Source organism: Diceros bicornis, chromosome 28 (genome assembly GCF_020826845.1).
Source record: "Diceros bicornis minor isolate mBicDic1 chromosome 28, mDicBic1.mat.cur, whole genome shotgun sequence".
In the NCBI taxonomy this organism is placed as follows: Eukaryota; Metazoa; Chordata; class Mammalia; order Perissodactyla; family Rhinocerotidae; genus Diceros; species Diceros bicornis.
In genome coordinates this window covers 4396741-4459360 of record NC_080767.1, presented here as the reverse complement: position 1 = coordinate 4459360, position 62620 = coordinate 4396741, and the positions used below count along the sequence as shown (strand labels likewise).

Genomic DNA, 62620 nt, shown 5'->3' with positions numbered 1-62620 from the left:
GCTTCCAAACTGGACTCCCTTCTTTCATCCTTTACTCCCTACAATCTATTTTCAACCATGCAATTACTGTGATCCTTTTAAAAGATAACTCATTTTATGTTATTCTTCTCAGAACTCTCCAAAGTATTCCCATCTCACTCAGAGAAAAAGTTAAGTGTATTACAATGGTTCTCAAGGTCGTTTATCCTTGCCTCCTCCTCTTATCTCTCTGATCTCATTTCCTACTGTCTGTGTCTCATTCAGTGGCCCCAGCCACTCTTGCTCTGTGTCTTTCCTTAATTGCTCCATGTACCTCCTGCCTCAGGACCATTGCACTTGTCATCCCTTCTGCCTGGAATTCTCTTCTGCCAGACAGTTGTACAACTCTCTCTCTTCTTTTTCAGCTCTTAACTCAAATGGCTTTCCCCCATTGCCCTACTTAAAATTGCAACCCAACCCAACACAACACAACACCTGCACTCCCTCTTTCACACTTTACTTTTCAAGAGCCATTGTCACCTTCTAACCTATTGTATACATAGTTTACTTTCCTGATGTTGTTCATTATCTGTCTCCATGCTCCGTGAGGGCAGGGACTTTTCTCTGACTATCTTCATTTCTTAATTGCTTCCTGCAAAGAATCTGAATCTCTCTGAGGAAGAGAACCTTTTTGATTAAGGACATGGCAGGTTTTGTTGATTTTAATTAACTGGGACCCCATACATTATTTCTGGGAATTTATGCATAGTAAATTTCTGAAGTTAATCTTTAATGGAAATAATTGTTCTGGCTTTGTTTAGCCTGAACACGTTTTATTATGATGAATTGACCTATCTTGATAAGGAAGAGGTTCATTTTTAATTCTTTTTTAATTTTGGTGAGGAAGATGGTCCCTGAGCTAACATCTGTGCCCATCTTCCTCTACTTTGTATATGGGACTCTGCCACAGCATGGCTTGATGAGCAGTGCGTAGGCGCCTGGGATCCAAACCTGCAAACCCTGGGCCACTGAAGTGGAGTATGTGGACTTAACCACTATGCCACCGGGCTGGCCCCCTCATTTTGCGTTCTTTAATTAGGACTTTGTGGTATCTAGTTTCATATGTATATAATGGGCCAATTTTTTGAAATATTAATTTACGTATTTTTTATTCCCAGTAATTCCTTCACTAGAACTAACACATGAGGGTAGAGCATTCATTTCTTCAGGGAAGATCGTTAGAGTAGAAAAGCAGACAAAGAGGACAATTCCTAGCTTTTTGGTTTGATGAATAAATGAAAAGCAATAGGATATATTTGAGCATATGAGGAAGCCATTTAGTTTAAAACAAATTCGGCCTGACCTTGTTTTTCCAAAAGGGCCTGACTTGGCCTATTGAGCACGCATTGTATATCTGCCTTAAACATTTACAATGGCCCAAAGACAAGAATGATGGGCTTAAAGATAGGGATGTATCTCCCCCCATAACAGCATTTCCTTAAGGATAAGCATCTCTTCCTAGAAACTAAGGAGTAATTACCAACCTACTGTGCTCACCTTGTTACCACTGACCTGCTGTGCCAGCAAAGCCATCTCGTGACTATTGTAAAAGGGACATTCCTATCATATGTGATGTATGCTCTTTGTTCCAGGACAGTATATAACCATTCTGTACACCCCACTCCTTTGGTGCCCTTCGTTCCTTAGGGAAGGCAGGCCCCAGGCTATAGTCCTCAGATCTGGCTCATAATAAACTCACCCTAAATTTTGATTTATAGATTGATTATGGATTCTTCGTGTCAACAGGTTTTAAAATTAGACATTTGAAATTCCAAGCAGAGACAGTAGGCTTAAGAGAAAAAGCTTTTCAGATATCAGCACCTAGACTGAAAGGCTAAGGGCATAAAATATTTGTATGAACAATAGGCATGGAAGAATACTGTGATCAATCAGATATAGTCCCTCCTATCCCCATCAGTCCCCAAAAATTTGACTCACTCTGATAGGGGAGGAGGGGAAGGGGTCTGTTGTGGGATTGGCATTGGGGTGGGACACAGAACCTCAGAGAGGCTTGAGAATATGAGATAAGAGGGGATCTGAGCCTCACTTTTCATGGAGGTCAGGAAAGTGACACACCTCATAAAATTCCCCTGCACTCAGCATGGTGTAAGTGTAGAATAGAAATGGCTGCAATTGTGTCCTGTTCCTTACTCCCACCTAGAGTGCCACAGAATTGTAGCTGGATGTTTTCTATGCCCTTCAAGAGGGGCAAGGCAGGAGTTGAGAGAGAGCCAAGAGCCTGAAGACGCCTCAAGATCAGAATGCAGGGGCTATAGCTGTTATTTGCATGGTCTGTACAACTGGATACCAGATGGGAATGCAGGTGTCAGCAGGCATTGATGATGACAACCAAGGCCCAGATGTCCTGCCTTCTTCCCCAGTCCCAGAGGATGGCTTTGGCTCTATGTATTCCTCTCAAAACTAGGTAGGGGGGTTGGGGAGAGGCCTTGACCAAACTGAGATCCCACTGAACTGACTGAGATTAAGTTTTAGCCATTCAGTAGGAAGGGGACTTACAAAGACAACTAGCTGTCCATCAGAGATTTGGGCAGCCCTCCTAGAAGTTGTTGCTTGGAATCAACTGCCCAGCCAGAGAAAAAATTTTCTAACTGCTGTTATGTTCACCGTTAATTTAATAATCAGCAGCATGGCCTTGGAGAACAAAGGACCCCTGTGCCTTTGAGCAGAATCTGTATATCTGACATCCCCATTGACCTCTACAGTGAGATCTCAGAGGAGGGAGAGAAGCCCTACCCCAAGACATCCAACACCAACATGTTATAAAGCGTAGCATTGTGCCCCTCAACCTGTGATGCTGGTGTAATATCCTCCCAGCCTCCAATGAGCCTGTGAGCCTGTGAGCATGAAATTGTCTCCATTCTCTACTCTCTTTGATTGTTTATTTCAGTAATTTTCAAACTTTAAAAAGATTATTTTTATTTTTTAGCAGCATAATCCTGTTTTTCAACAAAATCTTATAGAGTCCTGCTATATAAAATAGAAAAAAATGGTATTTTATTGCTATATTTATTTTATAAGTTCAATTTTATAAGAATTACTTGGTTCAAAGATAATGAACCAGAATTCAAAGGTAATAAATGAGATTCTGATGAACACAAAACCTTGAAATCTGGAATGATCACAGAAATTGCAGTCACATGAGTTTCAGTGTCCAATTTATTTCTGTATTTGGTTTTGGCTGCCTGCTGTAGAGAAAATCCTGATATATACAGAGTAGTTTGCAAAGGGTCATGTTTTTCAAAATAGCTCACCTTCCAATGTCAGACTACTCTTCATTTAAATTAAGATGGTACCTTGAAAAAGAAGTACTGAAAAATTTTTGTTTCAATATTGATTCGTGAAAACTTATATCCATACCAAAAACTGCACATGGATGTTTACAGCAGCTTTACTCATAATTGCCAAAACTTGGAAGTAACCAAGATGTCCTTCAGTAGGTAAGTGGATAAATAAACTGTGGTACATCCAGACTATGGAATATTATTCAGTGCTAAAGATAAATGAGCTATCAAGCCATGAAGAGACATGGAGGAAACTTAAAAGCATATTACTAAGTGAAAGAAATCAATCTGAGAAGGTTACATACTATATGATTCCAACTGTATGACATTCTGGAAAAGACAAAATTATGGAAACAGTAAAAAGATCAGCAGTTGCCAGGGGTTGAGGGGAGGGAGGGTTGAAGAGGCAGAGCACAGAGGATTTTTAGTGCAGTGAAACTATTCTGTAAAGTACTATAATAGTGGATAAGTGTTGTTACACATTTGTCCAAACCCACAGAATGTACAGCACCAACAGCGAGCCCTAGTGAAGATGTGTCAATGTAGGGTTATTGACTGTAACAAAGGTACATTCTGGTGCTGGATGTTAATAGTGGGGGAGGTTGTGGGTGTGTGGGGACAGGGGGTGTAGAGGAACTCTCTGTACTTTCTGTTCAATTTTGCTGTGAACTTAAAACTGCTCTAAAAAACAGTTTATTCATTTAAAAAAATGCCAGTTAGACATTAAAAATCAGAAAAAATATTGATTCACTAATAAGATTGGATAGCTGCTCAAATTCTTTATCATAAATGTAAAGTCAGAGAAGTAGCACCCCAAATGTATGGTTAATCCTAATACTGCTTATAATGTGACAGTATTACTGTGTGACCAGTTACATGTTCACTTGTTATTGTGCAATTGGCTCTGACACCATGATGAGAACACGCACCAAGCAGATGATTCTGAGCCTCGCCCAGCACTAATTGAGAACAGTGCACACGTGGGCTCCCTGGTACAATTTTACATGAGCAGATGTGCATAGGCTTGGATTAAAGAAAAGATCAGTGCAGAACCACACTTTTTCTAATCAAGGACACATTTAAAGAAGATAAAATAAATGCACAGAGATGGCAGGAAAAGATTTATTCCAAGGTCTATACCAAAGGGAGTCAATTCAAAGCACATATGGTAATGTGGTGGTAGCCTCTAGTGCGTCAAAAACCAAAACATACCAAGTTTGTGTCTGTCTGTTGTCTTACTACATATTAAAAGTTATTTAGAATATATATCTATATATATTTTAAAGAAATAAATCAAATACTTTTGGAACCTGACAAACCTCCATTTGATTCTTGTTTGATCAGACTATGTTTCCAAGAGTTCGATACAATGTATGTTTGAACACGTCTATTTTAATTCTGTTACCCTCTTTCTCTTCCAGAATAACGAATCACGCTCTCTTCCACAGCTGGAATAAATATGTCATTCTGTTCGTTTTTAGCTTTTTGCAACCATGATGGTGTTTTATATTTAGTTCTAATCCATCTGAAGTTTATGGCAGCGTACAGTGTGAATATATAGATCAAAGGCCAGCCTTCATTCACTTCAATACTGTTGTTGAACCACTGTTTATTAAGAAGTCATTCCTTCTTCATACTATTAATTTTGATCTGACATAGGTGTATTAAATTCTTATAGCTGCAATTAATTTTCTGGTATCTCTGACACCAGTGATTTTTACAAAACTTTAAAAAACCAATGCTGTATAGTTCAGTAATTGTTACTTTGTAATACATTCAAATCTGATAGGAAGAATCTAACATTGTTACTCCAAAAAATCATGGTATTGTTCAGTTATTCTTCACTAGCAATTTATGGAGTTCGTTAGGAGTCTTTGGGGAGATATAAAAACCACTAAATAACTATGTTTCTAAATCTAGGTTTCTATTGGCCTTATCTCAGACGTAGTGAAATTTAAAATTTGGGGGTAGAGCTCGGAAATATGTATACAAAGAAGTTCTCCTGTTTGTTATAATTTGAGAACTTCTACCTTAGAAATTAAGGTCATTTTTATTGTATTTTTTTCTCCCACGCCCCTGGTCAATCACTCTACCTCCCTTTATACGCCCATAGTACTCTTATAATTTTTTTTCTTGACTCCTGTCTGGAATTATGTTTGTTCCCAATGAGTGTTCTCCCAATGTTGGCCTTTTCTGAACTCGTATTACTGCTAATAGTTTTCTGGTTAATTTTTAGAAATACAATAATTGTGTTTTCTGTAACGTTTGACGTGTGTTTCTTCCTCTGCTATATTTATGCCTCTTATTCTGCACTTGACCACCTTTTTATATCTATTTGCACTTGACTGCACTTTAGAGCTATTTGAAATGGGAATGGTTGGTTTCTTGTCTGGCATGTCAGAAGCTGGGAAGTTGTCACTCTGTACTAACAGTAAAAAGCTGAAGGAAATGATAAGACAACAATTCTGCTTAGATCCGCAAGAGAAGTGAGGTCACAGGGCAAACTGCTGCCCCCACATTGGAGAGACCAGACTGGGTTGCTGATGCCATAGGACTTGGCACGCAGCAGGAGACTTCCACAGGGGAACTGCTTCCCTGCCTCTTCCTGCAGTCCCTCGCCGTGGTCCCAAGGCTTCTCGGTCATGCTACTCAAAGTGTGGCCTGCAGAGCAGCAGCATAGGCATCGCTTGGGAACTTGTCAGAGAGGTAGAATCTCGGATTCACCCCAGACTCTCTGAATCTGAATCTGCCTTTTCACAACATCCCCAGGTGACTCCTGAGCAGGTAAGTTCCAGAAATACTGATCTCAGGAGCTTGCAGAAATGTCCACCAGATGGCGGGTTTGCAGCAGGCACAGGTATAGCCAGAGCCACAATCAGCCACCCAAGTCTCCTTCAAATAGTGCCCTAAGTGGCGTTAGAAGTTTGGAGCAATTGCTCATGAACCGTGAAGAGCACGAATGGGGGAGAGAGCCCAGAGGACACCCCTCATCAATGAGTGGCATGTTGTGGGGTGTGAGCCATGAATTTTCCTCTCTGGGCTTTCCCCAGGTGTTTTCACACACTCTGTCTGCTGGGAGGGATGGGGTGATACGCTCTCATTTTACAGACAAAGAAATTGAGGCCCAGAGAGGGAAAGAAACTTAGCCAAGCACTCAACAGTGGCAAATGGTGTTGGAGGCAGAATGGGAAGGCAGGTCTCTGGCTACATAGCCTGGGCTGAGAGCACTTCTAGAGGGGCAGGGCAGGGTGGCTCAGCCCCAGTCTCTGCTGACCTGAGTGCCTGCTTACTCACCTCTCCCTCCTCCTCCATCCAGAAGCTCTTTGAACAGCTACCTGTTTTCTTTGGGAGTGCTAGAAGCAGCGGTTGTAATAATTCAGTTTGGAATGTTATGGGCTTTCCACAATACTCAGGGTCCTGGACTTAATCCCCAAGGGAACAAAGCATAAAGTTTAAATGCAAACAAACAAGGCTGGCCCTGGTCCCCTGGGAATCTTGATGGTCCCTGAATCTATGGCCAGTACCAGCAGCATTGACTCTTCGATGAACTTTCACCCCAACCTGTTTAGTTTCACTCTTTTATTTATAAGAACAAAGATTCACTTGTGCAAGCTCAAGTAAATTTTTTTTCTTTTTTTTTCCTAAGTAAGAATTCATTCGGAATGATTAGGGAAATTACATAGAATTCAAGAACAGAATCTTAATAAAGTTGAGGCTGATTGAGCCTGAACTATGTGTGCCCAGGCTATGAGGAAACTCAAAAGATATTTTGGGGGATGCAAGGGGTTATAATAATCCTCAATCTCATCCCTCTTAATAAGCATTAATAAGACTTGCTCTGACCGTGTAGTTAACACAGTGTTCCAGATGGGGTGGAGACCACAAAACAGAGATAAATGCAGAGACAGCACAGAGAATGAGAGAGAAGCAGAGACACCAGTGGATTGCTGGGAAGATGGCGGCATAGGAGGATTCTGAACTTACCTCCTCCCACAGACACAACAAATTTACAACTACCTGTGGAACAATTACCTCTGAGAGAGCTCTGGGAAATGGATAAAAAGAACCCCCACAACAAGGGACAACACTGACTGAGGTGGCAGAGGCAGAAATACCTTTCTGCTGAGGAGAAAACCACATTCTAGCTGTGCCACTTCACGGCTGGCAGCAATCTTAAGGTTATTACACATGAACCTCATGGTAGTCACAAACCAGAAACCTACAATAAATACACAAAAAATTAAGAGAAAGGAACCAAAACATAATACTAAAGAAAGCCATCAAATCACAAGGAAAGAGAGTAAGAGAAGAAGAAAGGAACAGAGAAGAACTACTAAAACACCCAGAAAAAGAGTAACAAAATGCCAATAAGTACATACTTATCAATAGCTACCTTAAACGTCAATGGACTAAATGCTCCAGTCAAAATACATAGGGTGGCTAAATGGATAAAAAAATAAGACCCATATATATGCTGCACACAAGAGACACATTTCAGACCTAAAGACACTCACAAACTGAAAGTGAAGGAATGGAAAAAGATACTTGATGCAAATCTCAATGAAAAGAAAGCTGAGGTAGCAACACTGATATCAGACAAAACAGACTTTAAAACAAAAACTGTAACAAGAGACAAAGAAGGACACTATATAATGATAAAGGGAACAATCCAACAAGAGGATATAATACTTGTAAATATCTAGGCACTCAATGTAGGAGCACCTAAATATGTAAAGTAATTATTAACAGACATAAAAGGAGAAGTAGACACAATAATAGTAGGGGACTTTAACACTCCATTTACATCAACGGATAGATCATCCAAACAGAAGATCAATAAGGAAACACTGGCATTAAATGACACATTAGACCAGATGGACTTAGTAGATACATACAGAACATTCCATCCCAAAACTGCAGAATACACATTCTTTTCAAATGCACATGGAACATTCTCCAAGATAGATCATATATTAGGCCACAAAACAAGTCTCAATAAACTTAAGACGACTGAAATAATACCAAACACCTATTCTGACCGCAACAGTATGAAACTAGAAAGCAACTACAAGAAGAAAACTGGAAAAGTCACAAATATGTGGAAATTAAACAAAATGCTACTGAACAACTATTGAGTCAATGGAGAAATCAAAAAATACCTGGACACAAATGAAAATGAAAATACAACATGCGAAAATTTGTGGGATACAGCAAACGCAGTACTAAAAGGGAAGTTTATAGCAATACAGGCCTATCTCAAGAAACAAGAAAAATCTCAAATCATCTAAAAGTACACCTAAAGGAACTAGAAAAAGAAGAACAAACAAAGCCCAAAATCAGTAGAAGGAAGGAAATAATAAAAATCAGAGCAGAAATAAGTGAAATAGAGAGTAAAAAAAAAAAAAAAAAGGAAAGAAAAAACAAATGAAACTAAGAGCTGGTTCTTTGAAAAGAGAAACAAAATTGACAAACCTTTAGCTAGACTCACCAAGAAAAAAAAAGAGAAGGCTCAAATAAATAAAATCAAAAATGAAAGAGGAGAAATGACACCTCAGAAATACAAAGGATTATGAGAATACTTTGAAAAGTTATACGCCAACAAATTGGCTAATCCAGAAGAAATGGATAAATTAACTTACAAACTAACTTACAGTAGGAGAGAGACAGCAAGGCCCAGAGAAAGGAGCTGGGAGGGGCTGCCAGCCTCCAACAGCCATCCCCTGGCCCCTCCCACAGTCTAGTCATTAGTTTTGTCATTAGTTTATTTGGTTTGTGTTTGTTTGCTTACTTGTTGCTTTGTTTGCTTGTTTTGTCTTTCAATTTACACCTGGAATCATCCCACAAAGGATTTGAAGTAATCCGAAAATACATCCAAGGCCAGAAAACTGAAAATAAACAGGTGAGGAAATGGGGCAAAGGGAAATTAAAAGTAGAAAAATTATAAAATTACAAAGCCAGAGAGGAGTAAGATTCACCTCAAAATGCAGACCATCGAGAGGCCTTCTCAGTTGCAAAGTTGACATGATGCAACACACCCAAAGCAGATTTGAATCTAGGACAGAAACTCAGATGTACAAGAAATATTCTTCTATTTCTTTTCTCCTATCAAACTGTCTGACATCAAGCCCCCATGTGGCCAGACTGACGAGAACATTCTGTCTCAGTCAATAAGAGGCATTCTACCCTCCCAGGGATTTCCCTCAGTCGGGAAGCCTTAGCCAGGGCCCAGAAAATGGCAGACGTTTATTGGTTGCCCTCCCAGGATCCACTGCCTCTCTACTCCTTTCTGAACAGCTCCAGATTTTCCTTTGTGTAGCAGCCATACACTTGGGTGAGACTGACCCCATCTTCTGTTTCAGAGGAGGGTCCTGCTGGTCTAAGTCAGTCTGCAGAATCTTATCCCACCTGCCACTGGAATTGGTTTGCAGTTTGCATCCATCCAGTCAGAACAAACTTCAGGACACTTGTTGTCTGGCTGTGGGAACCAGGGGTTTCTATCCCATAAGTGAATGGGGAAGCTGCAGGCCCAGGGCTTGCAGCAGCCATCTTGTGACCATCAGAAGAATCAGCCTGAGAACAAAGCTGACATGTAGAAAAGCGAAGAGTAAAGAGACTCTCAGAGCAAAGGAACAGAGCCTGATTAACCACACCTGAGGCTGGCCCTATTTTGAATAATTCCTGGTTATTCTTGAACCAGGTGGAATAGAATTTTCTCTTCTGTGCAACTGAAGGTCTCCTGCCTGATACAGCCTCCAACCTCCATGCTGTTATGGCTGCTACTGACCACCTGAGAATCCAAACCTGCGACTCAGAGCCTGTCACATCTGTTCCGGAACCAGTGGGGAGCAACTCTTACTAATGGCCAATGGTAGCTGTGGAATTGAGGATTATTATAAGCCTTTGCTTTCCCCAAAACTTTTTTGGATTTCCTTGTAGTTTGGGCAGCCCTGTGGGAGTGTTTGGAGGGTGTTAATGCTGCGAGACATGTAGTTCCTGTGGGGAAGAAGAGATGGAGACCTGCTGCCTCCCAGCTGTGTGCAGTACTGTGACCGGAGCTGGGATACAGGGAGGACAGTGCAAACATCTCTGCTTCCTCACAGGTGAGTCCCACTGTTCAAGGCAAGAGCCCTCTTTTCCTGGTGCTACGACTTGAGGAGAATTCTTGTCATGGTGTTATTGGGCAACACATTGTGATCGCATGGATGATATTTTTCACATTATTCTTGCTGAACACAGGCCCCTAGGATAATACCAAAGCATGTACAGTAATCAGCAGTTCTACATAGGGCCGAACACTACACTCCAAGAAGCAATTTCTACTAAAACCAGGTTCTGTGTTTGTCTCTTAATTTTGCACACATCAATGACTCTTCACAGATACACACGAGCTTCTGGTGAGGATCTAAGATTTTGCTAGAATAAAATAGCTGTGATGTGATGTCACTGTGGTTGTGCACAAAGCTAACAATTAGCCAGCATCTCTAGAAATGTGAAGGCTCTTTCCTTCTAGGTTCTTAGGTAGAAGCTTCCATTGCCTATGGGACAGCTGGGTGGTAGTGTGGGAAAACTAGGTTACTTTTTTTTTTTTTTTTGATGAGGAAGATTGTCCCTGAGCTAACATCCGTTGCCAATCTTCCTCTTTTTGCTTGAGGAAGATTGTCCCTGAGCTAACATCTGTGCCAATCTTCCTCTATTTTGTATGTGGGACGCCACCACAGGATGGCTTGATGAGCAGTGTATAGGTCTGTGCCTGGGATCCGAACCTGCGAACACTGGGCTGCTGAAGCAGAGCGTGCAAACTTAACCACCATTGGGCCAGCCCCTGAAAACCAGGTTACTTTTTGGTCCTAGTCACATGGTCCACAACATGGACCTTGGGAAAGTCCCTTCTCTACTCTAGGTTACCATTTTCCCATGAGTACAATGAGGAGTTTAGAAATCACGTGTTTTGACAATCTGGGATTCTGTGACAGCCACTCAGTTAGGTGTTTCTGACATGCTGTGGGTTCTTCACAGCAGCCTTCACATCTTTGTTCCTGAGGCTGTAGATGATGTGGCTGAGCATGGAGGTCAACACTCCATGGAAGAGAGAAATGAGCTTTTCAGAAAGGTCCTGTATGTCTGCCTCCCATGGGTCCTTAGGCTTGGGCTTCCTATACATGAAGAGGATGGTCCCATAGAAGATGACCACGACTGTGAGGTGGGCAGAGCAGGTGGAGACAGCCTCTTCCCTTCCCTCTGCTGAGGGAATCCTCAGGATAGTAGCAATGACATGTAGGAGACAAAGATGAACAGAACTGGGACCCCCAAGAAGATCACATTGGCCACCCCCTTGCTAATCACATTGATGGAGATCTCAGCCCAGACCAACTTCAGGACAGCCAGGATCTCACAGGTGAAGTGGTTGATGACATTGTCCCCACAGCAGGGCAGCTGCATTGCCTGGGATGTCTGCACCACAGTGTTGATGATACCAGCTACCCAAGAGCCAGCATCTTTGCTCATGACACTGGGGTATCTAAAGGGGTTGCAGATGGCCATGTAGCAATCAAACGCCATCATGCTCAGAGCACACACTCTGTGGCTCCCATGGCGAAGAAAAGATCTGTCCAAAGCAGGCTGAGAAGGAAATGGTTTTCCTGGGGGTCAGGAACTGTTGAAAATGAAGGAAACCAAAGAGGTTGTGTAGCAGGAAGGAGAGGTTCCCCAGGAAGAAGTACACGGGCGTGTGCAGGCGGGAGTCAAGAGTGGTCACCAGGGCGAGGACCCCATTGCCCAGCAGGATTACCAGGTACATGAACAGGATGAGCACAAAGAACGTTCCCTCCAGCTTTGGGTGGGCTGAGAGGCCCAGGAAGATGAACCCCACCACAGGGGATGTCCACTTGGACCTGTCCATGGTGCATCTGCTGTCACCTGCAGGAACTCAGAAGGTCAATCTCAACATTCTCTGATTCTGAAGTGCTGGCTTGCCAGTGAGAAATGCACTTTCTGCCGAGATGAAAACAGCTTTAATAATGGATGGTGTCTCCGTGGTTCTAAGTAAAATGCAGGGGACTAGAAAAGAATCTACATTGTGAAATTAAGCCACTTTGTGTATGTGCGACATTTAAAATATTCTTGTGGTGACTTAATTTATCTGATCAGACACCCTCATTTCTACTGATATGTGCCCTGGATGGTGGACTCATCTTGTTAAACCTTGCTTGCAAGAGTGAGACTAGGTTCACTTCATGTTCTCCTCTCTTGGTGCAATGATCAGCCCTGAATCTTTAGGTCTTAGCTGACTTTCCTCTCTTCATGTTGCCCGCATAGAAACATCTTCTAACCTTCGCCTTATCCTCCTGCAATAGATAATCCAGGCCCAAATGCCATCCTCTCATCCATGCCTTTATCTCATCCTGTCTTCCTCTCTCCATTCATCAGCCATCATGGCTCACTCACACATGGCTCTGAAAATCCATAGCCTTTCAGGGAAGGATACATTGGCTCCAGTGTAGGCTACAGTTCCAGGAAGGGGACACAGATGGGTCACTTTGGAAGGGCAAAGTAGATAGGGAAGTCCTCTTGGGGAAGGTGACATCCAATCAGGTTCTAGAAGGAGGCTGTGGACTGCACTTCAGCAGATGTGTTGTGGAGGATGGTTATAGTCTAAGGCACTTATTATCCCCCCAGCTGCTGTGTTAATCCTGGTCAGTTTGGCCTGATGCTCTGGGAAGCCAGGCTGGATTAACAGCCACCATCTTGGCCTCCAGAAAGCCCCATGGGCATCTCTGTCTCAATCTCCTGGGTGGCTTCTCATGCTGCTGCCACTGAAGTCTGACTGATGCCTTATCCCTGACTTTGAAGACCTCAGCCTTGGAAAAGGGACCTCCAAACATCTAGTCCACCTGGATTTTTCTTTGTACACCCAAGCTGTGACTAACCAGTGTTTGCTTGATCCTTTCCACCAATGAAGGTCTCATTACCTCCTTAGGAAGCCTATTCTAGCTTTATACATCTTTTACCACCTAGAAGTTCTGTCTCTTGGGCCAAATCTCTTTATATCTTCACCCATTAGTTCTACTTCTGCTCTCTGGGGGCACATAGAGCATGTCACCCCTTTCTGCCCCGTAATAGCTCATCAGAGATCTAAAGATAATTCTTCCCTAAATTTTCCTCTTCTCTTGGTTCACATCCTAGAATAGGGTCACACCCTGAATAAATCCAAATGTTTGTGATGGAATCCAGGCATCAGGACTTTTTAAAGCTCCCCAGATGGTTTCAATGTCCCATCAAGGTTGAGAACACTATGCTAACTATATATTCCCAGGTATTCCATTCTGCTGTCACCACCTTTTTAAAACAAACAAAGGAAGAAACCAACAGAGAAACAAATGAAAAGCACTATCTTTAGAGACTTGCATGATCTCTTCCTGGACATTTGCTTGATCAAAAGAATTTGCCAGAATAAGTGATGCCCACTGACAGGTTTCGAGGAAAAGCCATCCTCACCTTCTTTGTGCTTTTCTCAGGACCTAAGTAGTCTACCTCTCTTCTGCCCATCCCAGGAAGGGTTGACATGCTGGAGTGATCACTTCTGAAACAAATCTCCATCTTGTTGCTCCCCTCTGGAGCCTCCCTCTTCCCTGGGAACTGCTCCAGTTCTCTTCTGTCTCTCTTTCCATCCTCCCACTTCTCTTCCTTTTGCCCTCTCATGCATTTCTGTGAGTTGGCATGGAGTAGGGGGGCTCTCTGCTCTTTTCTTCAATGTCTCCAAGGTCTTTGGAGGATGGGCACCTCTGTCACAGCCCCTCGATGCCCTGGATGATGCACTGGTGACTGGGTCTGTGCTGGGTACATTTATTTTTGCTATGCTGGGGAAAGTCGGTCTTAGGGTGAACACTTAGCAGAGGGACCTAGTCAGCTCCATTGCATAGAGGAACCTTCAACAACCGGTGCTCTGGAGCTGAAGCTTTACCTTGGCCATGGCTTTCTGCTAGGAACTTGTTTCTGACACTCCAGGGATTCTAATCATGTTAGTCTCTTCCCTCCCCTTGGGGCAGGTGGGACTAAGAACCCCTCAGCTCTGGTGGCACTTGCCATGAGTCGGCCCCAGATCCCATGTAACCCTAGTGCCAAGACTGAAAAATCTTACCTTTAAGTAAATTTTACTTCACTAGCAAGCCTCTGTGACTAGAGAACAAGGGGCCTCATACATGTTTTGGCCAAGTTGAATGGCAGGTCTGCCTGAATCTCCTTGTTCCCCACTCTCCATCAGTCCTCACAAATGGCACTGACTTGCTGCTGAGGTTGCTCCTGAGATTTCCCTGGCTCTTTTCTGGGGAACTTAAATCTCTCTTTGTACTTCTAGGTGCTCCATGGGATTTATCCTGGATCAGCATAAACCTGTTGACAACACAGAGGGTTTTGGCTGTTGCCTTTGTTTTGCTCTGTGCCTAAAAACCTTATAAACTGCCTAGAAATCCATCTCCTCCAAGCTCTGCTTTGTGATCTGGCCCCTTCCCAGGTTGCTCTGGGAGCACTTCCTGCGAGGAGTTCTGAGACTCTTCTGCCTTTGTGCCAGCACATGATGCCTGTGCCATCAGCTCAAGTCAACAGATGATTAATGAGCACCTCTTCTGTGCCAGGCATGATTGTAGCTGCTGGGGACTCAGAGATGAAAATCAGAGTTTCTACTTCTGAGAGCTCAACACTTATGGGAAAATAGACATGGTAATAAATCACTGCAAGAACTACGACAGCAACAGCACTTATAGAAGCAGCAGTAGTAGCTATTATTTATTGAGTACAAATTATATATCAGGCACTGTAATAATAATATTAATCTTATCTACTATCATTCTCACAACATCCTCAGGAGGAAAGAGCTATTATTCATATCCTCAGATGAAGAGAATTAGTGCAATAAAATACACATGTTTAAGGAGCTGAGGCAGATATCCTTAATCCCCTAGTAAATCTTCAAGTTGTCTGAGGCTCAGCCATATTACCAACTGTCATCCTCTCACGCCCTAAATGGAAAGATCGGGCTAGATGACTGAATGCCCATCTATCCCTGACCTCTCCCATATACAGAGGGAATCTGCAGGGAGGCTGTCTGGGGCCCCATGCCTCCAAGGTCAGAGTCACTCTCTGACCCAGGGTCTGGGTGTCATGAACCCCCTTGAGCAGCTCCTCTTCTATCCTAGGAAGGAAGCCGCTAGTTTATTGCATGAATGGAATCATGGTTCCAACCTTCCTCCTCTTGTAAGAGTAAAGATTAGGAAAGCTTCCCTTTGGGATCACTTAAGCCCAATTAATTTTATTTAGAAGTAATTCATGTTTGGAAATGTTTTTGTTTCAGTGGCTGTGCAAAATAGTCATGGAAAGAGTCACAGAGTGTACGCCACCTGCTTATTCAGGGTTTCCTAAAACATAAAATATTGGCCATTCTTCAGTTCTGGCTTTCATTATGCTGACAGACGACTGTAGACCCAGGCTTGGGAGGGGCCTTCGGGTCCAACCAGGCCAGCCCCCCTGCAAAGCATGCAGGCCCACTGCTTCATGGATGGTAGACCTCCAGCCTCAGCTGGAATACTTGAGTGAAGCAGGCTCTCTACTTGCTGAAGAGGTTTGTTTCATTTTAAAGTAGTTGCTATTGTTAGGAAATTCTACCTCCTTGAACCTTCCACCAGGCTCTGCCTTCTGTAGCCCCCAGATGAAGCTAATCCCTCTTCCCCAAGTCCTCCAAATATTCAGCCCTCCAAATATTCAGAAATAGCTTGGTTTTGGCATTAAGGTGATAGAGAATCAACCTTGTTACTCTTATAGCATCCAATAAAACGTCATATAGTGAGAGGAATTGTCCACAATTCCTGAATAGTCTTGAGATGTAAGGATATTATGACCCACCAAGGGGGACTATGATGCATTCAGTACTTACTATGCCACTGAAGTCATCTCTTTCTCTCCCTTTTGAGCCCTATTCCCCCTGAACGATCAAATCTGTTCTTATGAATGAGCTTGTACTAATGAGAATCTTGGAGTCCTTTTACCAAAATCTTCACTTACCTTTATCAGAAACATGATGTGAAAGAGTGATCACTCACCTAAAGAATGGGAAATAGCTGGGTCTAGACCCCCCAGGCTAGGGAGTGGGGCTTGTCATTCCCTGCGATTGCTGAAGTTCCAGGCCTCCTCACCCGCACTTGCCTTGGTGCTCCAGGAACAATCTCCGAAGAACTGGCCGTTGCCTATAGAAGGTAATTTAAGTCTCAGTTTCCTTTTTGGGACCGTTTTAGTCCCTGAAGTTTAGTTTGGAAAGTGAGTTGTACTCAGTTAAGACACTTTGTATTCTTCTGAGATAACATCCCCAAGATCCAATTATGCTGAAGGCACTGGAGGAGGTTTGCTGCCTGCTGCCTCCCTCCCTCCTTTTCGTGTCCTCCTTCCCTCTCTTTGGTCAACATATGTCTATGAACACGTTACTCAGAACCCATAAGCCTGCTGGTCAGCCATCCTCAGCTCACTCAGTCCTTTTCTATCAGCTGCTGATGAGCTCCATCCCAGCCTCTACTTTGCAGTGGTTTTGGGGAAGAGTTTGATTTTAGGATGTATCATCCCCTTAGTGGTTAGGTTCCTTGAGGCAATGTACTGTGTTCTTTCTGGATCCTCACTCTGCCTCCAGTAAGTCACCATCCTTTTAGCTTCCTGTCCCCTGTGCATGCTCAATTCCTCATCTGAGTCACGACTGGAGTGTAACACAGGACAGGAATGCATACAGAGCCCTGAGGCACTCCATGAGAGACCATGTTTTGTGAACATTACTTTATTCAGGGTGGAGTGGGAGGCAGACATAAGTAGAGAGGAGTAACACACTGGCTTGCTCTTCAGGGCACTGACCCTCTGTATTGAGACAGGTGAGTTAAAAGTTAATTACTGCTCTTCTTGAGCTGGCATATCCATCTTCTCCTGCCCTCAGACATTGGAGTTCCTGGTTCTTGGGCCTTCAGACTCAAACTGAATTTCACCATGGTCTTTCCTCATTCTCTAGCATGCAGACAGCAGACTGTGGACTTCTCAGCCCCCATAAATTTTATCCAATACAGAACATTTCACCCAAATGCAGCAGAACAGACATTCTTTTCAAGCGCACCTGGAACTTTCTCTAGGATAGATCACATGTTAGGTCACAAAACAAGCCTTAACAAATTTAAATATGAATGAAACGATACCAAGTATCTTTTCTGACCACCAAGAATGAAACTAGAAATCAATAGCAGAAAGAAAACTGGAAAATTCACAGATATGTGGAAATTAAACAACACTTGTGAACAACCATTGGGTCAAAGGAGAAATCAAAAATAAAATTAGGACATACTTGAGACAAATAAAAACAAAACACAGTATACCCAAACTGACGGGATGCAGTAAAAGTAGCTCTGAGAGATGTGTTGGAGGATAGTGGTTGTCTTGAGCAGTGACTGATCTCCAATGATACTAGAAACTGAGCATTTTAGTTAACTAAAGAAAAGTATAAGGAACTTGGATGCTCTTTCAAGTGTGTGTTTCTAAAACATCACGGTGTAAGTGATAAATTCAGACAAACAATAAGAGGAGAACTTTCTGAGTGTGAAAGACCAAAGGGAAGATGGGAGAAGCTATGACTGTGATGTGAACTATGTGGATTCTGCACTAAATGTGGAAGACAGGAACGGGGACTCACACACCGACTGTGAGGTAGCGCCAAAGAAAAGGGGCATCTGGGATGGTGAGTAACAAACAAGACCGGTAACAAATCCAAAATGAAGGATGGAGTGTGGTTGCAGGTCTATAACAATGTTTATGCAAATGGAAGATGCAGGTTGGAGTTGGCTGAATGAAGAAAAAGGGATGAAGACAAGACAATGGCTTCTCATCAGAGACATCTTATTCTGACACCTAAAACTGACAGGCTGATGATATGGTCTTGTTCTAACTTTGACTAATCAGAGCTAGATTAAAACTTCCTCGGATTATTTAGCCAAGGGTTACACAAAGGTACTGGGGTAAAAAAATGGTCAATTTAAAATCTTTTTCTCAGTTATAATAGTGGTTAATATGCAGTGTGACGCCAATGGGCCGTTTTTGTAGAGAGAAAATATTGAAAGCATTTCGGACACTATTTTATCAGACATCGTGCTAGAGATTCTGCTTTGCTCATGTAGTCTCTTCACAGCAGGAAATCAAAACACGTGGGAAATGAGTGATTAGAATAAAGGTCTGTGTGTAGCAAATAATTGAGTTATGTTAGTAAATTTCAGGAGACAGCTTAAATTAGGCAGTCATAAATCAATGCATTGTTATTAATCTTTTCCCATTCAGATTATAAAACCATGCACAGACACACGTATGTGCGCACACATATATACACCATTTTTAAAAGAGATGCCATTTTCAATAGGGAGATTTTTTCTGATGTTGTAGATAATACATTAGTAGGTAACATGGATTCCAAACTTCTATTTTTTTTCAATTTGAATAGGTTCTAAAGATACAGACTTTACCTAGTTTTCACATCTATGATCCCTCTTTTGAAAATTAGTTTATAGGGAAAAGCAAAGTCGATTTTTCACAGAATTTAGGAAGAGCTGGATTCCAAAGTGTTGACAATAAAAGATTTAAAATATATATGCAAACATTTTCTGTCAACTTCTATGGCTTTTCTTCTTTATTTCATCTTACAGTCATATACTTATTTCTCTTAGGACATAAAAACAATGCTAACTATATCTATTTAGTTTGTGATTGTAGTATATATATATATTTGTGTGCATGTGTGTGAGGAAGATCGGCCCTGAGCTAACATCTGCCAATCCTCCTCTTTTTGCTGAGGAAGACTGGCCCTGGGCTAACATCCGTGCCCATCTTCTTCCACTTTATATAGGATGCCACCACAGCATGGCTTGCCAAGCGGTGCATCAGTGCACGCCTGAGATCCAAACCAGCGAACTCCGGGCCGCCACAGCAGAGCACACGCACTTAACCGCTTGTACCACCGGGCTGGCCCCTTTTTTATTTGTATTGAAATAACTCATATTAGCATTAAGAATAATAAAATATGATATTTTTGTTAGGCTCCATTTTATTTGGTGTACTTAAAAAAAACCACTTGTGTATTATTCAGAAAACCAAAACCAAGTTTTTCTATTTTCTTGCTTTTTATTAACATTATGTAATACAATCCATGTGATTTACTGTTCTATAATCAGTTAAGATATTGTGTTTTGAGTGTCCGGATATTATGAGTAATACAGAGGGCAATGAAATAAAATAGGTGCCAGACTGACACGGATGGTGCATGGGAGCGGCACATCCTTTGACCTGATGGATCAGGCTTGGGGTTCTCACCATTCCAGACCTATGCAAGTGGACATAGAACAAGGTGCAGTTTAGAGTCTAAACAAAAAGTTAATTTACCAGACAATGTGGTAAGTGCAGGAACGGAGATTAATTTAAATACGTGTTCTTATGAAAGCACAGAGAGATGACCTACCCCAGCCTGAGGAACATGTAAGGCTGTTGCGTGGCCAAGCAGATTGTAGTCTAAAAGGTGCTGCCTAGAGGTAAGCAGTGGTTCTGTACGGGGGACAGAATTCCCGGAGGAGGCAACTCCCAAATTGGGTCTTAACGGATGGGTGGGGATTTGCCAGATGAAGGGGAGCGGGGAATCATCCTGGGCAGAAGGGGCTGCGTAAACAAAGACACAGAATTGAGAAAGAGCCCCCAGCGGGTGGGGAGTGGCCAGACAAGCAGTGTTACTGGAGCATAAAAGGGCAGGTCTTGTTGCTGGAGAGGAAAGCAGGGCTAGACCGGGTTGGTCTTTAGGGTATCCCGAGGAGTCAGGACTTCCTCCTGTAAGGGACAAGGAGTAACTTAGGGGTTTAAGTAAAGAACTGACTTGATCATATTTTCATCCTAGGTTGATCCTTCTGGGCACAGCGTAGTGGGTAGATGGAGGGGGGAGGAGGACAAGAACTGAAAGCATCAGGGAGACTGACCAGCTGGGAGGCTGTTACAGTCATTCAGGTGAGTGAAGATGGGACATTAACTGGGGAAGTGATGGAAGGATGGGGAAGACAGGAAGATTGAAGAAATATTTGGTAGATAAAAAACACAAGATTAGAGATTGACTGAACAAGGTGGCCAGAGAGCCTGGAGGAATCAAAATTTCTAGCTCAGGTGATGGGTGGATAATGGCAGTGCTATCACCAAGGAAAGAATATCCGCTGAGGAAGTGGTTTTAGGGGAGAAGGTGAGTTCTGTATGGGGCATGGTGAGTTTGAGATGCCCATGGAACCTTGAAAGACTGAAAGAAGGTCAGAGCTGGAGATAAAGATTTGGGGCTCACCAGCTTCTACCCAGTGGTTGAAACCCTGAGAGTGGACGAGGTCATGCAGGGAGAGTGGATGGAGCCCTGTTGGATGTGGTCATTTGCTCTGTGTCCTCTGAGTACAACTCTGACTGTATGACCACGCAGACGTGGTTCTCCATCTGGTCCACAAGGACAACCATGGAAGACTGTCAGATGCCTCCTGAAGGCAGATGTACGATGTTTTTAGCATTTTTAGCATTGATAGGCTGTGCCAGAAGACAACGAGGATGACACGACTTGATCTTGGTGACTTGTTCTGGCTCCTAGTACTCACCACTTCCTTTCCTAAAAGCTCCAAAACTGTCACAAACACCATAAAGCAGAAGTGAATGAAGAAACTATGTCTCCAAATTCTAAGTCTAGAGTTGCTTCCCCCTAACCCATTTGCTCCGTCGTCCCTCCATAGGGGATTGAGAGAAGAGAGAACAACTGTCCTGAAACAGGCACCACACAGACACAGATTGTGTATGGGGCGGCTCATCCTTTGACCTGATGGGTCACCTTGGGGCTCTCACCATTCCAGGCTTACACAAATGGACATAGAACAAGGTGCTTACTGACCAACTGCCTGCTTTTAGCCATTGATTTAATTTAAGGCCTTCTGATTGCCCCAAGCTGATGAAGAACCAGATAGTGATCACCTGGAGTGAGGTGGGTGTTTATGAAGCATTTGTTATGGTCCTTCCCATCCTTCAACAGCTCATATACTCTCTCTTCCATGAAGCCTTCCTGAGGATCAATGTCAAGTTGTAGTCTTCTCTGATTGTACTTATACATGTCTAAGAGGAGTTTACTTCTTTTTCATTGTATTCTTTTTTCAGTCTGCCCTGTTACAAGTACATCCCACAGGCCCCCGTGTACCAGTTATTTGTGGGTGTGCTTATGTGTCTGTCCGTCTTCCCAGCCCTTGGAGGGCAGGAGCTGTGATGGCGTCTTCCCAGCTTTCTTTCAGCACTCTGCACTAATAGGAGTTCTATATAAGTGCGATAAAGTTGTTTAGAATTTGTGATTGGGCCACCCAAACCATTAATTCTCCAGAAGGAAATATCTTCGGGGTGAGGAAAGCCATAGACCCTCCATTTTTCTCTTTACACGTCCCCTGGTCCCCATCCCGACCCGTGTCACTTGCTCCCATGGTTGCTCCCTCCATTTACATCATCATCAGCTGCCTTTCTTCCCTTCTGCCTTCAGATACACCCAGGCCTTTCTGACTTAAAGTGGTTGTGTAAAAGGTGCCCATTTGTTTTTGCACAAACAGCATTGGACGTGATTTCCTTCTGAATATGCCTGAAATTAGAGTTTATGTTATCTAGTATCAGTCACAGAAATGTCTTATGTCTCATAAAAACGAGGCCTCTCTACCTGTGGGGCCTGAATTCAAATTGAACCTGTGTCCTTTATAAGGAGAGGAGAGGGGTGTCTGCTGGGAATTGTATGCATGGATGCAGTGTGGAAAGCATTAATTTTCACCAATGTCAGTCAATGAGATATTTGCTTTAGTGCTCCACCTTTAATTTGAGTCGAGTTGCTCCCCATATCTGCTTCTTTCTGTCAACTGACTTCTTTCACTTTTTCTCATTTCATATGTTTTCTTTAAGTTATAGTTTCTGCTGACTCACAGTTTCTGCTGCCTCATGACTCTAATGAGCACATGGATATGATCTATCTATGTATGATAATCTCAGTTTCAGCTCATATTCCTACATGGTCAATTTTTTCCATGCTTCTTGCTTCAGATTCCTCAGAGACAATATGATTACTCTGACTAATGTTTCTGAGCCACATCACATCAGAGGATTAGGGAATGACAGTTTGAAGGGTAGGGGGTCTTAAATTCTTTTCATTTGCACAGTGTAACAATTTCTCAAGACGCATCCAAACACATCTTCTTGCTAGAAGGACAAGGACATTTACTCCCAGTTTATGGATGAAGCAACTGAGGCCCCGATAGGAGAAGGAGCTTGACCAAGGTCATAGCACTGGTATATAATGCTAGACGCAGAACTGAAAGGCAGGTGTCTGGGTTGAGACTTCCTCTACCAGAACAAAGAGAGGCAAATGAGTCAGCCTAGCCTATGGTGGCCTTTGTGGTCTGATAGAGGCCAAATCTATCTCACGTCTACCTTCTTTCAACAGCTACCCTGCCATGTCGGGAGAGAGATAGAAACAGCTGTTGCAGTAATTTAGTTTGGGATGGTTAATGGACCCCCATTCTATTTCCTCCTCCTTATAATACTCAGGGTCCCCTGAGTTAACCCTCAAGGGAATACTGCACCAGCCTTAATTGGGACCAAACAGGTTCAGCTCTGGTCTCCCCATTGGGGTCTGCCAAGAAGCCTGCTAGTTTCTGAACCTAGGGCCAAGACTGGTCATGTGCAATTGCCTCTCAATGAACTCTCAACCTGACTTAGTTTAGTTTTGTGCTTTTGGTTATAAGAAATCAAGACCCACCTAAGCTAGCTCAAGGAAAGTTTTACTGTTGTCATGGTTCTAAATAAAGATGCATTTGGAGCAATTGGTGGAATCATATAAATCAAAAAACAGGATTCTTAGCAGAGCAAAGCTAAAGGATTGTAGAGATGGAGAGAGTTCTTGACAGCAGGAAGCTCCAGGAATCTCAGAAGCAGAGTTTGTGGGTTCACCTTCCAAATCTCCTCAATTAATGAGACAGACGCTTTCTATATCTGTTTCTTTCTTTTCTCTCTTCTAACAGGCTTCATCTGCTTTGCTTCCCACTCCACGCCCATAGCTTCACCACTACCTCATGGATTCTTTGATGGATCCTTTCAGATTTGGGTCTCACTAAACTGATTTAGTCTCCCTGTTTCCCAGTTCCAAATTCCCCAAAGATAAATCTAATTAGCCTACTTCATTCTTTCACTTCAGTCAGATATATTACCTTCAAATCTCCAGATTAACTCCTCATGGGTCAGTTGCTCTGGTCCAGTGAACTTGGCCTGTAGGATGACTGAAAGTGTCACTGGACTGAAGGTGGGACAGTTCCGTTTAGAAGGGAATGTGGATAGGGCAAGCTCTATGACATCTTTAGGATGTGACATGAGCTTGGCTCTATGGATCTATCCATAATTAGCAAATGCTATGGTATCTCACTTCATAATCTCTCAGTCCACCTCTGATTTCAGCCACAGCTATGGGGACAGTTTATGCAAGTTAGACTCACCTTGAGCTAACAGTGTCCCACCTCAAAATTGTGCCATCTATCTTTCTGCTTCTCTGCCCCAGGCTTTCTTTAATGCCGTGGAAGCCCACTCACAAGGATAGCCCAGAAGCGCAGGGGTTACAGCTGTGGTAGGAAGGACTCTAAGATGCCCCCAAGGTTTCTCTCCCCTGGTGTACACACCTTAAGTAATCCCCAGGCTTGTGAAAATGAGGACTTTACTCCCACGATTGGGTTATGTTATAGGACATAGTTGGCCTCAACACGGGGAGATGATCCAGGTGGGTCTGACCTAATCACAAACCCTTTAAAAGCAGAGAGTTTTTCTCTAGCTAGTGACAGAAGGGGACATCAGAGATTCAAAGCACTAAAAGGATTTGATGCACCATTGCTGACTTGGAGATGGTGGGGGCCATGTAGCAAGGAAATGGGGACCTCAGTCCCATAGCTGTAAGGTGCTGAATTTTGCCAGCGTGAATGAGCTTGAAAGGGGGTTTTTCCTCAGATCCTCCAGACGAGAACTCACTCCAGCTGCCACCTTGATTTCAGCTGATGGATACCCTGAGGAAAGAACCAAGGCACGCCATGCTGGATTTCTGACCTCCAGAATTGTGAACTAATAAATGGGGGTTGCTTTAAGCTGCTGAGTTGTGGTGATTTGTTAGGCAGCAATAGAAAATGAATACAACAACTGTGGAGGGAACTATCAACCAGGAGGGGGAGGGAGCTGATTTAACATAGGAATGAGGAAGGAAGGGACAGGAAAGAAAAAGAGAAAACAATCTGCTACAGACTAATCATGTTAAAGGACCAAAGTTTGGTAATAACTGACTTTTACAAACATAAAGTGGATTAAAAATAATCGCTGTAATACAGAAAGTTTCACTCCTATTTCACTACGTCCCTTAAGCGCAGGAGAAAGTCATGGACTTAGAGCTCTGGGAGCTATCCTGGCCGCATGGCCCATCTTACCTGAGCCACAGATGGTAGGGAGTACCTGTTAGTGCTGCCTCTTATTAGTTCTGGGCTTGAGAATAACTTTTGCATTTGCTTCCTCACAATCCTTTTGGGGTTTCGTCACAATGCAGCATATTCCTGGAGTGTGTGCTGGGGGTAACTGCTACCCATGTGCCATGTCGGTTGCATGGACAAAAGTTTGGGAGCTGTGGGCACCCAGTCATGCAGCACTCTATGACTGCTGCAGCGGGCCGGCATGTTTGCCTCCAAGCATCCCTGCAGTGACAATAAAGACAATAAAGACAATCCCATGCAAAAAAAAAAAAAAATAGAAAAAGAGGAGAATGCAGTAAATGACAAGATTTTTGGTGTCCATTAGATCAAAACAGAGCAGCTGCTCACGATAAGTCTCACTATTTCTAGTACTAAGATTTGAGCGGAATTTCTGCCATGGTGCTAATGACCACTATTGTGTGTTGAGGCAGATGACATTTTCCAATTTATCCCTACGTCAGGTAGAGCAAAAGTCTCTGGGATGAGACCAATGCAAAACAGAACAAGAGCAGTTCTGCATGGGAAAAAATAGCATACTCTAAGGTCTCAGTACCATTAAGATTTTTGTTTCTCTCTTTTGACCACATCTATAACTCTTTATGGATAGCCATCCAATTCTGGTATCAGAGGATTTGAGATTTGGGCAGCAAAAGATAGCTATGATATGATACAGTGTGGTTCTGTGTGAAGCCAACTAACTAATCAGCAGCACCAGAAACGAAGAGGCTCTTTCCACTGACAGCCCAAGGACTTCTCTGGGCTACCATTTTCCCATGAGTACAATGAGGAATTCAGAGGCCTTGCATTCTGGCAGTCTGGGAATCTGTGACAGTCACTCAGTCAGGCGTTTCTGACTCACCAAGTTCTTCACAGCAGGCTTTACGTCCTTGTTCCTCAAGCTGTAGATGATGGGGTTGAGCATGGGGGTCACCACCCCATAGAAGAGGGAAATGATCTTGTCTGAAAAGTCCTGTTTGTCTACCTCCAGCAGATCCTTGGACTTGGGCTTCCTGTACACAAAGAGGATGATCCCATAGAAGACGACCACGACTGTGAGGTGGACAGGTGGGAGGAAAAAGCCCTCCCCTCAGCTGAGGGGATCTGCAGGATGGTAGCAATGATGAACACGTAGGAGACAAAAATGAATAGGACTGGGATTGCAAGAAAGATCATGTTGGCCACAACCATGCTGATCACATTGATGGAGATGTCAGCCAACTTCAGGACAGCCAGGATCTCACAGGTGAAGTGGTTGCTGACATTGTCCCCACAAAAGGGCAGCCTCATGGCCTGGGATGTCTGAACTACAGAGTTTGTGATACCAGCTGCCCAGGAGCGAGCAGCCATGGACACGTAGGCAACCTTGCTCATGACCCCGGGGTACCTAAGGGGGTTGCAAATGGCCACATAGCGATCAAACGCCATCACTCTCAGGAGCACACACTCTGTGGCTCCCATGGCAAAGGAAAGAAACATTTGCACGGCACAGGCTGAGAAGAAGGTGGTTTTCCTGGAGGTCAGGAAGCTGTTGAGAATGAGGGGGACTGAGGAGGTTGTGTAGCAGATGTCCAGGAAGGACAGGTTTCCCAGGAAGAAGTACATGGGTGTGTGCAGGCGGAAGTCAAGGGTGGTCACCAGGATGAGGACCCTGTTGCCCAGCAGGATCCCCATGTACCTCAGCAGGATGAGCACAAAGAACATTGTCTCCAGCTTTGGGTGGGCTGAGAGGCCCAGGAGAATGAACCCCACCACGGGGGAGGTCCAATTGGACTTGTCCATTGTGCATCTGCTCTGTCACCTGCAGGAACTCTCTGAGGTCAACCTCAACACTCTCTGACACCAAAAGTACCTGGGCAGCCAAGCGAAAATCCCCACCCTGCTGAGCAAGTGAAGAATAGCTCCAACAATTCAGTCATCTCTAAAGAATTCTGGAGAAAATGTAGTAAAGATCAATATTTAACTTCTGCTTCCAGGAAGAATAAACGAGTTAATTTGGATTAACTCTCCTGCAGATGACAGTTAGAAAAACTGGACAAACTATATAAAACATCTGTGTAAAGCATTAGCAAGGTAAGAAGACAACAAGAAATCATGGGTCATGATTCTGGGAAAAAACAGGAACTCGGAGAAGTAAGACCAGCATTTGAAGCTATGTTTCAACTAGGGCATTTGCAGCTTCTGGAGGTGGCACTGAGAGTCTGAGAAGCCTCCTGGAGGTGGGGAGCAAGGCCCACCATGAAGTTGCCCCTTACTAAACCTCCTCCCTCTGGAAGGGGCTCCCAAAGGGCAGCACCATGGGAATAAGAGTGAATCAGGAGGAAACATGCATTTCCAGATGCCGGAGCTCAGCTTCATGCCTTCTCAAGCCCTGAGATTGGACTGAAGTGGCCCCAGGTTTTCAGTGCTCCCAAACACCCAACAGAAGCAAACATAAATCCACTCTGAAGGAAGGTAACATCACCCCAGTCTTTAAATCATTTCTACAAATCATTTCACAAATACAACATCTGGAACACATTAAAAAAGAATATGGCACATAGGAGACAAGACAACATAAATGAAAACCAATAGGAGAAACAGAAACTCAAGCGTCCCTTTCCTTGGCGAAGGTGGGAGCTGAGGGCTCCTCTGCCCTAGTGTCACCGTCTGAGAGAATTAGCCCAGACCGCAGTGCCAAGGTCTTAGCATCCTGTTGATCCTTTTGTACATCTGGGGCAGCTAGAGGGCCACTTGTGTGCTGTGGCCAAGTAGAAGGAGAGTTCTGACTGAATATCCCCTCTCTTCATTCTCCACCTGCCTGCACCAGAGGCACTGGCTTCCCCCTGAGACTCTTCGCAGATCCTGGAGTCCTGCTCTGTCAGCTCTTCCTTATAGGAAGCTGAAATCTCTCCTCAGACTTCTAAGTGGTCCCCAAACTGGGATTTATTCTGGACCAGTAAAAAAACTTGTTGGCAACACTGAGGGTGTTGGGCATTCTGTTTTATTTGCTCTGTATCTGAAATTCTCATGAACTTCCCAGATGTCCATCTTTCCATAATCCAGCCCCCTCCTTGATGGTGCAGGGGCATTTCCTGCCTGGGGAGCTCTGAGCCACTCCTCTGTTGCTCAGCGTCATAGCTGTTACAAAGGCAGTGCCGTCATAATTCAGGTCAGGTCGACAGACATTTATTGAGTGTCTGCTCTGGGACGGGCATAATTCTAGATGCCAGGAACACAGCAATGACAGGCAGAGCCCCTGACACAACATCTAACAGGGGTTGGGGAGGAGAGGGGAATGGGGGGGGGTGACAGAGTGAGAAGAATAGTCATACAAACAAGTAGTTACATTGTCATCCCTAATAATCACTCTAATGCTACTGACAACAGGATTTAGGGTCTATTTGGCAATCTGCTCCCTTTCCAATGTAGAAAGCCCCTTCCTGCATTCCTCAGGGTGCCCCAGCCTGAACCTGATGCCCTGAGTGACGTGGGGTGCTGTGATGAACCTCCTAACGAGGCTCATTTCACTTTAAGGTAGTTGTCCTTTGATAGTGAGCTGAAATCTGCTCCTTTGCAACTTTAATCCCTCTTCCCCAGACAGCCCTCCAAATATCCGGAAATAGCTTGGCTTCAGCATAGACATAAACAAGCATCAGTCTCCCCTTTTCTCCCAGGGCCTTGCAAAATTGATCCATCTCTTAGAGGCAAATGTACCATCCATGAATTGACTACAAAGGCTGGTCAGTGCTGATAACAGCCCCGAGCTTAAGGACGGCCAAGATGCCCAGGACACACGGGCACCTGTGGTGCACGTGCTGGAGCAGTAAAGCAGCCCAGGCGGGGTTTTCACTGTGTCGGCCAGCCCTCCAGCCTCTCCCAAGAACCTGGGTCGTGTGAAGAAAATATTCCCTCCATGTCATCACCACCAGAGCCAGAAACATGGCTCGTTATTATTGCTGGACTTTGGATTTTTAACTACGGAAGGAGAAAGATCCCCAGTTTAATAGAGGAGGGAAAACTGCGGGGGGAAGACTGAAGCTGTGTGGTCCTGGGCAAGGCCTTTCCCCTCTGCACAAAGCGGGTGAGGCCAGACAGCTTAGAGACTCCTGCAGTTTGACGGGTCTATTTGATTCCGTGAGGACAACATCGTGCCAATGGAAGGGCTTCCTGTCTCCTCTTCCCAAGCCCCCATCCCGTTACAATCAAGCCTGACGGCAGAAATGCAGCTGTGCTAACGAAAATTTTGATAGGATCAAAACCCAGACTTACCTTTACCAGAAACATGGTGAGCAAGAATGATCCGTTTCCTAAGGGTTGGGAAGAGGACACATGTGAGAAATAGTGACCCTGGGTCTGAAGCGCCAGGTGAGGCCTCAGGACGTGTGACAGGTGAGGGGTCCAGCAGTCCTCTCCCTCCACCTGCCTGTGCGCGCAGGGCACAATCTCCAAGGGGCTGGCTGTTGCTCTTGGAAGATAATTTAAATTCCAGTTTGTTCTTCAGGACCATTTTAGTCTCTGAAGTCATTTAAAGTTTGGAAAGTAAGTTGTACTCAGTTTAGACACTTTGTATTCTCCTGGGATAACGTCCCCAAGATCCAATTATGCTGAAGGCACTGGAGGGAGTTTGCTGCCTGCTGCCTCCCTCCCTCTTTTTCTCTCTTCCTTCCTTCCTCCCTTCCTCCCTCCTCCCTCCTTCCCTCCCTCCCTCTCTCCCTTCCTTCCTTCCTTCCTTCCTTCCGTCTGAACATCATAATCCCATTAACAGCCCAACAGCCTGCTGGCCAGTGATTACATGACTCATTCAGACACCCAAGTCTTTTCTCCTGTGCTGTGCCAAGCCCCATCACCCCAAGTCTGTGCTTGGTTCTTTGGGGGTGCTCTGAATGAAAGACATACTCTCCCTCTAAATTTTCAACTTGTTGGTTTAGGCGCCTTGGGGCCACCTGCTGTGTTTTTCCTCAGCCCTCACTTGGCGTTCATCTAAGTCACGTCCTTTCAGCTTCGTATCATCTGTGCATATGTTCCCAGACCTCATGGGAGTCGCTGACAGAACGTGACCCAGAACAGGGATGGGTCCAGAGAACGGGTACATTACTTTATTCAGAAAACAACTATTGAGTGTGTACTGCAGAGAAGGCAGAAATGTGCAGAGTAACTACGGTTTCCGCCTTCCAGAGTGCACCCTCCAGTGGCAAGAAAGAGGCACATGAAAAGTTAATTACGAAAGGAGGTAGGAAGCGCGGGATAAGGGGAATGCCCCCACTGTCGTGAAAGCCCAGAGGGAGGCAGGGGCAGACTTCCCGGAGGGGGTGACTGAGGTCTGTGGTGTGCTGGAGCTGGCTTACAGTTGTGCACATCTCCTCCCAACTCCCACTCAGTGACTTCATTGGTAGCTTGACATTGGCCATCATGGGAGTGTTTACACCACAGGAATCAGCAAATGCTCCAGATCAGGGCTTTTTTGTGTGTGTGTGTGTGAGGAAGATTAGCTCTGTGCTAACATCTGCCAAGCCTCCTCTTTTTTTTGCTAAGGAAGATTGGCTCTGGGCTAACATCCGTGCCCATCTTCCTCCACTTTATATGGGACGCCGCCACAGAATGGCTTGCCAAGCGGTGCATCGGTGAGTGCCCGGGATCCGAACCGGCGAACCCCGGGCCGCTGCAGCAGAGCACGCACACTTAACCGCTTGTGCCACTGGGCCAGCCAGATCAGGGCTTTTTTTAACCTGGAGATCCGGTTGCTAAACATTTACCAGCACACCACTGGAAGGGATGAATGGCAATCTGCCTGACGAAGGGAAGTGTGGAATCATCACAGGCAGAGGGGCGACATAAACAAAGGGTGGGGAGTGACCAGCAGAGCAGTGTTGCTGGAGCACAAAGGGGCAGGTGCTGCTGATAGGGAGGAAGGCAGGGGCCAGAGCTGGGCTGTCTTTTTGGGCATCCTAAGAGTTAGGACTTTCTCCTGTAGGGGATGGGGAGCGCTCAGGGGTTTTAAGTAACAGTCTGACATGATCAAATTTGCATCTTAGGTTGATCGTTCTGGGCACAAAGTAGAAGGAAGATTGGGGGCAGGAGGACAAGAACTGAAGAGATAGGGAAACACTTCTGGCAAGTGAAGATACTTCCAACAACTAGGGAAGTGATTGAGGGCTGGTGAAGATGGGGGGATTCAAGAAACATTTGGTAGATACAAAACACAATATTAGAGTTTGGTTGGATATAGCAGGCAGGAAAGAGGGTAGAGTCAATATTTCTTGCTCAGATGATGAGTGGATAATGGTGACACCACCAAAGTAGAGAATATTGACCAAGTTGCTGGTTTTAGGGGAGAAGATGAATTCTGTTTGGGACATAGCATGTTTGAAGAACATCCAGGTAGAGATGCGGGGATGTCTGAGCAGGAGACTCATCACTTCGAGAGAGTGGCTGGACCCCTGGAGATGCTGGCACTTCTCTGCTGTCTCTAGACACAGCTCTAACTGCACGACCGCGGGAGACTGTTGGAGGCCCCATGAAATGCAAATTCATAAAATCGACATGGTTTCCTTGATCTCTGGCCTTTAGGGCCCGTCCGCTCTGTTGTGAGAACCCCCTAATAAAGTGGATCCTGAGGATGGGAAGGAGGTTTCTGCTGGCAGGAAGGAAAGGCCCCAGAGACCAGTGACCTAGAGGTCAGCAGGGGTGTGGGCAAGGGTCAAAGATCAGGGGTTGGGGCAAGCAGGGACTGAAAGAGCAGCCGACTCCAGAGCAGAGGAATTACAGGCAGCTGCTCGGATCATTCATAAAACGTACTCTCCCTCCACTCAGATTCCTTAAAAGTAATAACTGAGATCCTAATCCTAGGAAAAATCTGGATAGACCAATGTTTCTCAGACATCAGCATACATCAGAATCATCTGGAGGACTTATTAAAACACAGATTGAAAACACACGCACGCGTGCACACACATGCGTGCCCGTGGATGGCTGGGACCCACCTCCCGAGACTCCAATTCTGCAGGTCCAGGGAGGGGCCCAGGAATCTGCATCATTAACTAGTTCCCAAGGGATGCTGATGCTGCTCATCTGTCAGTCACACACGAGGAGCACTGGGCTAGACTTCTCACTAACGCAGTGTGGGGGTCTCAGGGCGTTGAGAGTTGAGGTTTTGCTGAAAGTGTTTCTCCTAATTTCTCCTCACTGCCTAGAGAAGTCTCAGACAGACCAGCCAGGGGATAGTTGGGTTTTAATTGGCCAAGACAAAGCTTTGCGTGTCAGAAATCTCCTTACTCCATGTGTGAGAGTGTTTGTGTGTGTGTAAATGAGAGTTTGCCAAAGACGAGTGGAGTGACCAAAGGGGTGGTCTGGACCCCAATGACCCCAGCATCTCCCGGGAGGCATCTGTTTACTGTGGCATCCTGAGGACAAATGTGGGCAGGATACCCCATGGAATTCACAGGTCTGTGACCAGATCCCTGCTCTAAAGATTCTGATCCTGCTCAGAGCACTGAGATTCGTCAGGAACTGTGAGTGACAGCACATTCTCTGTGAAGGCAGAAAAGAGCCACCACCATTGTGAACTAAAACCAGGACTGGAATCAGGTGTATAAGGTCAGAGAAACAGAAGTTTCCTGAAGAGGGAAAATGGAAGTGGCAGGAGGGGGAAGTTGTCTCCAGGGAAGGTGAGGGGGCCAAAGCTTTGCCTCTTCATGGAAGGGAAGTGTTCTTGCAGCAACACTAAGTGGAGAAGTGAGTGTGTAATTTCTGATGTGTGAATGCTGGATCAAGAAAATGATATTTGCCTGATTTGCTGCTTCATTCCAGGAAGCCTCACTTACTGGGTATACCCACATTCTCCTTCTGAGAAGGTTCCTCACATCGTTTCCATGCTCTGTACCACAAGGCACCAGGGCCACAGCACTCGCCTGACTGGACCAGGTAGACACCTGTCCCAGGGGAAGTCAGCATATGGGCTCTCTGGTGGCCTATACTGGATAAGGACCAACCAAACCCCTTAGATCTGTCTCTCAGGAGCTTGAACTTAAAACACCAGGACAGTCAGCAGCCGGTGTAAGGAAGGAGAGGAAGGAGAAACCAGAGTAACACAAGAGCGAAGGCAGTGAGAAGAAGCCTCACCTGTGGTAGCTGAAGCTGAGTCACAGGGAGGAGAGTAGGGGGTAATTAGTCCCAGCTTGAGTAAGAGAAGCAAGGCCAGAGTGGTTGAGTCTCCAACATGGCAGAACCCCAGAGTTGGGGAACATCGAGCTCTGACACAGAGGGGCCAGCAGGAGCCACTCAGACCATGATGGACATTCCAGTGCCTGTTCAGCCATGAGGCCCGACTGAACCACTGTTCTCCCATGAACCCCACAACATTCCCTAACCCTTGAAGAAATCCAAACATGAAGGAGGGGGAGGCTCCTGGCATTTAGAGGACAGAGGCCAAAGATGACAGACATCATGAACACAAGGTGCTATGGCCCAACGAAGGAGGGTCCCTTTGCCTGCTCATGTCCAAGTATCCCTCATACATACCTCATGGGGTTTTTTTGTTGATTTGTTTTTGTGAGGAAGATTGGCCCTGAGCTAACATCTCTTGCCAATCTTCCTCTTTTTTTGCTTGAAGTAGGTTGTCCCTGAGCTAACATCTGTGCCAGTCTTCTATTTTGTATATGGGATGCTGCCACAACATGGCTTGATGCATGGTGTAGGTCCGTGCATGGGATCCGAACCCGCAAACCTGGACCCGTGTGAACTTAACCACTACACCACCGGGTCAGCCCTTCTACCTCATGGGCTTTTTGAGTACACTAGCTAAGACAAGATTTTGAAAACAGTTGTAAATTCATGGCAACTCTTATTAATATTAATGTCTCACCATTATCTCAAATACAACAAATCCAAATGGCCATAAACTCCTCAACCACAGAAACTATTTCTTAGTCATATCTTTATTTTCAGTAACCAGCCTGGAGCTGGTCCCAAAAGTTGTACAGAAACAACTGCAGCCACCCAATGCCCACCAGTCCAGACAGGCTCTCCTCTTTCCTTCCTCCATGTCTTTCTTCCAGTCCTCAAGGTCTGGTATTTTAGCCATTGTTGATCTTTCTCTCTTCTGCATCTCCTACCCCAGATCTATCTCTATATCCTATCATTTCTTCCTCCTAAATGTCTGCCAGCGCCACCCTCTGCTCCACCCCTGTTACTTTCCTCCTGGGCTGGTTCTGCGGGCTCCTCCTGTGCCCAGCCTCCTACACAGCTTTGTGCCACTCTCAGTCATGCCTCAGTCTCCAGAGAGTCTCACTCTGCCGGGCGTCCTCTGAAGACAAAAATCCATCATGTCCCCCACCCACCACTCCTCTTTGGTACTTGGCACAAGACCTGGCACATGTGACATGTTTGCAGCATGGAGATTGCTCAGAGTGACAGCAGAGAGAAAGAGAGCAAGCGAGTGCTGGGTCACCGAGTGGAGGGAGGAGATGCCTGGGTGGCCGGGAATCTGTCTGCCCAAAGTTCCCAGGAATATTTAAATCACCAAGGCCCAGCTTCCTTCCCTTCTAGGCTCTTTGCAGGTCGATGGCAGAGCCACTTTGGACCAACTGTTGTGATCAAAGCCCATGAGAACTCTGATTACCTGGCCAGAGAAGGTTCTAAGATGAGATTTCCTTGTAGTGAGAGGGGAGCTTTGGGTAGACCTCACAAGATTGCCTAATTGGGTCTATGGGGTGGAGTCTAAACTCTGAACCTCTCAACAAACTTTAAATTGCTTCTGGGATAGGGCCAGGCCCCAAAGCAACCCAGCCCTAAACTCCTGAGAGAGTCATCATGGGACCCTCTGGAGAGCAGTGCAGAGCACAGAGAAGGCGGTGCTGGGCCCAGTAGCTGGGCATGGCTTGCCAGCCTGCCGTGGAGTGCAGCCTCCTCTGGGCTGGGCTCCTGACTGAGCCTCAGCCTTGCGAGTCAGCCTTTGTCTCCTCATCTCACTGAGCCCCAAGGTCAGGCAAGGGCATCGTGAGCAGCTATAGCTTCTGTGAGCTGTGAGCTGTGGCTGCACTTTGGACCCCTCTACACCCGGGATCACTTAGAGATATCAGGAGGTCAGGCAACAGTTAAAGAGTGTGTGCCTGTGTTAAGAGTGTGTACGCACGTGTTGCCGGAGCAGCTCTGAGAGGTGTGGTCTTTATGGCCTGCTTGTTATGGCTTGGTAGCACCTCGGTTGGCAGGTGACATCAGAGACCGTCACTTCATCTGGCCCCTATAAACTAACAGCCTCCCCACTTCACTGGGCTGCCTTCCTACGAGAAAGAGACCCAGCTGAGATGGGCCCCCACACTGGGTAAGGGGAGGGTGACCTCTATGGTCAGCTCTTCACCAGCTGGGAGGGAAGGAAAGAGGCTGATGCAAAGAGGGCTGTGCAGGGAGGGAGGCTGCGGGGGAGACTGGTCTGAGGGACAAGGCAACTATTTCCAGCAACAGTATAAGAGTCACAGATGCAATGTGTGAAGCCCAGGGACACTCCCACCCACCCATGCCCCACTACGAGGCAGTTATCTTGGAGAAAGTCATGACACCTCCATTTTTCATGAGTGTCCTAAGGAAAGCAAGGATGACCAAGACTTCATAATCCATCCTTTGCTCCTCAGTAGACCTGCTCTGGCACAAATAAAGGAGCAAGAATACAATCCGAGTGGTGAGGGTAGGAGCCTGAGGGGGAAGGTGAGGAACCAGGCTCCAGTTCTGGCCCTGTCCTCCCCACCTGTGGACCTCTCTGAGCTTCAGGTTCCTCATCTTTAACATGAGAAGTCAAGGCTTGAGGTCTTCTCTAATGTACTGGCCCTGCAGTTCTACAGTGACTGAAGTACATCCTGCTTGCAGTGCCTCCTATGAGCGAGGCCTCTGCAAGCCTGGGTGGAATTGTCAGCTGTTCTGTGGGGGAGAAAGCACTACTGTGGCATTGCAGTAGCTTTAATGATCAGCTCAGATATTGAAGGGTCAGCATTAGGAGCTATGACTTACAAAGGAGCTCTAAAAGCATAGAGCCTGGTCACAAAGTCGCAGATGCTCACATTGGGAGGCATGAGGGACACTTGTCCTTGGATTCTATTCCTGCTCCTGGGCCCGGGGGACTGGAGCAGCCTGAGGGAACTGCAGTGCTGTAGACAAAGGCCACGGGTAGAGAGAGGGGCTGTGGAAGTGCTTCTGTCAGTGTCTCCAGGGTCTACGGGCCAGAAATTCCTTATTGACAGTGCAGCGAAGGGGGATCACCAACCAAACTCACAAGAAACAAATATAAACCAGGCATCAGGTAACAAATGTAAATGCTAGGCAGACCCTAATCTCCCTGGCCTCTGCTCATCACATTCTCTCTGTAGAGCACTCCATGCAGAGCCTAATTTTCATCAGACAATTATTATACAAGCACAGAATTAGAGTGAGGTGATGTCTATGGTCAGAGTCACTGATCTGACAGCCTGAAGCCCCCAAGGACACTGCAGGGACAATCTGGGGACAGGTAGGGCTAGCCAGAGGAGCCCACTTCCCTGGCTAGTGCTGGACCCATGCAGCACACCCTCAGGGTTTCTCTTTTATGGTCCCAACATAGATCCATCGTTACACACTGCACTGGGTTACTGCATCTTACACATCTCTTCCTTCAAGTGTGTTAACTATTGATCTGGCTAAAATTCTTTCATATATCATGGTTTGATTCAATTTCTAGGGTCTGCTTTTCCTGCTTGTGAATGGATATATCTTGATTTTTAAGATATCTTCAATAGATAGTGAATTTTCTCCCTTAGACGCTGATATTATGAGTTGGCACATCAAAGGGTAAATTTAATTGTAACCTCTGGAAGCGTCTCATTGTAATTCCCACATATTGATCCTTTTAAACGTGTTTGCTGTCCTCAGTTTTCCTAAGGGTAGAAGAGAGAATTTAAAATGGAAGTGGCCAACCAATCCATTGTAGCAGGATTTGCCTTGCTGGGGCTGTCAGATCAGCCAAAGCTGGAGAAAATGTTCTCTGTGCTCATCGTGCTGATGTACATGGTGATCCTACTGGACGACGGGGTCCCCATCCTGGTGACCACACTTGACTCCCACCTGCACACGCCCATGTACTTTTTCCTGGGGAACCTCTCTTTCCTGGACACCTGCTACACAACCTCTTCCATCCCTCTAGTCCTGGATGGCTTCCTGACCCCCCAGGAAACCATCTCCTTCTCAGCCTGTGCTCTGCAGAATTTTCTCTCCTTTGCCATAGGAGCCTGTTATGAGAGGTTTGGGGATTTGATCGGAGATGTAAAAGAAACTTTTTATTCCAAACAAACGGACTGAAGGTATATTTTATTATATAGAGGATAGTAAAGGCAATAGTCCGCAAACAGATCCGAATAGGTCAAATAATAAGAGGGGAAAAACACCAGCTCAACTGGAAAGGGAAAACATCCACATTGGCTGAGATAGCAGCAGATTCAAATAGGCCATATAATGAGAGGGAAAAACATCAGATCGATCGGAAAGGGAAACACCAGATCGACTGAAGGGAAATGACACAAATCAACCGGAAAGAGAAACACCAGGTTGACCGAAAAGAGAACACATCAGATTAATTACTTTACAATAAATTAATTACTCACAACATCCACGCCCCACTGCCGGGAGAGTCTTGTCAATCGATGTGGCTGGGTGGGAATCACACGTCCTGGGCAAGTCGTCCCTTCCACAGGTGGAACTCTCACCAGGCCTTGGTGTTCAGCAGTTTATATAAGCAGTTACAGAGTTTATAGGGCAAGCATTTAGTGTTCCCATGCACAAATGGTTATCAGTGGCATACGTGCACTGAGCCCCCTGGCTATCATCCCAGCCCAGTAGTTGTGTACGTACATTGTTTACCCTGCTTATTGTCCCAGCCCGGCACAGATGGCCGGTCTGTCCCAGGCTGCGGCGCCCAAAGGGCCTTGAAATTTTTACACATTGCAACTATCTCCATGGGAGAAGGGCCAGTCTCCACCTGCTCTGCCCACTGTACTGTGGTGGTCATCTTCGATGGAACAATCCTATTCATGTATGTGAAGCCTAAATCAAAGGACCCTGGGGGACAGACAAGCAAGGTATTTCAGACAAGCTCATCTCCCTCTTCTATGGACTTCTGACCCCCATGCTCAACACCATCATCTACAGCCTCAGAAAAAAGGATGTGAAGGTCGCTGTGAAGAACCTGGTGGCTCAGAAATGCTTCACCCAGTGATAGTTGGAGGAAGCGGTGTACCTTGTGGTTCTGTGCACACAGGGAATCCCCTAGGAAATGACTGCTTGCTAAGCACAGACTTACTCGATGGTCCTACACATTAGTTTCATCACAAAACTGCCCAGGCAATGCACTTCAGAATCAGGCTTTCCTGAGTGTTTGACAATGGAACACCAAGTCTTTAGAGTGAAGAGGGGTTGTGTTAAATCACCTGGGAGCAAGGATAAGTGACTATTAAAATTTATTTTTATTTTTATTCTGAAAAAATGAACAATAAAAATTAAAACTTTGTAAAAAAATATATTCTTTGCTCATGTGCAGACCAGCTGCCATTTGTATGTGCCAATTATGTTATTTTTTGCTCTACTGTGCAAGGGGGAGCATAGCAGTGAGGAAAAGTCACTTCTTAACTGGTCTCCAAACTGAAAACCAGTCTGCCGTTTTGGAAAATTACGGACACTGAGACATCCCAAATGATAGCATTTAACCCCTCTTTGACTGTAGGAGGTCAGAGTGTTTCCTGTTTAATTACTGTTTACTTAATATCCTTGAGCCAATTTTGGGAAACTCTTTCTTCCCTTACTGTACATAGAGCACATCTATTCCTACCCAAATTTGCAGAGGAGGAGTTTGTGTCAACTCTTATCAAACTCTAGATATTGTAGGCCAAGAATAAGAATTCTAGCAGTCTCTATTTAATTAATACTACAATGCAAAGTTTATACTCTTAGTTCCTTTCTTTTCCTGGAATTAATGTTTGCAACCATCCAGACCCCAATGGTCAAACTCAGTTTCCTCTGTCTCTTCAGGATTTGGATTGGACACTAGCATCAGCTGCTAAAAATCTACTTGTAATTACCCTTGTGGTTAAGAGCAAGGGCTTTGGAGCTAGACTGACATGGAGGTGCCTCTGCCTGAGTAACTTCAGGCACAGTAGAAAAATTACTTGATCTTGAAGACTCTTGGTTTCCTAATTTGTAAAACGGAGATAATTAAACCAACTCCATGGAGTTGTTGTGGGGATTAAATTAAAATGAGGCATGCATATATATAAAAAATGCACAGTGGCTAGCAAAGAATAAACTCCCAATTGATAAATGAACATTTTAATTATTAATGAAACATGTTAAATAATTCCTCTGAGGAAGCCTTGTGACACTTGAAGACAGAGTTCAATACCACTCTTAACTGAATCAATTCTGATTTTTTATTGTAGCAACTTTTAGGTTAGCTTTCTAGCTTATGAGCCAACAATCCCACTTCTCTGGGCCTTTCCCCCAGTCATTCCTCTTCTTTATCCGCAGAAATGAAGGACTCATGTTTGTGCTGTGTGACACTGACCCTACCTAGACCAATCAGATTCCTTCTTCTAGGTTTCAGGGATTGTCACTAATACCCAAGGGATGAGTCACTGGATCCATAGCATGCAAATTTGGGAGCTATGGGATAATCGTGTTTGACCATGTGTGCTGGGGAGATAATGAGAAAAAAGTCTGCAGAGAGGAAAGAAAAAACAGCCAAAGAGCAAAGATGAGAGATGATGAGGGCATCCTTGTATGTTCCCAGTTCTTGGTTTCCATTTTCCCTAGACCTGGTCACATCCTGCACTTTTGCTTCTAAAGAACACCCTTATATCTTTATGCTAGATTCTATTTTTAACCAATCTAGATTGTTACTTTCTTTGAAGGGGGCAACAAAAATCACATCTCATATTATGACTAAGTTGTATAAAGTAGATATTCTCTTTCATGTGCCATGTGCGAACAGAGATCCAGGTATTGTGCAACGCAGAAGTCTTACAGAAATCAGTTTTGAAACAATTGTTCTGAACTCAATATGCAGTGCTTCCTATAATCAATTACTCCCTTCCTGCTACATTGGCTTTGCCCTCTGGGGGTTCTATCACCTGCAAATTCAGAACATGTCTGAGAGTTGATGTGATACAGGAGGTCTAGGTTCAAATCCCTGCTTTCCCACATAGTGCTGGGTGACCACTAGTGTGTCCTCTGCTCTTGAAGAATCTCAGGTATATTCATCTACATAATGAAGGGGGAGTACTAAATATCTCAGGTGACCCCCACCTGTGAATTTCCCTGTGGTTCCTTGCTCTAGTGGGAGATCTCCTTGAAGAGAACACAGCAATGCTCTGTCTTACAGCAGTGTTTCAGTATTTGAAGCTGAGTCTGGTTTCTCTCACCTCCTTAGCTGTCCATGTGCCTGGAGCAGCTTCAGAGCCTCCATCTTCCCCACTAGGCTCAACAACCAAATAGAATAACTCAGGGAGTTGATGTCACCCAAGCTCTATCACTGGTACAATGAACAGAGTAGCCATGATGGCAGGAGGCTATCTATGGACTAAACAGCAGGGGTTCTCGCTTACAATGACTGTTATAGCTACTTTGGCAGCTGATTGTTCAAACTGCCAGCAACACGGACCAACCCTCATTTCCAGAGACTTATCAGTCACTTGTTGGTAAGTTGATTTCATTAGACCATTTCCATTCTAAAAGTGACAGTGATTCACCTTGACTAAAATCAACACTTTTTCTGAATACGGGTTGCCTTTCCTTTCTGCAGGGCATTAGCCAACATCACCATCTGAAAGCTCCTGGAGGGTTCAATTTAATGACATGGAATCCTGCATAATATCTCGTTGGACCAAGGGACTTATTTAGCAAAGTTGATGTAGCTATGGGATCCATTGATCCTGCCATATAGTGCACCATCCAGAAGTAGCTGACCCAAGAGAGTGATGTATGGTCTTTTGAAAGCACAGCTAAGGCACCAGCTTGGAGATAATATTACGCAAGAATAGGGCACCGTACTCCAGAATGCAGTGTGTACCGTAAGTCAATGACATTTTATGGTACTGTGTTCCCAATAGGCAAAAAACATAGTCCCAGAATCAAGGGTTGTAGCAAGAGTAGCCCTGGTTACCATCACTTCCAGTGACCTATTGGGGAATTTGTGCTTTCCATCACTGGAACACTAGGCTTTGCAGGTCTAAGGATCCTGGTTCCCAGAGGAGAGTTGCTTCCTTTAGGGGACACAGAAAGAGTCTCATTAAACATTTTTAGCAATCTATTGAGGTAAAACTTACATACCATAAAATTCACCTACCGTAAGGTACAGTTCAACGATTTCTGATAAATCTATACAGTCATGCAATTATCACTACAAACCAATTTTAGAACATTTACATCATTTCAAAAAGTTCTCTCATGCCCATTTGCAGTCAGTTCCCAACTCCAGCCCTAGGAAATCTACTTATTTCTAGAAATATTTGCCTTTTTTAGAAATTTCAGATAAATGGAACCATACAATATGTAGTCTTCTGTGTCTGGCATCTTTCACTTAGCGTGTTTTTGAGGTTCATCAGTTGTAACATGTATCAGTAGTTTACTGCTTTTTATTATGGAGTCGTATTCCATTATAAGGATATACCACATTGGATTTATCTATTTACCCATTGATGGACATGTGGATTGTTCCCAGTTTTGGGCTATTATGAATAATACTGCTGTGAACATTTATGTATACAACTTTGTGTGGAATTGGTGGGTCATGTGGTACGAATGTATTTAACTCTAGGAAACTGCTAAACTGTTTTCCAAAGTGGCTATATCATTTTAAATTCCCACAAGCAATGTATGACAGTTTCTCCACATCTTCGCCAACACTTGGTGTTATCAGTCTTTTTGATGTAGTTCTTTTAGTGGATGTGTAGTAGCATCTCACTGTAGTTTTAATTTGAATTTCCCTGATAGCTACTAATGTTGAACATCTTTTCATGTGCTTATTAGCCATTCACATACCTTTTTTGGTGAAGATATTTTGGTTGAGTTGTTTGTCTTTTTATTGTTGAGTCACATGTAAAAATTCTTTGTGTAACCTGGAAACAAGTCCTTTATCATACAGTCATGTGCCACATAACGATGTTTCAGTCAATGACGGACTGCACATGTGATGATGGTCCCATAAGATTAGTACCATATAGCCTAGGTGTGTAGTAGGCTGTACCATCTAGGTTTGTGTAAGTGCACTCTACGGTGTTCACATAACAACAAAATTGCCTAATGACACATTTCTCAGAATGTATCCCTATCATTAAGCAATGCATGACTGTATATATAATTTGCAAATATTTTCAGTCTTTTTTGTTTGTCTTTTCATTTTTTATGGTGTCATTTGAAAAACAAAAGTTTTTAATTTTGTAGTACAGTTTATCAATTTTTAAAAATGAATTTTGGTGTCTTGTTCAAGAAATCTTTACTTAAATCAAGGTCACAAAGATTTTCTCCTACGTTTTCTTCTGGAAGTTGTATAGTTTCATGTTTTACATTTAGGTCTGTGATCCATTTTGTGTTAATTTTTTGTATGGTGTGAGGTCTCATTCGTTTTTTACATATGACTATCCAATTGTTTCAGCACCATTTGTTGAAACGACTATCTTTTCCTCCACTGGATTGCCTTGACATCTTTGATGAAAGTCAATTGATCAAAAATGTAAGGACTAATTTCTGCACTTTATATTCTGTTCTATCAAACTTTAAGCTATGGCTACCCACCTGTCATGTTGGACCTCTTATGACAAGAGACCAGCAGGCAAGGAAAGGAGTTACTATCCTAGCAGTGTATAACTGATCCCAGTCATCAGGAGGAGATAGGGCTGCTTTTACACAATGAGGGATGCTATGGACTGAATGTTTGTGTCCCACCAAAATTCATAGGTTGAATCCCTCAGAGTCTATTACCTGGGAAACCCAAACTATGACCACTATATTTCCAACAGCAGGACCATATCAGAGAGATTCAGAATCAGGTTGCCTGGCTTTCAAGAGAAAGCTCAAGAGTCCAGAACTTATCCCATTGCAAGCATAACACAGCTGTGAAGGTGTGTTACGCATTTCACAGAGAAAAATGAATGTGGCATTGCATGGAGCAAAGGTCTTGTGCATCTTCCATTTTGCGGGGGCTAGGTATGAGTATCAGGTTTCAGAATAATGCCGAGACCCAAGCAGCTAACTGACAGTACAACAAAAGGCTAGTTGTGGAATTGTGGCCAGTCTGGGAGTAGTGGTCACAACTGAGGAGCAAAGAAAACTACTCAAGTTGACCCAAGAACATCATGGTGTGATGGATTACAAGAAGTGACGGACATCACCGAATAGGGATTCTGATATAGCTAACATTTGCTCTGTGTTACTCCAGAATATCAGTTAATTACTGAGGGCAACGCTTCCCAAACTTTAGTGGACATATGAATCACCTGGGGATTTTGTTAAAATGCAGATTATGGTTCGATAAATCTGGAGTGGGACTGAAGAGTCTGGAATTCTAACAAGATCTCAAGTAACATCACTACTGGTCTTAGACCACACTTTGAGTAGCAAGTACCTAGGATATTCTAGCAGAAGTAGTATGGCACTGGGGTTAATTCATTCATTTCTCTGCCTGATTGATTTATATATCCTTGTGTGAGCAAGAATTTTGAGACAGCTAAAAGATTCAGCTGTATATAGTAATCCCTAGAGCAACCACTAGAAAAATAAGGCAAAGAGATGTAGCCAACAGATAAATTAAAAAGCCAAGAGATAAATTAAAATAGAATTAGTTCTAAGAAATATTCAATTAACCTAAGAGACTGCAGGAAATGAGGAACAGAGGAACAAAAAAATAGATGAGATAAATAGAAAACAACCACAAAATAGTAAAATCTAAACCCAACTAATTAATGATTACATTAAATAGAAATGGATCAAACATACTAATTATAATAGACTGGGTGAAAAGCAAAACTCAACTCTATTCTGTCTAAAAGGAGCATTTTATATATAAAGGCACATAAAATCGAAAGTAAAAGGATGGAAAAATATGTCAAGCAAATTGTTACCTGGAAGGTTATGTTAATATCAGATAAAGTAGACTTGAAGACAAAGAGTATTACCAGAGATAAAGAGGAACATTTCATAATGATCAGGTATCAATTAATCAGGAAGACATAAAAATCATAAATGTGTATTCACCTAGTAACCAAGCCTCAAAATAATATGAAGCAAAAATGGACATAATTAAAGGGAGAGATAGATCCACAGTCAGAATTGAAGATTTTCATATCCTTTTCTCAGTAACTGATATAACAACTAGACAAAAAAAATCAAAAATTAATTCACTATTCAGGAACAAGACAAGGATGCCCACTCTCACCACTTTTATTCAACATAGTATTGGAAGTCCTAGCCACAGCAATTAGGCAAGAAAAAGAAATAAAAGGCATCCAAATTGGAAAGGAAGAAGTAAAACTGCCGTGATTTGCAAATGACATGATACTGTATATGGAAAACCCTAAAGACTCCACCAAAAATCTATTATAACTAATAAATGAATTCAGTAAAGTTGCAGGATACAAAATTAATATACAGAAATTGGTTGCATTTCTATATAATAATAACACGCTATCAGAAATACAAATTAAGAAAACAATCCCATTTACAATTGCATCAACAAGAATAAAATACCTAGGAATAAATTTAACCAAGGAAGTGAAATACCTATGCTCTGAAAACTATAAGACATTGATGAAAGAAATTGAAGACAATACAAATAAATGAAAAGATATAACATGCTCATGTATTGGAAGAATTAATATTATTAAAATGTCCCTGTTTCCCAAAGCAATCTACAGATTCAGTGCAATCCCCATCAAAATATCAATGGCATTTTTCACAGAAACTAGAACAAAGAATGCTAAAATTTGTATGAAAACACAAAGGACCCCAAACAGCCAAAGCAATCTTGAGAAAGAAGAACAAAGCTGGAGGTATCATGCTCCCTAATTTCAAACAATACTACAAAGCTATAGCATCATAACTGTATGGCACTGGCATGAAGACAGACATATAGATCAATAGAATAGAATAGAGAACCCAGAAATAAACCCACACGTATACGGTCAATTATTCTATGACAACAGGGGCAAGAAAATAAATGGTGAAAAGACAGTCTCTTCAATAAATGGTGTTGGGAAAACTGGATAACTACACGCAAAAGAATGAAACTGGACCACTATCTTACACCATACACAAAAATCAACTCAAAATGGATTAAAGACTTGAATGTAAGATTTAAAGCTATAAAACTCCTAGAAGAAACAAAGCAGTCAACTCTTTGACATTGGTATTAGCAATATTTCTTTGGACCAGTCTCCTCAGGCAAAGGCAACAAAAGCAAAAATAAATAAATGGGATTACAGGGGCCGGCCCCGCGGCTTAGCGGTTAAGCGTGCGCTCCACTACTGGCGGCCTGGGTTCGGATCCCGGGGTGCACCGATGCACTGCTTGTCCGGCCATGCTGGGGCAGTGCCCCACATACAGCAACTAGTAGGATGTGCAACTATGACATACAACCATCTACTGGGACTTTGGGGAAATAAAAAGGAGGAGGATTGGCAATAGATGTTAGCTCAGAGACGGTTTTCCTCAGCAAAAAGAGGAGGATTAGCATGGATGTTAGCTCAGGGCTGATCTTCCTCAAAAAAATAAATAAATAAATAAATGTGATTACATCAAACTAAAAAAGCTTTTGCAGAGCAAAGGAAACCATTAACAAAATGAAAAGGCAACCTACTGAATGGGAGATGATATTTGTAAATGATATATCTGATAAGGGGTTAATATAAAAAATATATAAAGAACTTATACAACTTAATACAAAAAAAACAAACAACTTGATTAAAAAATGGGCAGAGGACTTGAATAGACATTTTTCCAAAAAAAACGTATAGATGGACAACAGGCACATGAAAAGATGCCCAACATCACTAATCATCAGAGAAATGCAAATAAAAATCACAATGAGATATCACCTCACACCTGTCAGAATGGCTATTATCAAAAATGCAAAAAATAAAAAGTGTTGGCGAGACTGTGAGGAAAAGGGAACCCTCATACACCGTTGGTGGGAATGTAAATTAGTGCAGCCACTATGGAAAACAGTATGCAGTTTCCTCAAAAAATTAAAAATAGAACTACTATATGATCCAGCAATTCCATGTCTGGGTATTTATTCAAAGAAAACAAAAACAATAATTGAAGGAGATATATGCACTCCTGTGCTCATTGTAGCATTATTTACAATAATAAGATATGGAAACAGTCTAAGCGTCCATAGATGGATGACTGGATAAAGAAGATGTGGTATATATACATATACAATGGAATATTACTTAGCCATAAAAAAGAATGAAATCTTGCCATTTGTGACAACATGGATGGACCTAGAGGGTATTATATTTAAGTGTAATAAGTCAGGCAGAGAAAGACAAATACCATATGATTTCACTCATATGTGGAATCTAAAATACAAAACAAACAAACAAACAAAACAGAAACAGACATAAATACAGGAAACAAACTGGTGGTTACCAGGGTTAAGGGGTGGGTGAAATAGGTGAAGGGGATTAAGAGGTATGAATTTCTAGTTATAAAATAAATAAGCCATGGGGATGTAATATACAGCATAGGGAATATAGTCAATAATATTTTAATAAGTTTGTATGGTGACAGATGGTAACTAGACTTATAGTGGTGATCATTTCATAATGTATGTAACTATTGAATCACTATGATGTACACCTGAAACTAATATGATATTGTATGTCAATCATACTTCAATAAAAAATTAATTCACTATGGATTGTAGACCTAAACATAAAAGCTAAAACTATAAAGCTTTTGTAAGAAAACATAAAAAAAATCTTTGTGACTGGGGGTAGGAAAATTTTCTTAGAGAGGATATAAAAGGTAATAACCAAAAATAAAAAAAATGATAGAGCTCATAAAAATTCAGCAGAAGACACTATTAAGAAAATTAATATGAAAGCCACAGACTGGGAGAATGTTCACAATACCCATACCTGACAAAGGATTTGTATTTAAAATATATAAGGACCTCCTACAACCCAATATTTTAAAAAAATAACAAAAACGTTTAATAATGAACAAAACATTTGAACAGATAATTCACAAAGGAAGATATGTGAACGACCAATGAGCGCATGAAAAAGTGCTCAATATCATTAGTTATCAGGAAAATGCAAATGAAAGCCAAATGAGACACCACTACATGTCAACCAGGGTAGCTAAAATTTTAAAGACTGACAAGACCAAATGTTGATGAGAATGTGATGCAATGAGAACTCTCACGCATTATAGATAGGAGTGTAAAATGTACAAACACTTTAGCAAAAGATCTGTTCATTTCTTACAAAACTAAGTGCATACATATGCTACGACCTAGCAATCCCATTCTCAGGTATTTAGCCAAGAGATGTTGAAATATACATCTACAAAAAAGACTTGTATGAGAATGTTAACAATGGCTTTATTCATAAAAGCCAAAACTGGAAACAGCCCAGGTGTCCATCAGCAAGGAGAATGGATAAACAAACTGGGATGTTCATATAACGGAATACTACTCAGTAATAAAAAGGGACAAACTAAATCACGTAACAACATGGATGAATCTCAAAAACATTATTCTGAATAAAGACTTGCACAAAAGTATACTTACTGTATGATTCTATTAATATGATGTTTCTGAAAAGGTAAGACTTAAACAAAGTTGAAAAATATTAGAACAATGAGGATTGCTCTGGGCATGGGGATTGACTGGTAAGGGGCATGAGAAAACTCTTCATGGTGTTGGAAATATTCTATAACTTGATAGGATTTTGGTTACATGGGTGTGCACATCTGTCAAAACTCATTGGATACACAAGATTTATGCATTTCACTGAGTAAATTTTACCCAGAAAAGTGGACAACTATCTATCTGTCTGTCTGTCTGTCTAAATGTATGGACTTGTTATAATGACCACTACTGGTACACCACAAATTTGTCTAGTAAACGTTCCAACAGCCTCAATACAAAAGGAAGGTGTATTCTATTGAGGGCTTGTTCTTTTATTTGTTGCTGTTTCTTTGCTCTAAATAACAATGAAAAATCTCCTCTCAGAAGCAGGTCATCTGAGGGCCCAAGATTCCTTGTGCCTCATGGGCTGATGGCAGACACTGGTTTGCCAGGATAGCTTTTGGTCATGATTTATCATATATTTATTGAGTTACCATTTAGTTACTGTTAGTTATTTGTTGGGTTACTGTAGAAGGAATGTTGTGCTTAGTTCAGGCTCACATGTTTAGTGAGCATATCTATAATGATTTATTGTCTTCCTATCTTTGAAGGGCTGATACACAAAAGAGGAAGCAACAATGTCCTGTGTGGCCCTCAAGAGCTAAGTGAAAACCCAGGGTAGAACTGCAGGGAGATAGGCAGCCTTTGGTCCAGAATGAGGAAAAATCTTCTGATCACTAATTTCCTCTGGCAATAGGACAGACTTTGGGAAAGTAGAGGGCTCTTCTTCACTGGACCACTTTTTTCTAGATGTGTCACCTCTTCCTTTCCCTAGCTTCTTCCTCACAGCTTCATAAGCATACTCCATGTATTAGTTATCTATTGTTGCAAAACAAATTACTCCAAAACTTAGTAGCCTAGAAGAACACACATGTATTCTTTCACAGTTTCTGTGGGTCAAGAATCTGAGTACAGATTACTTGGGTCCTCTGCTTTAGGGTCTTTCACAAGACTGCAATCAAGAGGTTGGTTATGGCTGGGATCTCATCTGAAGGTTCGACTGGGAAAGAGTTTACTTCTGAGCTCACTTACATAGTTTTTGGCAGGATTCAGCACCTTGAGCTTTGTTGGTCTGAGGATCTTAGTTCTTCATTGTCTGTTGGCCAGTAACTTCCCAGTTCCTTACCAAATGGGCCTCTGCAATCTGGCAGTTTGCTTCATCAAACCTAACAAGAGAGTGTATTCTTTTGGTTAAAAACAAGTTACTAAAGCAGAAGGGATTACAACAAAGCTGTGAATACAAGTAGGCAAGAATCACTGGGAGCCATCTTAGAGGCTGCTACCACATTCCAGATTCCACCAATGTCTTCCTTGGATTTTGTGCTGTACTCTACCTCTTATTCCATGATGCTTTTCCAACAAATGACTTGTTGAAGATATCGAAGAAATACTCAAAACCAAGATCTGTGCCAAGCTCTGTCCCCCAGGTGGTATTCCCCTTTCTCCCATTCCTTGCCTGTGTCTTCATGTGTAAATTCTCCCCCATTGTTCAAAGCCTGGCCACAAACTGCCTCCTCCTTGAAGTCTCCCCAGGACTCTACGTGGAAGTTTTCCCAAGTGTCCACAGCCAAGCCCTTGAACACTTGGTTTAGAAGCATTGTGCCCACAGCTGCTAGTTCCATAATGCCATGAACATAGGGTATTCCTAAATAATTCTTATCTCCCCAGCTGCTCTTTTCAAGAATTTTAAGCATTTTGAAGTTTGTAGAAATTCAAGCAGGACATGGAAATGCTTCCCCTGATGTCCTTCAGTGGCCTAAGAGTGGAAAGTTCCAGCAGGAACAAAGGAAGGAGAAAAAGAAGTCTTCCTGGAGGGCTTTCAGCATAATTGGATCTTGGGGACATTGTCTCAGAAGTATAAAAAGTTTCCGGATGATTCCATTTCCAAACTTCTAATCACTTCAGGGAACACAATAATCCCAATTACAAAGCTGATTTCAAATTGCCTTCTACGTGTACTGGTGGCACCTTTGGAGATTTTGCCTAAAATACAGAATTAAGGCAGAGTGGGAAGAACTGGCTTTCATCCCTTCTTCAAATCGGAGGTGGGCATCTCAGCCCGGGCCTTTCAAACTAGTGTTGCTGTTTCTGGCCCATGTACTGTTTCCAAGCCATAGGGACCCATTCTCAGTAAGTTCCTCAATAAGGTAAGTGAGAGTTCTTATAAGAGTAATCCTCAACCTTTTATTAGTACAGTAACATTTCCAGCTTCCGAGGATTTTTCAAAGGGGTTGGGGCTTGAAAATGGAAGAAATAAAGCAATTTCATTGGTATCACAAAGATTGAGGGCCATGCAGTTGCCCTTCGTCCTAGGTCAGAAAAACCTAGATGGCAAGAAGCCTATGAAACTTTTCAGTCTCATTTCATGGTCTCACTTAATTTCAGAGACACCCCCAGAAATGAGATGGTCATGGGTTTAAGAGCCTCTTATACAACTCTGAGGAGCATCATTCACATTGCAGCCATGGAAATGGCTGGAGTTGTCCCAGAGTTATATTCCAGAGGGCACCATTTATATTGCAAACAACGTAAATGAAGTCTCCTTGAGCCATGCGCCACTGTGGCCTGGCATCATTGAGTAGCCCAGACTTTCTGAGACCTCCTTGTCCACTTCAATAAGAGCAGCTCTGCTTTATATTTGAGGGTTCTGAATTCCAGAAAGCAAAAGTTCTCTTTCTTAAAGAGTTTGAACATCATTCATCTCTTCCAGTCCCAGCACAGAATAGGGTAACCAGTGGGTCTGAGGGAAGAAAGTAGTGAAGTCTACACAGCAGATTAGAAGGTTAAGTAGAATACAGCCCAAGTCTCTGGGCTTATAGACCTGATGACTTTCCACAAATTCAATGCAATTCCAGAGGGAAGTGGAATGACCATCATATGAATGAGAATAACTCAGAAAGTGCCTGCTTGGTTCAATATGTAGAAGAATTTTCTAATACTCCAGAGCTCTGCAAATATAGAGTGTGCTGTTTGGGAATGTAGTGAGCTCTTCATCATTAGAAGAGATCAAGCTGAAACTGAAAAGCCATGCATCAGTGTGGTATAGAAAAAGATCTAGAATGGGAGAGAGGGTTGGATTAAATTACTTGGGGAGCACAATCAGTGACAGGATGTTAGTCTGGGCGACATATGTAGCAGCTGAATCAAAAGGCTCAAGGACTGTTAATGTCCACTGATTTCTGCATGGACACTCACCCAGCGGAAAGGTGACCCAGTAATATGATAAGAAAAAAAAAGCACTGCTTTAGTTACTGAAGGAAACTAGATTTCGAGAAGCTGTGATCCACTGCGGGTTTTTGGAGCCCGTCCTCTGTCTATCTTCATGGAACATCAGATTCAAACTATTGGGACATATCAGCATTTCCAGAGCAGGAAGTTATCTTGGAGACCCCCTCGCTTTCCCTTGCATCTCTCCGTGTGCAGTCTCCTTTTGTCTTTAAATGCACAGCTGGATTCTGTATCATCAAAGGAACCTTCCCCTTTGAGGGGAAAGGGGACCCCTGTTCCCACCAATACCCTGAGTCCTCTTTCAGATGCTCTGGCCTCTCACGAACCCTTCTGCTTCCCCTCCCTGCCAGGTTGTGAACCCACTTAAACTTGGGCTATGGGTCACCCCTGCTCCTCAGAGGAATTGTTATACCCACATACTGGGTGATACAAAAGTGTATGGTGGATAGATGTTCAGACACAGATAGATGGATGGATGAACAGATGGATGGATGGATGGAAGGACAGACGGATGGATGGATGGACAGACGGATGGAAAGCCCTAGAATTTGTGTTGCCCATGAGAAAGAAGATTCTTGGAAACAACAGGAGTATTTTTTTTGTGAGAATGATCTAGAGAGAAGAAATAAAGTGAATATTCACAACTAATCATTTCCCTAGTACCTGGCACAAAGTGGGAGAACATGGAGCAAATTGAAAGTCACTTTTCTGATCAAAGTTTAATGAGATGAACTGCCATATAGGATATAGGACCACTAAAATGAATGTGTTTTGTGTCTTGTCTCTGATCAAATGTATTAAATTATCAGAATCATTGTTTTAAACATTGTAAATTCAAAGTCGGTTGGCCCCAAAGTAATTTTTGATCTTATTACTCCTTTTCCCTGTAAAGAAATAGAGACTGTGGACTTGCAGAACTGTTTGCAAATCACTCAGCCTGACTGGAATTCCAGACCAGACGCCCTGGACTTATGTGAGGCAAAGAATGTTGAGTTTGGATCTCGGAGTATTTTCTTCCATTGAAGGAGGAGACACACCATGGAAAGTGCCAACCAGACTGCCTCTGTGTCAGAGTTTATTCTCCTGGGCCTCTCTGCCCACCCAAAGCTGGAGAAAATGTTCTTTTTGCTCATCCTGTCAATGTAGCTGGTGATCCTGCTGGGCAACGGGGTCCTCATTCTGGCAACTGTGTCTGTCTCTCGCCTGCACACACCTATGTACTTCTTCCTGGGGATCCTCTCCTTCCTGGACATCTGCTATACAACCTGCTCAATTTCCCTCATTCTTGACAGCTTCCTGAGCTCCAGGAAAACCGTCTCCTTCTCAACCTGTGCCGTGCAGATGTTTCTCTCCTTTACCATGGGAGCCACAGAGTGTGTGCTCCTGAGTGTGATGGCATTTGATCGCTATGTGGCCATCTGCAACCCCCTTAGGTACGCCGGGGTCACGAGCAAGGCTGCCTATGTGCCCGTGGCTGCCAGCTTGTGGGCAGCTGGAAGTGCTGCCTCCATGGTTCAAACATCCCTTGTGATGAAGCTGCCCTTCTGTGAGAACAATGTCATCAACCACTTCACCTGTGAGATCCTGGCTGTCCTGAAGTTGGCCTTTGCTGACATCTCCATCAATGTGATCAGTATGGGAGTGACAATGTAATTTTCCTTAGAATCCCAGTCCTGTTCATCTTTATCTCTTATGTGTTCATCATTGCTACCATCCTGCAGATCCCCTCAGCTGAGGGGAGGAAAAAGGCCTTCTCCAGCTGCTCTGCCCACGTCACAGTCGTGGTCGTCTTCTATGGGACCATCCTCTTTATGTATGGGAAACCCAAGTGCAAGGACCCACTGGAGGCAGACAAACAGGACCTTTCAGACAAGCTCATTTCCCTCTTCTATGGGGTGGTGACCCCCATGCTCAACCCCATCATCTACAGCCTGAGGAACAAGGATGTGAAGGCTCCTCTGAGGAAACTGGTGAGTCAGAAATGCTTCACCCAGTGATGTTTGGAGGACACATGTCCCTGTAGTTCTGTGCCTCTTGGCTGTTTTCACCCACAAATCTCAGAAGAATGGGTCCCCCAAAGAAGATACACCTGAAGAATGATTACCAGAAAATCAAATTACACATGTAATGGAGAACTTTGGCTGTTACTGGACCCGATTGTTATAAATGATGAAACCTAAAACTTGATGGGAGTGTGACTTGAGGGGATGGAAGTGGAATCCTGCTGAAAACAATAAGTGATTTTTCTGATTCTCTACTGTGTAAGTCTGAATTCACCTTTGTGAGCAGGTTGTTCCTTTGTTTTGGCAAAAATAGCTTAGTGTACCTTTGTGTTACGTAAAAATCCAAGATCCTACTCTGGAAAGGAAACACTGAAGACAATGTGGGGCAAAACTTCATGACATAACAGCATAAAAAATTGTCTTTGTTGTAGATGAAATGGCACACCTTCAAATTTTATTTTTCTGGGAGGCAGGGCTGAGACTGGAGATGAGAATGAAGCTGGCCTTTTTCCTTTCCCTGAGACTCAGAGAGGTTGGGACCATGTAGATTTCATGTAAGGCATTTCTTTTGAGGGTAAGTAGGCCAGATCCTACAACATGCGTGTAGAGAGAGGATCTTAGCCTAGGAGCACTCAGAGCTGGTGTCTGGTTTTAAGCTTCATTTCCCTGTCCTCAGTAAGTCTTATTTACGTACACAGTCCGGCCCTACAGTCTGGAGAGTTAAAGGATGGACCTGTAGGAGGAGAGCAGAGCCAGGGCACCACAGCAGCCTGAAGGAGGCTGGAGTCAGGATGGTGAGACGTGACTAGCAGAAGATGGAGCGAAGTGGCTGACTGAGGAGAACTAGAATGATAAAAGTGAAAGGCAGAGCCAGTTTGCCGTGCACCTGACAAGAGGTCCAGAAGTAAAATATGTAAGGATCTCAGGCAGTAGAAAAACAAAAAGGGGCAAAGATATTGTGAGAGAGAGAACTTCAAATGTCACTTTTTCCTTGAGGCAATTGGACGTCCATTTTTTCCTGAAAATCAAAACTTTCTAATGAAAACAAACGCTCCCCACCTGCCTTGCTTGGGTGTCCCGGGATCCTCCTGTCTTGGATGTGGCCAGCCACTCTCTTCGGCCCCACAGATGCTCTGTTGCCCCTACTGGGCAGAAATATGGACACCAGTCACTGCCTGTGTGGCCCCTTAAACAGTCTCTTGGGCTGTAGGAGCCCAGGGGCGTGTTCCTGTTTCGCTTTTTCAAACTCAGTATTATCTGTCCCACTCTGGCGTGAATTTGCCTTTTCCTATTGAGCACAGAGCCCATTTACTCTCTTCTTATCTCACTATAGAGAGGATGGCTTCAACTTGGATAAATTCCAACGTTTTATAAGTCAAGAATTGACTTAAAAATGAAACATACTTGCAGAACAAAATTTCTTTTAAACATACTTCATTTTACTGGTTTTGACTTAGTTCCTGTGCCTAGTGTGCCTAGTTCCCCCAGCCCAGATCCTTCTATAGGACTGAAGGACATGTTCCTCCAGCTGCTGAAGGTACTGTTGGCAGACAGCCTCCAGCTGACAGTCATCTTTGGGAATTAGCTAAAGAGGGCTCTTAGCTGAAGACAGCCGACTCGCCCAAAGTCAAGCCCCCTCTTTCGGGGCAGCCCATATCCAATGACTGATTGATGAAGGGATGTAAACATCTTGCCCCAATGCAGGACAACTCTGAAGGGCCATCCCAGTGCCAGAGTTCCCCATGGGGTTGACCGAGGCCTTTGTTGAGACTGCATCACATCCTAACTTCTCCCTCTGTTCAATCCTGCTTCCTTATCCTCCCTTCCACCAGTGTTGATCCCAAGAGCACTTCCTAATGAACTTCCTGCACCCCAATCTCCATCTCAGAGTCTGCTTCCCAGCAAACCCAAACTGTAACACTGTGCAAACTCCGATGCTCAAGTAACGCATGTGTTCTCTTTTCAGAGAAAGTTCTATGGACACTGGCAATACTTAGCAAAAATCAGGTAGAGTTGTTGGTGAGGCAGTATAGTGTTGTGTCAGCATCAGAAGCTTTGGAACCAGACCTTGGTTAGATTCCAGCTCCCATACTTAACCATGGCTCTAACCTTGAACTTTGCTTTCTACTGTAGATAATTTCTCTGAAATCTGCCTACCAACCCCATCCTGCCCACCTCCCTAGTGCAGTGTTTCCCAGTCTTTTTCTTGCCAGGGAACTCATAGAAAATAATGGAATTTGTAGGGCAGCCTGTGGTAAGTGGATGAGTCTACTCATGGCTGAAGGCAATTCACCCGTGGGCTTAGGTCACTACATGTCCTGCTTAGTGACCCCAGGGGGACTCTGAGCTTGGCCTGTCTAGCCTGTGGCATACTAGTTAGAAAGCCCTCCCAGAGGCAGAACCTCTCCTCCCTTAGCACCTGATGAGAGGACAGTCATGCCCCTTCTCCTGGCCACAGATGATTGGACACTTGACCCAAACTGGGCTAATCATATTTTCTCTCCAAGGAATTTGGAATTTGGATATAGAGACCTTTGTTAGTTGGTGTAGTGCTCTTGAACTGAGAGACCACATAAAGCCAGGATTGATGTGGCCATGTGCTTTGCAAGAGAGAGAAAGCTGGTCTGCAGAGAAAGATGACAGTCAAATGCACACAGAGAACTATACTCATGTAAAAACAGAAATAGAGGCTGCAATACACGAGCTAAGACTTGGAGAAGTCCTTTTTATTTTATATCATGTGAAAATTTAAACCTATAGAAAAAGTACAGAAAATAATAGTGAATGAATCTGTAGGTATTCATCTCCCAGATCCAACAATAATCTGCTCATGGCCAATCTTGTTATCCATACGCTCATGGATTATTTCTCCCTCTCCTGGATTATTTTGAAATAAATACCAGATGATCATAGCATTTCGTCCTTAAATATTTCAGTATTTATCTCTAAAAATGATTAGTACTTTTGTAAAATATAAATAAATTACCATTATCATACCTAAAACTCAGCAGCAATTCCTTAATATCGTCAATTATCCAACATTTATATTTCCCCAAATGTCTTATAAATGCTTTAACTATTTCAATCTGTTTATTTGAACCAAAATCCAAATAAGACTACACAATATGATTAGTCTCTTTTAATTTATAGTTCTCTCTTTTTCTCTCTCCCTCTCGCTCTCTCCCTTTTAATTTACTTTTTTGGGAGAAAGGAATAGTTTCTCACTATGGGAAACTGTAGAGTTTGCCACAGTTTGCATTTTGCTGATTACAGTCCTGTGGTGTCTGTCCCTGTCTTTCCTATAAATTGGTGATTAAATCTAGATACTTCACAGTTTTCCGTTTAGTGTAGTTTTGAGCTCATGGCCCCTGAGATCTTTTGACATGACCCTAGTATCTTTGATGTCTCCCTTGCTTTCTGGTATGTGAAGGTGTTCCAGGTTCAACAGTTCCTCTCCAGACCTGGAAACAACCATTTTTTCCTAAGAAGCTTTTGTTTCCTTTAGTGGAGAATAGTATTTAGAAACCACAATCTGGGTGCTAGGGGTGCTATTGAGTTTACTGTAGTTTCAAGGCCTTTTCAGTCAAAAGAGCTAGGAAATACGTGTATTTCCTATACCTGAATTGTAGTATGTATGGTCATCATCCATCCATGCATACATATCAAAGTAAAATCTACAGAATTTTTACTTAATCTCAGTGATTTCATACCTGTATCTCCTTCTTCCACGTACTACCTCCTCGTTCCAGAAAGTTTGGAGAGGCCTTAAAGTTACATCAACATAATAAGGTGTCAAGAGCTAATGTGGGCACAGCTCCTGTAAAGAGTAGAAGTGAATCAGACTGTCCCGGGGATGTGTGTCCTGACTCCCATGTGCCTGGCAGTACTGGGGCCAGTCACAACAGCCGAGGCAATGGTGTGGGCCCTTCTCTTCTTCCACTTGTTCCTGAGCTTTCCACAGGAGATCCGATCCCATGAGTGGAGCACTGGGAGGGTGACAGGCTGGGGAAGAGTTGCAGGAGAAACCCAAGTGGGGAGAGAGAGACTTCAATCCGGAACCTCAAGTTCTGCAGCTCAAGGGTGACTTTCCAAAATCTCGATGAGGGCAGTCACCGGCCCCTGTTTACCATGGGTGACCTCTGGCAAAAAAGGACATATGATGCAGACAAAAAGGAAGCTGGCAGATCTCCTCCAAACGGGGCCAGAAGTCCTGAACTGTCAACCTTGCTCTGCTCAAGAGAGATGCTTCCGGTGTTTAAGAGCCACTTAGAAAAGGGAGGTTTGTTCAACATTTGGAAGGGTGGAGCCACAGCCAGAAGCTAGGTATCTGGGGTCAATGGTCTCCTAGGATTTAAAATCACGTTTCCTTACAATTTACACTGTATGTTTATTTACTTGTAAAATATATAGATGTTCTACTGTACCATTATGTCATGCACATTATACAATGTTTACAAAAATAGACATCAAAAAGATGGGATAAAGATAAAATAAAATATAAAAAAGAAGAGCTAACATAGGGGAAAGAAGAAAACAAGGGTAGGTCACAAATTCATTTATTCCTTAATTCAGCAACTATTTACTGAGTGCCTACTCTGAGCCAGGTCCAGTTTTTATACTTAGGATCCGTCTGTGAACAATGAGGGGAAAAACTCCTGCCTCTGTGAAACTTACAGCAGGAGGAAAACAAACAAGAGACAATGACTAAAATAAATAGGAAAATAATAGAGGATGTTAGAAACTGCATGAAATCAGGACTGAGGCATAAATGAGGACTGAACATATGCATCTCATTTTGCTCCCTCCTGAAACCCATGAAAACTACAGTAAGTCTTTTTGTTTCGTTTAATGTTTTTTAAAATGAGGAGAAGAAAGGAGACATCAGAGTGATGATATTTTGAAGGCTGCAAAGTGGGTCATTTCCATAGCAGATCAGATAGAGCCAAACCCTAAGCCAGAAACTAAGAGAGCTGAGCAACAACCCGATTTCCAGCACAGAAGAACTCACTATACCAGGTCCCTCTAGGACCAGGGGTGAAGGGGGTGCTGCTAAAATAAGGAGGATTAGGATTAGGTAAAAATGGATAAGAAACAGAAGTCCCTACACCCCTCCCTCATTCCTACACCCCTCCCTCATTCCATGACATTGGTCAACTGTCCCTAACCTACCTCAACAAAAAGTTTATTCTCCAGAAAGGATGAAACAATGGCTTTCTGGACTGAGGGACAATCCATACAGTTGAGAGCATGGGTACTGTATCCTTCCAGGAAGAAAAAAACTATCGTTAACCTCAAAAAATAAAACAGCCTGTTATTGTACTGGTAAAGTGGGTTTATTCAGGAACAGCAAAGAATTGCAATTCAGGACAAGCAGGCTATAGCAAAAGCCATAGGCAAGTCCAGCAAGTAAAGGAGAGGAACGTTATTTTACAGAGAAAAAGGAGAGGTTGGAAGGCATTGTTTTGAACAAAAGTCCATTGGTGGTATGTGATGGTTCAGGGTGGTGACAGTTTCTCATTAGCTGAGTTGCTGGGGTAGTTGATTTCTTGTTGGGGATGCAATGTACATCTTTTCCTGTTGAGGTCTGTAGTTGACATCCTTCCTGTTGAGGTCTGTAATTGACAATCTTTCCTATCATTGACCTCAAGTGGTACTGCATGAGAGCTCCCCTTCTGGCCTCCTGACTCCACTTTAAATGAGATTTCCCTTTACTCAGGAATCAAGAATCAGAACGGCTTCTGCCTTCACACCAGCAGTACCTTCAAATTCAGAAGGAAGATGATTTCTAGTAAGTTCCTAAAATTTCATACCCCACTGTGTTAATGCTATGTGTCAACTTGACTGGGCCATGGGGTGCCTAGATGTTCAGTCAAATATTATTCTGGGTGTGTCTGTGAGGGTGTTTCTGAATGATATTAATACTTGATTCTGTAGACTTAGTAAAGCAGATTGCCTTCCCAATGTAGGTGGGCCTCATCCAATCAGTTGAAGGCCTTAAAAGAACAAAGTCTGAGTAAGAAAGAACTCCTCCTGCCTGACTGCCTCCAAGCTGGGACATAGTTTGTTTTGTTTGTTTGTTTTTGTTTTTTCTGACAGTCCCTCCTGTACTTGCCTTGTCTTGACCTTGCATTGATAAAATTCCCTCTTCTTTCTCCATGCCTTGCTGCTTGGGTTGGCTAAGGACACTCATTTCACCCCACATAAATATTCTGCTTTGGCCTGTTCCTAAGAGTGGGAAGTGGACCACAGCAAGAGCGTGGAAGCAGAAAACATAAAGCAAACCGTTCTCTCTGGTATTTCTGCCAGATATCTGGTATCTGGCCACACTACAGCCCTGCTTGACCAACCCAGAAGAGGCTATTAAAACCATCAGCTTATATTCTCAGATTAGTTTTCCCCTAAATAGTGGCAATTTTTCCCTTTCTTTAAAAAACTAGGTTTGCAATTGTTATTCAGTTTTTCAAAGTGAAACAATGCATTGGACACTGATACATTTATAGGTGGTAAACTATGAAGGAAATCAATAGAATGTATTTTTGTTTTCTATTGCTGTGTTACAAACTACCACAAAACTAGCAGCTTAAAACAACACCCAATTATTACCTAACAGTTCTGTAAGTAAGAAGTCTTGGTGGGCTTGGCTGAGCTCTTAGAAAAAATCCACTTCCAAGCTCATTCAGGAGGAATATAGTTCCTTGGGGTTGTTGGACATGGTCCCCGTTTCCTTCTGGCTGTTGGCAGGGGTCGTTCTAGGCTTCTTGTGCCAGTTCTCTGGTGCTTGCTTGTGGCCCCCTCCATCCATGGAATCCCTCCCATGCTTCGAATCTGACTTCTACTTCTGCTGCTAGCCTGAGAAAACTCTGCTGATAAAGGGCTAATCTGATTGGGTCAGGCCCACCTGGATAATCTTCTAATCTCAAAGTTAACTGATTGGAGACTTTAATTACATTGACAAAATCCCTTCACAGCAGCACCTAGGTTAGTGTTTGACGGAATCACCACAGGACGGAAATCATGGAGTGAGATGGGGATCATTAAGATTCTGCCTAGATGAAAGGGATTTCCGTGAAAGTCAGAATAGTAGTCACTTCTGGAAGAGAGGGAAGAAGGGACTATAACAGGGGAGAGAAATAAGAGGTGCATTTAAGGTACTGGAACATTCTAATTCTTAACCTTTTGGAGGGCATATCATCTATATTTTATTATTTTTCCTTAAATATTGCACATATACTTTTTACACTCTTCTGTATGTATATTTCACAGAAAGAAAAAATAGATGCAAGGCATAATGATTTATGACCATAAATGTGCCATATATTTGATTCTAAGATTTGTAGAAGCCAATGCACAAGGCAAGCATGTTTCATTTGTGGAAGAAGTGGGAGGAATCATCCAAGTCTTTTATTTGTTCCTGACACTGGGCAAGCTCCTCTTGTACACCAAAGATATCTGTGGAACAAGAGCTCGACACATGTGCCAATCACCAACCCCAGTATTAGTATTAAATTAGAAGGGGAAAACTAGAATGTGGTTAAGAAACCATGGTGTGTCAGAAAACAGTGGTCCAGGTTTAAGATGCTTCTAGCTGCTGCCTGGGCAGTCACAGCTCTCAGTTTGGATCTTGGAAGTGGAGGTGTTACCAGATCCCAATGGTAAACCAGCCATGATCTCACAGAAGTGCAGATACAGGATACTCATCACAGGCACGTAAGAAAGACTTCAAACAACAGGACTTCTGTGATCAACTGGCCTTTTTCAAGCCCATGGCTGCTATACCGGTGTAACTCTCAGGAGGCAGGACCAGATTCATTTATGACTCTCCCAATGCACTTTAAAGGCCTGGCCTAGGCTATTAGCTCAGAATCTATTTGATGGGACACAGAGAACAGGGGACCTTCTAGGTTACTTGCTTCTTTCCAACCCTGAGAGCCTGAATTTGGAAATGGCCAGGGATCCTGAGATGCAAGGGCTCGTCCTGTACAGTGGGTTTCATATTCTCCAGGGTCTATCTGCTGAGAGTTCTCACTGATTGGGGGTTTGTGTTAATTCCAGCAGGGCCAGGATGACTCTTTCTCTCTAATGCTTTCCCATAGCTAGCAGATGGGTACAAAGGAAGGGAGGGGAAGAAAGTATTTCTGGAGGGACTTCAGAATAATTGGATCCTGGGGACATAATCTCAGATGTATAAAAAGTTTCTAAACTTTGTCACTTCAATTTCTAAACTTTAAATCACTTCAGGGACTAGAATAATCCCAATAGCAGGGTGGGATTTAAATGCCTCTATATGTGCGACGGATGGTCCCTTGTGGATTTTACCCGAACACGGAACAAAGACAAGAAAACTTAGCTTTCACCCATGTCAGGTGCTAACTGCGCTGGCTGCTAATTTTAGACCAGATTGGCTATTTTCGGCCTCTTGACTATTCCCAGACAGCAGAGAAGTGATTTTCTTTATCAACTTATTTACAAAAAAGGTAAGAGAGCACTTTTAAAAGAATATGTAAATTCTTGTGGGCCCAGCCCCATTCCTGTCCTCATCGCTTGTAACTAAGTGGCATGACGAGAATTTTGAGGAAAGACAAAAGGACGTCTCAGTGGTATGACAGAAAGTCCAAGAACTAGGAATTCATGAGATCATTTGGTCTCTGGGATGGAAGATCTCTAAAAACAATCCATTCCAGGGTGAGTATTAACGAATGGAGGCCCAGAGAGGAAGAGGGACTTGATTCCCACGCACTGAGTGACCGGCAAAGGCCAGTTCTTTGGTTAGTGCTCTAGAGGAGATTGGCAGGTGAGTGAAGGAATGAATGAAGGACCAGCCCAGGGGCCTGTGGATTGTGAGAGAGAACCATAAAACAGGAAGAAGGTAGTATCTATCAGTGCTTGGAGCGGGGAATGGTCAGGAATTGAAGAGGAAGAAAATCACTTATTTCTACTAGTCCTATGCCCCAAAGGGGGGAAAACATACACATGGAGTATAACACTTCTCACAAAATTGATTAAAATGAATCAGCCACACATGGTGTAACTTGAAGTAAATATGTGATGGCTATCTTGAATGTGATTAGAAAAATTAAATCCATTCAGGTGACATTTCAAACATCTCTATGGGCAGCCAAACATGACAAAGTAGATATTGATCAAATTCTCTGTATTTTACTTAGAACAACACAGGGATCCCCACAGATTGCCAGAGCTGTTTTCCAGTTGCTCAACAAAGTGAGTTTCCTCGCTGGCTTTCTTGCCACTTAAGGCATCAGGGAATCATGAAGTTGGCTTTCTGAGTTCCTGCAGGTGACAGAGCAGATGCACAATGTACAGGTCCAGTTGGACCTCTCCCGTGGTGAGGTTCATCCTCCTGGGCCTCTCAGCACACCCAAAGCTGGAGGAAACGTTCTTTGTGCTCATCCTGCTGATGTGCCTGGGGATCCTCCTGGGCAACGGGGTCCTCATCCTGGTGACCACCCTTGACTCCCGCCTGCATACGCCCATGTACTTCTTCCTGGGGAACCTGTCCTTCCTGGACATCTGCTACACAACCTCCTCAGTCCCCCTCATTCTCGACAGCTTCCTGACCCCCAGGAA

At 43.5% G+C, this 62620-nt stretch overlaps 2 protein-coding genes and 3 pseudogenes across 2 annotated transcripts in view; 3 read left to right on the top strand and 2 right to left on the bottom strand.

Moving 5' to 3' along the window:
- Window positions 1-11221: 11221 nt before the first annotated feature.
- Window positions 11222-12219, bottom strand: LOC131393768 (olfactory receptor 13C7-like; annotated as a pseudogene).
- A 13517-nt stretch (window positions 12220-25736) lies between these two features.
- LOC131393649 (olfactory receptor 13C7-like) lies at window positions 25737-26683 on the bottom strand (annotated as a pseudogene).
- A 10122-nt stretch (window positions 26684-36805) lies between these two features.
- On the top strand, window positions 36806-39464 carry LOC131393767 (putative olfactory receptor 13C6). Its single transcript, XM_058524805.1, has 2 exons — window positions 36806-37143; window positions 39419-39464. The coding sequence occupies exons 1-2, from the start codon at window positions 36806-36808 to the stop codon at window positions 39462-39464; spliced, it is 384 nt and encodes a 127-aa protein (XP_058380788.1).
- Window positions 39465-52070: 12606 nt separating this feature from the next.
- On the top strand, window positions 52071-53029 carry LOC131393648 (olfactory receptor 13C7-like; annotated as a pseudogene).
- A 9319-nt stretch (window positions 53030-62348) lies between these two features.
- The window catches only part of LOC131393647 (olfactory receptor 13C7-like), a 960-nt gene continuing 688 nt past the window's right edge, over window positions 62349-62620 (top strand). The window contains exon 1 of the mRNA XM_058524708.1: window positions 62349-62620. This exon is cut by the window's right edge and continues 688 nt beyond it. Within this exon, the coding sequence (XP_058380691.1) occupies window positions 62349-62620 (272 nt within the window).

Excerpts from the sequence above, each read along its gene's own strand:
- LOC131393767 (XM_058524805.1), top strand. The coding sequence starts at position 36,806 with ATGGAAGTGGCCAACCAATCCATTGTAGCAGGATTTGCCTTGCTGGGG. Across the intron at positions 37,144-39,418 it reads ATAGGAGCCTGTTATGAGAG|AAATGAAGGACTCATGTTTG; the intron begins GTTTGGGGATTT and ends CTTTATCCGCAG.